A 72,089-nucleotide genomic window follows, 5' to 3' on the forward strand; every position below is an offset into this window, starting at 1 on the left:
CCAAGAAGGAAGAAATTATGAAGAAAAAAGTTATTTACCAATATTTAGAGTTATGATCCACTAATGATTCTTTAAATTCATAGTTTTCACATATACTCCATCTCCCCCAAATAGAAAAAGAAGTAGGAAGAAAACCTGTTTCCTAAAAATCTCACCTTCTTATTCAATGAATACCTTAAGAGAGAGAGTTAATGAGAGCTGGAAAAAAAAGAAGCAGGACAGCAAATCCACATCTCTGACCCAGGAGAAGTAATATCCAGGAGAGGGGAAAAAGGCAGTACTACTCTCCAGTGGTTACGTTTTAAATTTAAATGTTAGCGTGCCCCTAGTAGAACATTCAATTAAAATTCAGCCCAATTATTTATTGATTTTACATTTTCCTTCTCTGCTACTGTCCAGGCAATTTTCTAGGCACTCTGCAAATACACCCTGTGCTCCTTGGGAAAGGTCTCTCACAAACCAAGAATTCCCAAACAAGAATAGAAATGTGTAACTAATTAATTCAAGCGTGCTGAAGTTGCTAAAACAGGCTCTTATGTGGTCAGTAGAACAGTTAGCCCTGCTCTAGCAGCCAGATTTCAATTTGGGTAATTACACTTTGCCCTACTCTGGAGAGCCCCTCTGATCATTGCAGTTTCTGTTAGATACAGTTTTTGTCTTACTTTTTCCTTTACTGTCTGATCTTGAAATTGTCCTTTCTTTTGGCTGACTTGAAGTTCCTCATCTAAGTAATTCTTAATAGGGTCTCCAAATAAGTTTTCCCAGGAGTGGCCCCTCTAGGAAAATAGGTAGTAATAGTGACAGCTCAAATATAATTTAAGTGTCTCTATGTGCCCATCTTTGTTTGAGAAAGTGGAACAAAACAAAAGTTAAAATGATGAAGTGCTTTTTAAGACTCACAAGATAGAGAGGTCAAAAGACAAATAGTGCTGGTATGAGTCACTATGCCAAAGATACACAAAAGACATTGTTACGGGCCAATATACATGTGGAACACAGAAGGGATGAGTTAACCTTCTATACTCCCACAGTACTATCCAGGTCTATTGTGAACAAGGAAACTGTGGTACAAACCTGAGGCAGTTTAAATTGACCTTGCCAGAGGCAAATTGATCTAGGACACAGCTATGGGCCCTTTGGACAAGAAGAACATAAAATGCAGGTTTTAAGACCTAAAACACAGGAATTCCTAGCATTCTAGGGATCCTCCTTGCCAACAGCTTTTAACCCCTTTTCCAGCTGCTTTTTAGTCAGTTTGAGAACTGTCTTTACCTGGGGGTATTGGAATATGTTTCTAGTAAAAGGACTATTTATTTGAATGGTCAGACTCTGAGTGGTCCATTGTTTCATAAAAGGAACCACAACCAGGAAAGATATATAGACAAGTGAACAAACATTGAGCATACACATATTTCTTCAAAACTCAAATGGACCTCTGAGTTCATTAATGTGCATACTACTTGCAATATACATATTGAAACCCATTTCTCAATTCCCATCCTATGAAAGTCCTATCCAAGTGCTCTTATAAATCCTCTGCAGGGCACGCATCCAACATGCTAAGAGCCTATCTCTAGTGTTCTTGAAATTAGAAGGTACTGATATAGCAATAAGCTCTCTATTTATCCTTGCTCTCAGTACATGACTATGCAATCCACTTTTCCAATCATATAGGGAAAAGGATGTCTTTTAGATCACATATAGAAACTAGTCATCCCTGGTAACATGCTAAAGGACATTTATGTCTACCATGTGTCAGTTAATTGTAGTAATCTTGATTCCTCAGAAATTATGTTATTCCATGGCTTGCAGCCATGTGTTTTGTTTAAAATATGGGTTTATGCTTCAAGACAGAACTTGGGGTCATCATGTTGTAATATTTCTCAATCATCCTCCAGGTCCATTTCCCTAGTCTTCAGTTCTGAGTACAATGTTTTTATCCAAATGTGGTGCCTATTATTCAAGATATCCCTTGAAGAGCTCTATAGACTATCCATTTAACAGTATAGCATAGTATGAATGACAACCGTGCTTCATCGGTTTAGTTTTCCTTTTGGGGATTGTTAGACAAACTCTTCTGAGAAATTGTGAATCTCATTAGGTAGTTCTTCAGTGTTCTGGGATTTTATTCAATCAGTACAATATCATCCATAATATAGGAATACCTGGAGAACCTTATCATAAATATGTGTGATAAACTTGCATTGTTTTAGAAATTACTTTTCTCTTAGATTATAACTTGCAGAAGTATTTGGGGGTACAAAGAAGGGTAGAGGTCCTCAAGTTCACCCTCCATGGGCCTGAATAGTTGGATCTGAATAGAAGATGTATTTGAATAGAACTGGAACATGAGATTTTCTTGGTGAATAAGGAAGAAATAAAGAAGAATGGTGACCATGAGGGAGTTTTTCTCCATGATCTGACCTGCCCCTGAAACTCTGTAGGCAAGAATTTTATATAAAAGGAGGCTTCTCTTAGCCCCTTCACCCAACAGCTTTATTTATCTGTACTTACATTTGACAGCTTTCTCACCCATGTATATATTCACCAGATCATTCAATCACACACAAAATGACAACAATGATTTATAGAAGAACAACCACAACAAAATTTAATGATGTGAAATTATAATGGTAGAGCTTGACCCAAAAGAAAAGATAAGAGAGCTCTTCTTCTACCTTCTTTTCAGAGATGTAGGATGATGGATGTGGAACATAATGTCAGACTTGGTTATTGTATGGCTTAGTTTTGCTGAATTATTTTTTCTCTTGTTTTACTCTGTTATAATGGATATTTCACTGGAAGGGGAGGGAAGAAGTACACTGAGAAATTATGCTTATATGAAAACAAAAGCTATCTCTTTTTTTTTTTCTTAAAAAAGAACATTAATGTACAGCAATGCCCTTCAAGCTCCTCAGGAGATCTAAGTTTTAGGGCTTCTTTCTGGCAATTATGACAAGGATATTGAGAAAATCTGATACATTCCTATGAACAATTTGAGGAGATGTGAAGTACTTACTACATTATACTAGGACTGTGATACAGTGTTCTTTAAAGTAGCTGAACCAATGATCTATTCTAGCTCCTCTGGAAAGATAAGAGTTGGGGAAAATACCTAGAAATTTATTATTATACTTCCAACTGAATTCAAGGAGTTTCTAAGACCATTTTAAACCTTCAATGGCAGAGACCTACCTATAAAGAAAATGAAATGCCTGCTTAAGGAAAGATTGTCACCCTCACTAAACAACAGTGAGAGATGGATATTAGATCACATTCATTATAGTATACAGAATTCACTAACCTAAGCTAAAGAATTTCTTTGCAGAGCACCTATACCACTCTCAGAAGAAATCATTGGACTCCTTAATAGGATAGCCACTGAAATATTACAACAGTGGTCTGGTACTTATGTGGAAAAATGGAAGAGAAGAATAGAAAGCCTTGAGGGATCAGCTGTTGATTTCATATTCAGTGTGAAATCCTGAGATAGTAAGATAGTTTTAGATTGCTTGTGAAGGCAAAACAGTCAATATGAGAGACCATTCAGTGAACCTGTCAGATAAATTGCATCAGTGCCTACCAACCTAGAGAAAAATTCCCCTTTCTGAGCTGTGAATTAATAACCTATTTCAGAAACAAGTTATTGAAGAATCAGTAAAGATAGGGTAAAGTCAGTCAACTAACTTTTATTAAGTGCTTACTGTGTACCAAGCCCTGAGAATACAAATACAAGTAGAAAGAAAAACTCTGCCCTCAAAAAGCTTATATTCTAATGGAGGAGAGGGAGGAGACCACATATCAAAGAAAGCTAAAAAGGGAGTGAAGAGAAAAGAAGTGGATCGGTGTGAGGGCATGGTAGAGAAAGTTCAAAGTGCAGCCTAGAGAAAAGGAAGACATGACTGACCTTGGCACCCTCTGTTAATGAAGGTTCTGAAAGGAACTGTCCAATCAAACAGAGAAACTTGCAGGGGTGGAGAGTTCTTCGAAAATGTGAATTCCAAAATGTAAATTCCAAATTTGAGTGAGACTTTAGGATGATGAACTGGTATGGCAAGGTTTCAGGATAACAGAAGTCTGGGATGAAACCTGGAGAGAAAGGAGGTAGTCACTGACAGTCTCCAGTGAGGAATAGAGTGCTAGACGATGAAAATCTAAGAGTATGACTACTTAGCCTTGAAGAGAATGAAAAGCAAGTTGGATATGAGCAGTTACTTCAGAGTGAGATTATTCAAGGAAAAGTAAGGGAAAGACTATAGTGGCTTGTGACAAGGAAATTGACCTTGACTTGCTCCAAAACATCTCACATATAGGCCATAGATGCTAGGTAAGTTATTATTGTTTTCTCATATTCAAAGTGAGTATTGCCCAAAAAGTTTGTTGAGCCATTTCTCAATAGCCCAAGCCAATAAAACAAGTGACACAAACAATGACAGGACCAGAGGTCCCAGCAGCCAGACACAAGAAGAACCTTGTCAGCTGAGCACAGTCAAAAAATTAAAGGCATATTCACTCACAACTTTGAGCTAGACCAGGAGTACTTAATTTTTTTATTTCATAAATCCCTTTGGCAGTCTGTAGAAGCCTGTGGACCTCTTCCCAGAATAACTTTCTTAAATGAACAAAATAAAAATACATAGGATTATAAAGGAAATCAAAGGTTAGTAAAATTAATTATATATATAATTTCTCTTCCAAAGTCAGGGATCACATGAAATCTATTCACTGATACCTAGGAGTCATGGGCTTCATCTTAAGAACCCCTGAACTAGACAAATGAATACTAGACTATTTTGAGAAAGGAAAGGAGAGTTAGAGTGCCAGAGGCCAAGCGAGATTAGAAAAGCTTTGAGAAATGAGGGTGGTATCTGGAAGAAGAATCACCTGCACACCTTAAAACCAAATCCTTCCAACAGCTATGACTGATCCTACTTGCAGTACCAGAAAGCAGTTGATGCCACCCAAAAGTTTTCATTCTATTTACATAAAAGGGAAATTTGATGATGTTGGACACTTAGGTCTAGAATTTTTTGAATGAGAGCCATATATTCTAATATATACTTCACTGTCTTCCCTATACACACATTTACATTGAAGTCGTTTAGCATTAAATTATATTTCAATTTAATTTGGAATATCTTATTAATCCAATAAAATTTCCCTACTTCTTCATCCTCTGGAATAGATGATGATTCATAAAGTATAACTATCTTAACTGTACTTTTTGCTTACATTCATGGACTTGCAAGGCAATATAACAGTGTCCCATGAAGAGATGTTTCTAGTGGCAACTGGGAATAGTAAAACAAACTCCACCAGATCATTTGTTTGTTTTTCCAAAGAGAAATTATGAGCCACACTTCTATTTAGCTGCAAAATCCTTGCATCACCTGATTTCATTTACAGACATAATACCAATATTGATATGATTCAGTTCCTCTGATAGTATGTTCACTCATTGGTTATTGAATAAAAATCTCATATTTAGTGTATTTCCAAGGATCTGTGGGCTCATTGAGATGGATAATCCCTTCTTCTATTAGAATATATTAACACTTTGTCAACCTGTGTTATTCTTGTCCACATCATTTCATAAATCCTCTACTAACATTTAAAGGACTAAGGTAAATTTATATTTATAGATGGTCCCAAAGTTGCATGATGCTTAATTCCCTCTGTCTTCTTTTCTGTCACCCATCAAGAATCAATGAAGAAGGCAAACCAATAATGCAAAGTAGAAGCAGCAAACCAGTCAAACTTTCCCAACATTTCCCTAAAAAAAAACCCTTTAAAATAACAAATCAAATCAAATTCTGAAGGAGCAAAGTAAAAAAAAAAAAAAAAGGTGAGGGCAAGATATTTTTCCATCCCAAAATAACTTAGGAGGTTAGAAGGAGAGGTCTGTGACACTGGGGTGAGGGGTCTGTCTAGAGCACAGTATCAGTGGTAGGACAGTGACAACAGCAGTTTCTGGAGTTCTCATCCCAGAGACAGTAAGGGGAGGTGGGGTAGACAACTTGTCAGAAAGAAATAGGATGGGACCCCGAGGAGACACTCTACATAGGATCGGGTTGCACTAACCATACAGAGTTGCAGGTCACAGTGCCAGGGTAGTGAGCAGTATTCGTGCTTGTAACTGCAGGATGGCAAGGGAATAGGGGCCTTGGTAACAACTCCAGTGACTAGAGGAGTTCTAACACTTGCATCTGTAGAGGAACAGGAGTCCTTTCTGATTAAAGACCAGGGTGTAGGTCAAGAGAGCAGTGGCCACACCTTTCCTCAGATCACACCACCTTGGAAACACTGAAAATGTTACAGACCCCCAGAATTAACTCTGAAAACAACAGACAAAAAGTCTGAAGCTGGGGAAAGTGTCTCCACCCCACCACAGGAAGAGATTCTAGCTTTAAAGAGAATTAAAAGTTGAGAAATAGGCTGAAAATGGATAAATAAAAACAACAAAAAAGAACCTGACCATAAAAAAATCTATTATGATGACAGAAAAGATCAAGAAAGAAACTCAGAAGGATACAACAACAAGAAAATAGCTACAAGCAAAACCAATATAAAAAAAAAAATCAAGTTGGACACAAGCCCAAAAAGAATTCCTGGAAGAGTTAAAGAAAGAAATTAGATTGGTAGAGGAAAATTGGGAAAATAAATGAGTGACCCAAAAAACTTATGAAAAGAGAATTAAAAGCTTGGTAATAGAAGCACCAAAATAGCCAATAAAATAACACCTTAAAAAACAGGTTTGCAGGGTTTTTTTTTTTTTGCCAAATTTGCCAAATACAAAAAAGGCACAAAAATTCAATGAAGAAAAGAATTATTTAAAAAGAAAAATTAACCAAAAACATTACAAAAGCTCACTAAAGAAAAGAGCTCATTTAAAAAAGCAGAATTGGACAAATGAAAAAGAAGAGGCAGAAAAACTCACTGAAGAAAATAATTTCTTAAAAATTAGAATTAGGCAACAGAAAGCTAATGACTCCATGAGACGTCAAATAATATTTTTTAAGTTAAAAGAAGAAAAAAATAGAAGAAAATATAAAATATCTCATAGTAAAAGCAACCAACCTGGAAAATAGATTGAGGAGAGAGCATTAAGAATTATTAAATTATATGAAAGACATGATAAAAAGGGTATTTCAAAAAATTATCAAGGAAAATTGCCCCAATATCTTAAAACCAGAAGGAGAAATAGTAAGAATCCACTTCTTAAAAGATTACTTCCTAAAAGAGATCCCAAAGTGAAAACTTACATCAGTATCAGAGTCAAATTAAATTTCCCAAAGAAAAGAGAAAATATTGCTATATTTCATAAAGAAACCATTTAGATACTGTAGAGTTACAATATTTAGCAGCTTCCACATAGAAGTGGAGGGTTGGAATATGTTACTCCAGAAGACAGAGGAAATAGGATTACAATCAAGAAAAATAAATCCAGCAAAACTAACTATAAACCTTTGGGGGGAATAAAGGGATATTTAATGAAATAGAAGACTTTCAAGCAATCCTGATGAAAAGACCAGAACTAAATAAAAAAACTGGACATTCAAACACAAGATTCAAAAGAATCATAAAAAGGTAAACATGAAAAAGAAATTATAAATGACTTACCAAATTAATCTGCTTACATTCCAATATGGGAAGATGACACAGGTAACTCCTAAGAACTTTATCATCATTAGGTCAGTTAGAAGGAGTCTACAAAGACAGATGTTTGGATGATTTTTTTTTAAAAAGTGAAGGGGTAGTTCAAGAAAGACCTTGTGAGAGACATGGCAGAGGAGCTGAGTACTGAAGGAAAGAAGGAATTCTAAGAGCCAGAGGTGAGGAGGGAGGGCATTCCCTGCAAGGAGAACAACCTGTTTAAGGGTTCAAGGATGAGAAATGGAATTCTATGAGAGAAGAATTGCAAGAAAATCTATTTGACTTGACCAGGAGGGCAGGAAGGGAATTAATGTATGATAAGGTTATTGATGAAACAACTGATTGGTTTAAGATTGGGAAAGGTGTACAAAAAGGCTGTATATCATTGTCTTATTTATTTAACTTGTATAAAGAGTACATCATAAAAAATGCCAAGCTGGATGAATCAAAAGTTGGAAATAAGGTTCCTGGGTGAAATATCAACAATCTCAGATATGTAGATGATGCCATTCTAATGGAAGAAAGTGAATAGGAATTAAGAAGTCTCTTGATGAGGGTGCAAAAGAAGAAGTGTAAAAGCTGGCTTGAAGTTTAACATCAAAAATACTCAGATCAGGAAAATGGTCTCTTCCTGGAAAAGAGAGGGAGAAGAAATGGAAGCAGTGTTATATTTCATATTCTTGGGCTCAAAGATCACTAGACAGCAACTGTAGCCATGAAACTCTATGGCAAATCTTGACAGCATGCTAGAAAGCAAAGACATCACATTTCTGACACCTTTCTGTATTATCAAAGCAATGTTTTTTGGTTGGTTGGTTGGTTGGTTTCTAGTAGTAATGTATGGTTATGAGAGTTGAACCATAAGGAAAGTTGAGCACAGCACAATTGACACTTTTGAGCTGCAGTGCTGAAGGTTTTTGAAAGTCCCTCAGAGGGGGATAGGGCCAAGATGGCAAAGTAAAAACTTGCTTGAGTTATCCCCCAAATCCTTCCAAATAATAATAAAAAATAACTCTAAACAAATTCCAGAGCTACAAAACCCACAAAATGACAGAGTAAAACACATTTCTCAGAGACAGCCTGGAAGGCAGACAGGAAGGGTCTATTGCACTGAGCTGAGAGCAGAGCACAGTCCAGTGTGGGTCACACTGGCATAGACAAGGAGAAAGCAGGCCTAAGTGGATGGGATAACTGGCAGCTGTGGCAGTTTCCAGAAGTTTCAACCCACAAATGCCAAAGAGAGCATAGAAGGTCAGTGGGAAAACTCTGTGGAACCTGGATGAAAGAGGAGTGCAGTTAAGCAGGGTTCTGGCCCTAACCCCTGGGCAGCAGAGGTGGCTGAGATGGCAGCAGTGACAGCAGCAATGGCTATTTCTAGAGCTCTTGGCCCACAGATGGTGGGAGATACCCCTGAAGCCTGGAACAGTACAGCCACCCCTCACCACACGCCCATTTGAAGCAGAGTCCTACCTTGACAAAGAGTTAGAAAGTCAACTCTGTTTTTTGACTGGGAAGATGGATAGTGTAAAAGAACTCAGACTATAGAATCTTACTTTGGCGACAAAGATCAAAACATATAGCCAGAAGAAGACAACAAAGTCAAAGTTCATAAATCAAAAGCCTCAAAGAAAAATATGAATTTGTCACAGACCATCAAAGACCTCAAAAAGGATTTTGAAAATAAGTAAGAGAAATAGAAGAAAAATTGGGAAGAGAAATGAGAGTGACACAAGGAAATAATGAAAAACAAGTCAGCAGCTTGCTAAAGGAGACCCAAAAATATTAAAGAAAATAACACCTTAAAAATACACTAACCCAAATGGTAAAAGAGGTCCAAGAAGCCAATGAGGAGCAGAATGCCTTAAAAAGCAAACTTGTTCAAATAGAAAAGTAGGTGCAAAAGCTCACTGAAGAAAGAATTTCTTCAAAATTAGAATGAAGCAAATGGAAGCTAATGACTTTATGAGGAATAAAGAAATTATAAAACAAAACCAAAAGAATAGAAAACAAGGTAAAATATCTCATTGGAAAACCACTGACCTGGAAAAAAGATCTAGGAGAGATCATTTAAAAGTTACGGGACTATCTGAAAGCCATGACCAAAAAAAGATCCTAGATATCATCTTTCAAGAAATAATCAAAGAAAGCTGCCCTTATATTCTAGAATCAGAGGGCAAAATAGAAATTGAAGGAATCTACTAATTGCCTCTTGAAAGAGATCCTAAAAGAAAAACTTCTAGCAATATTGTAGCCAAATTCCAGAGTTCTCAGGTCATGGAGAAAATATTGCAAGTAGCCAGAAATAAATAATTCTAGTATTGCAGAATACAAACAGGATAGCACAAGATCTGGCAGCTTCTACATTAAGGGATCAAAGGGCTTGGAATATGATATTCTGGAGGTTAGAGGAGCTAGGATTAAAACCAAAAGTCACTTACCCAGTAAAACTGAGTATAATACTTCAGGGGAAAAGGGATATTCAATGAAATAGAGGACTTTCAAGCATTCTTGATAAAAAGACCAGAGCTGAATAGAAAACCTGACTTTTCAAATATAAGAATCAAGAGAAGCATGGAAAGGTAAACAGGAAAGAGAAATCATAATGGGCTTATGAAAGTTGCATTGTTTACATTCCTATGTGAAAAGATTATATTTGCAACTCATGAGACCTTTCTCAATATTAGGGTTGCTGGAGGAGATACATACATACATACATATGATAGATGACAAAAGATGATTGAATTTGAAGGGATGATATCTAAAAATAAAATTAAAGGGTAAAATATGAATATATTGGGAGAAGGAGAAAGGGAGAGGTAGAATGAGGTAAATTATATCACATAAAAGAGGCAAGAAAAAGATTTTTCAATGGAGGGGAAAATGGGGGAGGTGAGAGAGAATGAGTGAAACTTACTCTCATAGAATTTGGCATAGGGAGGGAATAACATACACACTCAACTGGATGTCTTGCCCTACAGGAAAGTAAGAGAGAAGGGGATAAGAGATGGGATGATAGAAGGGAAAGCAGATTGGGGGAGGGGGTAGTCAGAAGCAAACACTTTTGAAAAGGGACAGGGTCAAAGGAGAAAATAGAATAACTGGGGGGCAGGATAGGATGGAGGGAAATATATTTAGTCTTTCACAACATGACTATTATGGAAGTGTTTTTGCATAACTACACATATATAACCTATATGGAATTGTTTGCCTTCTCAATGAGGGTGTGTGGGGAGGGAAGAAGGGAGAGAATTTGGACCTTAAAGTTTTAAAAGCAAATGTTTAAAAAATTGCTTTTACATGCACCTGGGAAATGAGACATACAGACAATGGAGTATAGAAATCTATCTTGTCCTACAAGAAAGTAGAGGGGAAGGTGATAAGGGTGGGGGGTGATAAAAGGGAGGTCAGACTGGGGGAAAGGTAATCAGAATGCATGCCATCTCAGGTTGGGGAGAGGTAGGGAGAAAATTTGAATCTCAAAATCTTGTGGAAATAAATGTTGAAAACTAAAAATTAATTAATTAATAATAAAAAGTCCATTAGAAAGCAAGGAGATAAAATCAGTCAATACTTAAGGAAAATATGAAGGGATGATATCTAAAAAATAAAATTAAGAGGTGAGAGAGGAACCTATTGGAAGAAGGAGAAAAGGAGAGATAGAATAGGGTAAATTGTCTCATATAAAAGAAGCAAGAGAAAGCTATTACAATGGAGGGGAAGAGCAGGGAGATGAAAGAGAATGATGAGTCAACCTTACTCTCGTTGGATTTGGCTTAAAGAGGTAATAACATACACACTCAATTGGGTATCTTACCCTAAAGGAAAGTAGGGGGGAACGGGATGGGATGGTGATAAAAGAGAGGGCAGACTGGGGGAAGGGTTAGTCAGAAGCAAACACTTTTGAAAGGGACAGAGTCAAAGGAGAAAACAGAACAAATGGGAGGTGGGATAGGATTGAAGGAAATATAGTTAATCTTTCACAATGTAACTATTATGTAAATGTTTTGCATAACTGCATATGTATAACCTATATGAAATCACTTGTCTTCCCAGTGGGGGTGTGTGATGAGAGAAGAAGGGAAACAAGCAGGAACTCAAAGATTTAAAAACAGATGTTAAAAAAACTGTTGTTATGTGAGACCTAGAAATAAGATATACAGGCAATGAAGTATAGAAATCCATCTTGCTCTACAAGAAAGTAAGGAAGAAGGGAGGAAGGGGATGGATGGGGGGGAGGGATATATGAGAGAGCAGACTGGGGAAGGAGTAATCAGTATGCTTACCATCTTGGGGTGGGGGGTAGAAGAGAGAAGGGGAAAAAATTTGGAACTCAAAATCTTGTGGAAATGAATGTTGAAAGCTAAAAATAAATAAATTCTGAAATAAAAAACATACTTAAAATAATTCTGACTATTGACTAGAAGGTAAAATACTGAATCTGAAGCTTAAAAATTCTGACCACACAATAAAAAGACAGGATTCATGGAAAAGACCTCAATGTTGGAAAAGATTATAAGCAAAGGGAAAAGAAAATGGCAGAGAATGAAATGGATAGTCTCATGTAAGCAATGAACATAAGCTTGGACAGACTTCAGGAGTTAGTAGAGAACAGAAGAGCCTGGCATGCTATGGTCAATGGAGTCACAAAGGGTTGGACACAACTGAACAACAACAAATATTAAAAACATAGTTTGGGGCCAGTATGTAAAGAGTTCTAAAGACCAGAGATACTTGTATTCATTCCTGCTGGCAGTAGGAAAGAACTGAAGTTTGTTGAATAGGAGAGTGACACGATAAACCTGTGTTTTTAGAATATCACTTTGGCAGCTTCATGAAGCTGGACTGGAGAAGAGAGAGAATTGAAGTAGGGAGATTAATTAGGAGGCCATTACAATATTCCAGATGAAAGCTGATGAGGGTGTGGTGACCATATGACTGGAGAGAAAAGCATGGTTAGAAAAGATGTTGTGGGAGTGAAATGAACAAATTGTGTCAATTTAATAAACATGATTATTCCCAAAGTTCTTTTTTTTTCTACCATAACATTCTCAATTAGCAGGTAGGTAAATAGAAAAGGAGACAGAAGGGGAAGAAGAAAACTTCCACCTTTTCAACTTTAACTCATATTATCTGGCATCTAAGAGGAAAATCCACTGAAAACATATTATTAACACAATTTAAAATTCTGTATACCCCTCCACTCGCTATTTTCATTCCTAGACCAGATTCTTTCTGACCTACTATAATCATCAATTAATCTGAGCTCTAACTCTTTTTTCAAACAGCTGCACATCACCTAAGGATTACAGTCAGATTGCAGGGAGCAATTCCCCTGCTGTCATTCTCCCCTTCAAATCAAACATCCTTCTGTGATGCTGTGTTAGCATTTAAGGGCAAGATGAATATCTGATGTGATGAATCCAGCAGAGTCTGATGCTGGAAAAGCTTCACAGGTGAAAGAACCCAAATGAGTTAGAAGAGTCAGATTCCATCCCCCTCCCCAAGTACAAATAATGAATTAGCCAATTGCTGACCATTCTCCATTCTCTTTCCACCATTTCGTTAATCAAAGCTGAACTAGATGAATTTGTGAATAAGAGAAAAATAAGAAAACATTAAATATGAAAGACCAACTTATTCACCTATATTTTCAGTTCAAGTGACAGTTTTAAAATTACAAAGGTAAAATACTTTGTTAAATTGGGTATTAAATGTGCCATTTGTCAAACCAATACATTTTAAAGATTTTTTTAAGTTCTGTTTTAACAGGAAGGGTAAAAATACAAAATGGTGGCTTTATTCTTGTTTCTTTCAATTGAATTCAAATCATTAATCTCCTATAAGTTCTTGCTATGCACAAGGCACTATGCTAAGAGCAAGTGATATGGAAATAAAAGGAAAGAGTGTGTATCCTCATATAGTTAGATATATAAGGGACCTTTCAAGTCATCTAGTTCAACTCTCTTATTTTATACTTTAGGAAACTGAGGCCTAAAAAACTTTTAGTGACTTACCCAAGGTCACACAGGTGGCAAATCAGGATTTGAATTCTGTCATTTACATACTGCTTCTACCTTAGTTCCCCATTTGTTTGTTGTGGTGTTTTTGTTTTTAAGCTAAAGAAATACGGGGTCTGTAGTGAGAAGACCTTAATCCGAATTCAAGATCAGCCACTAAATCCCAGCAATCTCCTCTGCTTTATCCATACTGTCACAGCTCTGGTTCAGGCCCTCCTCACCTAGGATCACAGGAATGGCTCATATAATTTAAGCAAATATCCTTTAAGGTTGGAAGGAGCCTTAGAAAACATCTAGTCCACATACCCCTTCCCAATTATTTGTTTATTGTTAATAGCCTCCTGAATGAACCCCTCTGATTTCTGGCTCACCTATCTCAAATCATCTTTCTCATAGTTGCCAAAATAATCTTGCTAGATCACATATCTGACCATGACCCTCCCCTTTTCAAAAACTTCTAGTTGTTCCTATTAACAATAAGATGAAATGACTCAGACTAGCACTCAAGGCCCTCCACAGTCTGGTTCCAGTTTACTTTGTCAGCCTTCACTCTGCAATTTTCCCTTTTACATACTCTACATTCTAGTCAAATGGGAATAATACCAGCTGGTTCAAGAGCCACCATCTCTCACCTTGGATACTTGTGCAGGTCATCCTTCATTCCAGAAATGTACTCCTCTCTTTTTATCTGCTGAAAGTTTTTCCTTCAAAGCCTTACTAGGGTGTCACTTCCTCCATAACTTTCCCCCCAAAACTGAAAAGTTATCTCTACTTCAAATTATGCTACTGTACTTGGTGTTGATGTTTCCTTTGACCCTGTCACTTTATACCTTGTTTCATGCATCTTTCTGTACAGGTTACAACTGGGAGTACAGACTCCTTGAGGGCTGTCTGTGGAGATCTTTTTTTTTTTCCACATCTGTGTAGTTCTAATCTCTAACAGTGCCTTACATACAATAGGCACTTAATAAATTTCTGTTAAATTATACTGAATTGAGTTGAAAGGAAAGGAAATAGCAATTTGTTTAAAGTTATTTATCTTCTACCCTGACTACTTAATAGGGTTGTTGTGAGAATCCAATGAGTAATACAAGGAAATACATTGCAAAATGCCATACAAAGACATCATTTTCATAAGGTTCTCCTTAACCTTAGATCCTTTTCCCAAACTAATGAGTGGTGATATCCTAATTGCCTGATTTCAGGATCTTTTCTCAGTCTTCATTCTTCTCTACCTGTCTGCTTCATTTAAAAATGTGGACCCCCCCCCTTCGCTCCTGGATACTCTCTCCTCACTGGATTTTCATGATGTTACCCTTTTTCTAATTTTTCTCCTACCAATTTGACTGCTCCTTTTCTGTCTTTGCTAACTTATCCCCTTATCTATTAGATGTTCAGGGGTGTGTTGGTAAATGTTTAACATCTTGGATCTCTGAATATACCTACAATTCATATTTAAGTTTAATATGAATTATTAATATTTTCTCCATTACTTTCTTAAGTCTAGATGATCAAAACAATAAATTCAGCCCTGATTTGTAGCAACTCCTCATTTCTTTTCTTTTTTGGGATTAAGTGACTTGCCCAAAGTCACACAGCTAGTAAATGTGTCAAGTGTCTGAGGCCAGATTTGAACTCAGGTCCTCCTGACTCCAGGGCAGTGCTCTATTCACTGCACCACCTAGCTGCCCCCATCTCCTCATTTCTAATGTATAAATGCTCACATTGAAAATTTAAGAATTGGCTCCTCAAAGGTGGCTAAACCTACCCTCAGCACACTCTTGGATGTCATGTTCCGTAACTGTTAGTTCCATAACACGAATGTGCTCTGTTGTTCTTCCCTAGACCCTCTTCTCTTCTCTCTTTGTACATGATCAAATGGTTGCCTTATCAGTTCCCACGGGTTTAATTTTGAACCACTTTTTTATATTAAAAGGAACAGAGATCTTTGCTATAAAGTTAGGCCCCTATAATCTCAATATTTCCCCAGCCTTTCTTCTAAGATTTGTCTTTTATTAAGGTCCTGGAGCAGTAGTTTTAATTATTAGATGCAACCAGCTTCTTTTAATGTACAAAAAAAGAAATACTAAACCTCTGTTTCTGTTGAAGATAATACCATTCTTCCACTCTCCCAGATGTGTATCCTAATCACTCTTACCATTTTTCCTTGTTCTGTCTCACTCCACATAGACAAACAGTTGGTAAATCTTGACATTTCTACCTACACAATATCACTCAATTCTAGCCTTTTCTCTCTGTTCATGTGCCCAGTATCTTAGTTCAGGTACTTATCACTTCCTCATCTTGATTATTTTACAATAGTTTACTAATTGGTCTCCCTGACTTGAGGCAACCCTCAAGTCTTTCCCTACTCCAATCTGTCCTCCACAACACTGACAATGCAGTTTTCCTTAAGAGCAAATCTAGCTACTTCACTCCCTCAATAAACTTTACTAGTTCCCTATTTCCTCTAGGCTCAAATATAAATTTCCATTGTTTAGCTTTTAAAAACTTTTACCACCTAGTCCCAATTCATCTTTCTTATCCTTGTATAATCTTTCCCTCCCTATATTCTGCAACACTGACTTTCTCATTGTTCCTCACACATGGCACTCCATCTCACATTTTATGCCTTACCTGAAATACACTCCCTTTTCATCGGGACCTCATAGAATCATCAATTCAACATAACGTTTTCTGATTGTCCAAAAACTAGTTGCCTCTCTTCTACTTCATATTTAATTATTTTTTATTTATTTTCAGAGAAAATTAACATAAGGACATAAATTGTTAATACCAAATGTAATGTTACCTGCCTCCCCCTAAATGACCCTAGCAATGTCCATAATGTCCTTACATTCCTACCCTTAAGATAATGAAATTAGGTTGAGCTAAGTCAGACCTTAAGTACCATCCTGAGACCTTGCCTGGTAGGGAAACCTGGCTCAAGTTGGATGTAGACCTTTGATGTCCTTGTCCCCTTCCATTAGAATTCATGGTAAGAAGGGCAAGACAGTCAGAATGAAATGATTCTTCTCCTCCCTCAGACTGCCAGGGGCAAGTGAGATCTCATGACTAAGCCTTGCTACCTCATGCTGCTTTCTTTCCCTTCGCTCTTAAGGGAAAAAGACTTTTCCATGGGCTTCTACTTTGGGAAATCCACTGGACATCCCTGAGGGTGGCAAGCTTGCTACACTGTTACCTCAATTAAAGATGCTTTATTCCTTAACTCATAGCTTTGATTTATTCAGGACTTGACATTAAATTATTTATTATTTTTATTCTCTTTATATTTGTTCCACATATGCTTATATATGTATCTTTTTTCTCTCCCCAAAATAATGCAAGCTCCTTGAGAGTAAGGATAATTTTATTATTTGTATTTGTATCCCTAGTACCTGGGTCAAGAGCTTAATAAATGCTCATTGATTGATTGATAGTCTAGGTAAAAGGTAACCAGACCCTGAACTAAGGTGGTGACAGTATAAATAGGGATGAAATAAATATATTACCTCAGATGAAAAGAGCCCTACCTAGTGTGCAAACAAATGCAATGCTCAAAGAAGGAAAGAAAAATAGACATTGAGATGGTTTGGTCTTGTGTATCTACTTGTATAATGGAATATACCAACAATATACATTCCAAAGTATTTCCTGCTCAGCTCCTCCAAATCTATTCCAGGAACTGGTCAGCTTACCTAGGTCCATTACATATTCTAAAATGATGGAGTCCTTTAAGCAAACTGAGCCAAGTAAGTTTTGGTCTGAGAAGAAAGAGACAATAGCAGGCAACCAAAAGAAGTAGCTAAATGTAAATCACTAACTAATGAAAATTCCAGAGCTGAATATATTTATTTTTTAAATGGACTTTCATCATATGATCTAATATTAATGAAAGAAAATGCACGAATTCATATTTCCTAATTATCTTTCACTGACTTATGGCAGGGAAGAGCTTTACTAAACCCTATAATTTGGTCACCAATTAATCTTTGATTTACCCTGATGTACTTGGAAAAGGTTTTTTTTTCAATTAAGAAAGAAGACTTGCAGCTGAAAATTTACATTTAAAAAGTAATTAATGCCAATTCAGTGAAGGAATCCCAGTTTCCTATACATTTATATTAGGCTTAAAGTCCATTTCTCAAGTTCAAAGAATTTTTTGTCAGGAAGGAGCTATGTCCATTAGAGCTCTGATGACAAATGCATAATGATCTTCCTCTTATTTTGAGTTAGACTCCCACTTTCTAGTCAGATAAGAGGTCATTTGCTGAAAAGTCAGACAGAGTTGTAAAGCGGTCTGTATCCAGAAATAGTAACAACCAAATAACATCCCTTCCTATTTTTGGCCATTGGTTCATTTGATTTACATGGAGAGTACTTAAGACTACAATGGTTAGGGAAAACCTAGTAATTATAAACAGCTTCACAACTGGATTCCAAAGACCTGTTAGAGAAGATCACAGACTACACCAGTGACTTTGAGCCTCTAGGAGGACTATAAAATTATTTATCATCTGAGGTTATGATTTTAAGAGGTGTTTTTTTTTCTCCTTATTACAATGGGCAGAGTTTTCTAGTTTAAACCACACTATGTCTCCTTCTTTCATATCCAGGCTGACTATAAAGACAATTTCCTAGGTCTGCATGATCCTGATCCAACCACTTTCTCGCGGAAGTTGTCTTTTCCTCTCCCCATCTGTCTCCTGATCTAATCCTTCCTGGAGTTCAGTATGAGGGATTGGAGCACTCCGTAACTATTTCACACTATGCAACATACAATTAGGATATGAGTCCTTTTGGGTATAGGCTATTATTGCTATACTGGATAAAATCTGTTCCATATTTGATCTCTTGTTGGCCTGAGTACTTGCAAATTTGCTAAAAGTCCTTTGAAGAAGCACATTGAATCAGATACTGAAATTACCAGGGTTTACCCCAAGTGAGAACAAAACACAAACAAGAATGATTTTGAAAGAGGTTTTCCATCAATTGCATCATGGTCTTCATATCAAGAGAGACACTTCGACACCTGAGTTACATTTCGTATCAATCTCTGTAGCAGTGACTAGAATAATGAGAACATTTGAGAATGGAATTGAGCAAAGTAATTTAATATCAAGATAAGAAAATACATTTGATAGCCTCTACAAAACACCATGCACTAAGAAGGGATTCAGTTTTCCCATCTTATCTCACTTATTTTGCTATTTGACCTTCTTGCAGAGTAAAAGCAAAATACAATTTCTTATATTCTTCCTTGAAAAAGTCCCTTCAATGTCTTTAATATATTCAATGTATGTGACATTGAGTATCCTTAGTCAAAAGAGCTGTAATAATAACTGAACACTGAAGCTCAAATCCTGAAGTGTCATAAAGTCATCCATCAACAAAAACTGGCCAAAAGAACCAAAAGAAATGACTCATTTCTTTAGGTCTTTACCAATCTCCCTTCATGCTGGTATAATAGCTAGTAATGCCATTAACATCAACAGGGTAGTGTGGTAGAAAAGAGTCAAAATATCTGGGTTAGAATTCCAGCTGTAATATAGCTTTGTAATCAGTGAGAAATCACCTCTTCTCTCAGCAGTTTTTGTTTGTTTGTTTTTTTGGCGGGGGGGGGGGGGGGAGTAGGTTGCCTGTGCAACAAAGAGCATAGTATGCATTTGGCAACTGGCCCAATGGGGTTGTCTTAGAGAAAATACTATGTAAACCTTGAATCACTACAAAAACATTCTGTTGTGACTACAAAAAATGAAAGTATCCCATGAAAATGACTTCTCCCCCACTTCCCAAAATTCAATTAATTATTCACTCCTTTAGGTAAAAATAGAAATCATTGGAAAGTATTATGCACAAAAAGTATATTCTCAGCATCTGGAACCCCAAAGGATTTCATTACTTTGAGAATCACTGAGATTCAGAGTTTTAGAAAGCAAAGGGATCCCTTAGAGCTCATCTAGTCCAGCCTTCCCATCTTAGAGCCAAGGATTCTGAAACTCAGAGACATAAAGTCACTCCCCCAAGCCATGCAGGTAGGAACCAGCAGGAAGAAAAAAAATCAGCATTCTTTCTATTGCCTTGCTACTTGTTTTTACACAGATCTGCAGCACTGTTGCATTCATGTCAAATTTCCTGTGTCTTCACTAACTACATTGCTAATTGTATAACTTAGTTTGCTGTCTATTCTAAGTAAAGTGGATATTCTGAAATTTCTTTGACTTTCCCAAAGGTTCCGGTTACATACAATAAGATTCAAAGAACCCAGCTCTCTCAGAATAACTGTAAGAATCAAATAGGTTTGTGTAATTTCTGAGCATGGATTAATTTAAAGACTGTGTTCTTGTAGGAACAGTGAAGCAAGGAGTTGAGCAATGAGCCAATACCTGCAATCACTATAGACTGTCTGTCTGGGTATATCTGGTCAAAACAATAGGGGATTCTCCCTCTTGTTGTTGAGTCATTTTTCAGTCATGTCTGACTCTTCCTGACCCCATTTGGGGTTTTCTTGGCAAAAGTCCTGGAGTGGTTTGCCCTTTCTTTCTCCAGCTCATATTATAGATAAACTGAGGCAAACAGAATTAAGTGACTTGCCCAAGATCCCACAGCTAGTAAGTCTGAGCCTGTATTTGAATTCAGGAAGATGAGTCTCCCTGACTTCAGAACAAGCATTCTATCCACTGTACCACACACAAAAAGATTAAAAAACCAAAAAAAAAGAAGAAAATTAGCATTTTTTCATCTGGATTAATTAGACAATTGTTTCAGTACACTTTCAACTCTTTCAAGCCTAGCTTTATTGTATCTTAACATTCTCATAAAACTATGGAACATGCCCATCAGTATGTATTTGGAACAGACAGACAGACAGTAAATGAGTTGAGAACACAATTGAAAAGGAGGACAGTAGGGTGAATAGCCTTTAGAAAACTACAAAATCCTATTAATTATTCCAAGCTTTCTGTAGAAATAATTTCTACAAAAATAAAATCTTGAATACCAAGATTATGCCAGTATTTTTGTATGTCACTGATGCATGTAATACAAAATCTCCAAAGACTTATAGTCTCCAAAAAATTCAAGATGGCTCTCACATAAAGGCAAATGGAGAAGTACATGGTGGGAGCAAACAGGCTACAACATGGCATTAATGAAGAATGGGACTAAAAGGTGTCATTGAAGGAATGTATGATAGGAAGAAAAGATGGTTCAGCCACATGGTAAAGGAGATGGATGAAAAGAGACCATCAATTTTGCTCCAAAGTTACCCCCATGTAACAGCAAGCACTCTAACATATCCAGGATGGCTGCTAGCACAGGTTCTTTGATCTGCTTTTCTAAAGGAAAGCAACTTAAATGGGGTTAAAAATCTTACTTAAATCATATATATATATATATATATATATATATATATATATACACACACACACACACACACACACACACACACACACACACACACACATATACATATACATATATATGTATACCATTCACTTAGTTCAGGGGGAAAAGTCAGCATCCTGAACTTCAGAAAATACAAACAGAAATTACAAGCAGGAAAAAAACACAGAGAAAATAACGCAATTCAACAGACCAACAGAAAGGACTTCTATTTTCTAAAACTATATTTTATATTTACTTTTAGTTTATATCATTCATTTCCACAAGATTTTTAGTTACAAATTTTCTCCCCGTATTTCCCCTACCCACCCACCCCAAAATAGCAATCCCACTGTACACCTATTCCCCCAATCTGCTCTCTCTTATATCCTCCCCAATCCCCCTGACTTTCTGGTAGGAAAAGATGTTCTCCGTATCCCAGTACCTGTATATCTTATTTCCCAGTTGCATGTAAAAAAATAATACTAATAATATATATTTTTTAAACATTTGATTTTAAAACTTTGAATTCCAGATTCTTTTCCTTCCTCTCTCATCACCTACCCTTACAAGGAAGATAAGCAATTCAATATAGGTTGTACATGTGTAGCTATGCAAAACATTTCCATAGTGGATATATTGTGAAAGACTAACTATATTTCCCTCCATTCTATCCCGCCCCCACTTGTTCTATTCTCTACTTTGACCCTGTTCCTTTTTAAATGTGTACTTCTAACTACCCTCCCTCCACACCTGTCCTCCCCTCCATCATCCCCCTTCTCATTTCCCTCCCCCCTCCTCTTCTGTAGGGCAAGATACCCTATTTAGTGTACCCTAAGCCAAAATCAATGAGAGAAAGGTTGACCCATTCCCTTTTGCTTTCCTGTTCTTCCCCTCCATTGTAAGAGTTTTCCCTTGCCTCTTCTATATGAGATAACTTAACCCATTCTGTCTTTCCCCATCTCCTCTCATTATATTTCTCTCTCACCTCTCAATTTCACCTTTAAAGTATCATCCCTTCCTATTCAATTGATCCCATGCCTTCTGTCTATGTATACCTGTACACATATATATACACACTCACATATGTATTCATACACCCATATACTCTCCTATAGATATAGATATATAGATATAGATATATATACATTTATATTCCCTACAACTATCCTCATACTGAGAAGTTTCATAAGTTACAATTATCATTTGTCCACATAGGAATATAAATAGTTCAGCTTTGATAAGTTCCTTATGATTCCTTTTTCCTGTTTACCTTCTTCTGCTTCTCTTGCTTCTTGTATCTGAATGTCAAATTTTCTATTCAGCTCTGTTTTTTTCATCAAGAATGCTTGAAAGTCCTCTGTTTCATTGAATGACCATAATTTCCCCTGAAGCATTATACTCAGTTTTGCTGGGTAGGTGATTCTTGATTTTAATCCCAGCTCCTTTGACTTCCAGAATATCATATCCCAACCCCTTCAGTCCCCCAATGTAGAAGCTGCCAGGTCCTGTGTTATCCTAATTGCATTTACACAGCATTCAAATTGTTTCTTCTTGGCTGCTTGTGATATTTTCTCCTCAATCTGGGAACTCTGGAACCTGGCTATAATATTCCTAGGAGTTTTCCTTTTGGGATCTTTTTCAAGAGATGATCAGTGGATTCTTTCAACCTCTATTTTGCTCTCTGGTTCTAAAACATCAGGACAATTTTCCTTGAGAATTTCTTGAAATTCTCAAAGAAAAAAGAAAAAAAGGTTCTTTTTTATCATAGATTTCAGTAAGTCCAATAATTTTTAAATTATCTCTCCTGGATCTATTTTCCAGGTCAGTGGTTTTTCCAATGAAATATTTCACATTGTCTTCTTTTTTTTTCATTTGTTTGGATCTGTTTAATAGTATCTTGATTTCTCATAAAGTCATTAGCTTCCATTTGCTCCAATCTAATTCTGAAGGAATTATTCTCTTCAGTGAGCTTTTGAAATTCTTTTTCCATCTGGCAAATTTGGCTTTTTAAGGCATTCTTCTCCTCATTGGCTTTTTGAGCCTCTTTTGCCCTTTGAGTTAGTCTATTTTTTAAAGTGTTATTTTCTTCAGTCAGGTTGTTGACTCTCTTTTCATGATTTTCTTGCATCATTCTCATTTCTCTTCCCAATTTTTCTACCACTTGTCTTATTTGGTTTTCAAAATCCTTCTTAAGCTCCTCTATGGCCTGTAACCAATTCATATTTTTCCTGGAAGCTTTTGGTGCAGGAGTTCTGACTTCGTTGTCTTCCTGCTGTTCCACGCTTTGATCCTTTTTGTCCCCAAACCTAAAAAAGGAATCTAAGGTTTGACTGCTGTTCTTGTTTTGCTTCCTTTACTTCCTCATGTTGCCACTCAATTACTTGACTTTTGAGCTTTTTGCCACAGTAGAACTCTGCTTCCAGAGAGGAGGGTCCCAAATTGCTGGGGTTTTCACAGCTGCCAGAGCTATTAGTTGGGTACCCTCTCTGAAGCCTCCACAGGCTCTGGCACCTAGTCACATACCCCAGGACCTCCACCCAAGATAGCAATCCAGATCCAAGCAGGTTAAAGCAAGAGCAATTACCCCTTAGAATGGTCACTTGGTCCCCCTACAATCTGCAGACCAGGAGCTCTGAAGCAGCCATGCAGCAGTGGCAGCATGGCCGCCACACCTCAGCCACTTCTCCCTCCAGGGGGCAGAGGCCAGACCACACTGTCAGACCCCTGTTCCCAAAATCCACACTGACCTTTCCTTTGGCATTTATGGGTTGAAAATTCTGGAAACTGCCACAGCTACTGATGATTCACTCTCCTGAAGTCCCTCCAACCAGGGCTGGTTGGGGCGGCCCTGAGGCTAAAACTGTGGGCTCAGGAGGGATTGGGCTCTGCTCCCAGGGTGCTGTGATGGACTTTTCCTGCTGGCCTTCCAGGTTGCCTTCAGTGGGAGATGTGTTTCTCTCTGTCATTTTGTGGGTTCTGTAGCTCTAAAATTTGTTTAGAGTCATATTTTATAGGTATTTGAGGTGGTTATGGGGGGAGCCCAGGGAGTTTTCCCGCTTCTTTGCTGACATCTTGGCTCCACCCCAGAAAGGACTTCTAGCTGTCTGACTATTACATACATACATAGTTAGTTACCAGAGAGAGCATTACCAACATCTGGGTTTTCAACGCTGCTGTGGGGTTCAAGAGCTACCCAGAGTCTCATCTGGCCAAATCACACAACTCTTCCCATAAGTGAGCCCCAAAGCAAAACCTCACTTCAGAGAATATAAAAAAGCCTTCTCCTGGGTCAGAGGACATCACAATCTTAGTGATCCACTGCCTAATTACAAAGTAACAAAAGGTGTGGGCCTTCTTGAAAAACAAGGCTTCCCTAAGAAAGCTTCTCTTGTTGGGCTTCAAGTGAAGAGCATTAAGGGGCAGGAAAGATCTTCAAATTCCCTTACCACTACACCCCATGATATCAGGAAAAGGGGAGAAAAGCCCCCAGTCTCATGGGCAAACCAACTCCTGTGGCAACGGAGAACAAGGGTAAGAGTTGCTCAGGATAGACAATCATGGCAGAGTTGCTAACTGCATCATGAAGTAACCCTTCTGAATTAGTGAAATCAGAGATCCATTTGAATACCCCTGCAAAATAGGGCAAAAAATATTAAAATGCTTAAAACCAATTGCTACAAAATCTCTTGGAAAAGTAAAAAGTGACATAATTATAAGGCATTAGTATTTATAGTTAATGAAGAAGAAAGATGCCCTTTTTGACTTGTGGTTGGAGAGAGGTGGATCTGGAAGTCTTAGAATGTAAATTTGTGCCTATGACTTATTCTCTTGTTCCTGTGGGAAATTACAAGAAATTTGCTTCCAGGAGTTACCATTTGACATTTAAGAAAACTACATGAATGGTAACATCTGTAGAATAGCCAAAAGTTGTAAATTTAATATCTTATTATTCATTATGTAGTAAGTATAGTAGTGGGCATCATCTGGGCAGTTTCAACAACAGCAAAAAGTATAGTGCACCTCTGCAGAGACACAGAAGACAGACAACAAACATTTACTCAGCACTATGTGTAAGTACTGTGTTCTGTGCTGGGAAGAGAAATATGAGAGGAAAAAAAGACAGTCCCTTAAGGAGCTTACCTTCTAATGTTACATAAAATATACAAAAGGAAGCTAAAAAGTGGTGATGGTAGATGGTAGAAGGGGTGGGACCCTTAGTCCCACCACATCCCTCAAAGTCAAAAAGGGCCTTCTTCCCCTTCATTCATTACTTTATGATTCTATGTCACTTTATACTTTTCAAAGTGATTTCACAACAAATTATTTTAAGCAAACAAATTATTTGAATGGTTTTGCCCTGTTTTACAGAGATACTCATATGGAGCTCTGTCATCATTGATTGTAATAGTCTCTCCATGATATAACTGCTTGTAACTTTTCCTTGCTTTGATATCCTGGATGACTTTTATGTATGTCTTCCCACAGGGTTTCTAGAAGAGGATCCATGGTGCTAGAGGTCTTTCTCTCTTTGTCCTGATATCATGAGGATACACATAGAACACTCTGATTGGTTACCTGCCATCCTTATCTTTCACTCTGTAACTGATTCATCTTCCCTTCTTATCATATATTTTCTTGATGGCACCTTTTACTTCTGTTATTATTCAAAGTTCCTCATTGGATATACCTTGCAACCTATTTACTCCTACTATGCAACTCACCAATGCCCTCTATGACAATCTTCTTGAATTCTTCAGAGATTGTTATATCTTATATCTCAGTTTCCTCATCTTTAAAATCAGAGCTTTAGACTGACCTTGACAAACTCAGAGGAAGAACAGAGATTCCTTCAGAAGGCAAAAGTTGTTGGAAAAGTTTGAAACTCCAAAAGTAATTCACTAGAAGCCCTGTCTGTTCATAATTGCAAAGCTAGAAATGATAGCATTTGCAAGAATGACTAAGCCATGCCGATAGGATTCCCTGTGGTAGCTCTTTACTGAAGTATACCCAACTAAGCCAACTGATTTGAGGATTTGGAATATTTTCCTGACGACTCAAGGAAAACTCACAGTACACAAATTGCTTTGGATTGGCTGGGGAAGGACAGGACTTAGAGGATTATTAGAAGACATGCAACTAATGGACTTCACGGTTCATGAGTGACTACCAGAGCCCTTCTTTAGAGCAGAAGTTGCTCTCATTTCCATAGTCAAAGCCTCTCTTTGTGGGGAAGCAGCTACACACACCCTGAAGCTGCCTCAACTTCACACAAATAACTCTAGTGACAGCTTATTATGTAACCCATACCTCTCACTCTGGCACCAGCACTGGGATCAAGTGAGCTCATATTATTCCAGTGTTAGTCTTTTACTCAATAAAAAGCCTGCCGCAATGATGATGGACAAGTCAATAAAAAGTCTGGATTAAGTCTGTGTATTTTGGAGGTGTGTATGAATAGAGTGCATTTAAAATGCTTAAAGGCACGTGGGTGACCTAATACAGGTAAACCTCACTCAAAGTAAGCTTATGTCAGTCTTCAGATTTACAAAAGAAACAAAGATTTCTTTTATTGATTTGTTAGTTTGTTTGCTTTTCAAATTATTCATCACAGGATTTCTGTCAATTGTAAATCCCTCCAACAGAATTCAAATCTTAACAATAACTGACATTTATGTAACTGATTAAAGTGCTTACATGTCACCTGATTTTCCTTCTCATTTGATCCTCATAACAATTCTGCAATATAGGTGGCATCATTACCCTCATTTTACAAGTGAGGAAACTGAGGCTGAGAAAGGTTAAGTTGCTCCCGATCATCAATCACGTGATTAATAAGTGTCTGATAAAATCCAGATCTTTTTGACTCAAAGCCAATTGTCCTATCCACTATGTCAGACTTCTTATCTAATCTGATTCAGTGTACCAAAATCCTGTCTGCTCACGATTATTCAAGCTGTCCCTATCACATAAAGTGAGGTACCCTGTAGCAAGTACATTGGGTTCACTAGGTCACAGCTCTAGAGCTGAGAAGGACCTCTGAGGTTGTCAAATCTAACCCCATTATCTTAAAGATGAAGTAATTGAGGTCTGGGGAAATTAAAAGACTTGCCCAAGGAATGCAGAATCACAGATTGAAAAATTAAAGGGACCTCAGAGGTCATCTAGCCACCGGGGCTTCGTCATTTTACGGATGAAAACCTGAGGCCCTGAGAGTTTAAGTTACGTTCCCAAGGTCACACAGGGAGTAAACAGAAAAGCTAGAACTTGAAGGAAAGTCCTCCAAGGAAGAGACCCTAGAGATCCTCTGATTCTCCCCTCCCCTACTGCAACCCCCAACCATTTTAGAAGTGAGTAAACTGAGGCCCAGAGAAGGTGTGTGTTATGCTTTATTAACATGGGTTAAAGATGCTTTGGGGGCGGGAAGAGGGAGAGGAGGGAAGGGAGGGAGGGCTTAAATAGGATTGGGTATGAATAAAAAGCAGACACAGCCCTGGTTTCACAGTAGAAAATGAAAGGCAGATTTGGCATTAGGTCTATTAAATCCTAGATGACCAATCTCAGTTTAAAAAAAAAAAAAAATCCAGCCCTCCTTCCCTTGCCCAAGGCTGTTTTGCCCTGATTTATCTGGTCTCGCTGCCTGCACACCTGAAGCTCGCACCATCAGATTCGGTCTGCCTTTCCTTTCTGTGATGTGGCGAGCCGGCCTGAGCTCGGCGGAGGCGGAGTGGATGCGCCCCCGTCACTCCCTGCACACCGAACCTCGGCTCACCACCCAGCCGTAGCGTTTCAGTGGGATGCCCAGTATTTCCTGGATGTTATGGTTTAAAAACTCCTAAATACGTTCTTCCAGTGCTGTGGCTGGACCAGAGTCGGCATCCCTCAGCGATCCCCTCTCAGCAATCCAGGTAAACCTGGATTCGCCTCGCTGTCTGATTTCAAAGTTCCGTGCTAGGAAGGGAATGGTTATACTGATAAAAACAAAATAAAATAAAAAAATTGAAATGGTGAAAGGATCATCATTGCCATCGTGTTGCTGCGGCTGAATTAATTTCCTTCCAGAGCTGTCTGCCACGGATAAAATAGGATCCTGCCTAGGATCAGAACATTTGAGCTCAGACAGAGAAGGGGTGGATACTGTCCATGATTTTCAGATTTGCGAGATGCTCAGGCGAAGCTCACCCTAGAGCATTGGGCTAGGACATTTTTTTTTCCTATCCAAGATCGTAAATTAAACCCAAATCCAGAAACCTCGAGCCCAAACCCCAAGGCTCGGGTTAGTTTCCTGTACTCAGTTTGGCCCCTCCGGTTTTTTCAGTGATTTTTTTTTTCTACCGTTCAAGGTGTCCCTCCATCCAGATATATTGATGCCCAAATACCTTCTTTTCTCTTATAAAAGTGGCAAGTGACCACACAGGATTCTGAGAGCATACATTCCAGTGAGGACCGGCTTCTTTTTCCACTTTCTACTGTGGGAGATTCAACCTTAGGCATTTCTAAAGCCTTGGGAGAAAAGATAATGATTATCTCTCTTCCTGACCATTTCAACATCAGGGCTGAGCCATATATCTAGGGTCCAAGACATATGTTTCCTCACTGTGAATATTGAGCTCTGTGCACCCTGGTATATATCATTCATTTTCTGTTGGGCTTTTTAACCCTCCTTTCCTTTATTTAGTTCTGTTCTTTTTTTTTCCCCCTCTGCAGTGAGGCTGGTGAGCCATTTAGAGGGTGGAGATGAAAATGAATCTTTGAATCAGTCTAATACAGTGCCGAGCTTACTTTCTTTACGATATTTAAATAAGATAAATGAGCCTAGACAGAGTTCCAATCCTCTGGCATATTGGAGTGCCAAAAGCCATGTAGAACAGTCACTCAGGAGAGTAACTTTCAAACAGTTGTCCTACCAACCCATCAGCACACTTGCCTGAATGTGCACTTAATGGAGTAGGTGAGCTGGGAAGCCCATCCATACTATTTAAGGCCAAAATCAACTGAGGAACTTGTACTCTCCCAGAATAGGCAGATCTGGGTTACCCTGAGAATTGGAGCTGATAGATTGAAAATGGTACCCACACTTTCTTTGGAATGATAATGATGTTGGTCATAGATAGGAAGGCCAGACATGTTATTTCATTAACATAGGAAATATCCAGGTGTGGGGATTTCCTCTACCAATACAGGTTAGCACCTTCTTCATAACATATTCTTAGACTAGAATTGACTACAGCAATGAGATTACAAAAAAAGTAATTTGCCTAGGATCACCTAACCAGCATACGATCAGAGATAGAACCTAAATGCATCTCTTCTTGCCTACAGGGCCAGCTTTCTAGTAATAATAATAGCTTTTATATAGGACCTACTATGTGCCAAGCATTATACCATACTAAGCACTTTACATAAGTCATTTCATTTGATACTCAAAACAACCCTGAAAGTTGTGTTACTCATCCCCATTTTCCAGTTGAGGAAACTGAAGTTGTCACTTATTCAGGACCACTCAGCTAATAAATGTATTTGGCTAGATTTGAACTCATTTTCCTAATTCTAGACCTGGAGTCTATCCACTGTACCACCTAGCTGCTTCTACAGCACACTGTCTCTTAGTTTTGAGTATGCAGAGGGTAAACACATCAACTGTTAAAGCTTGTACATTCTTTGAGATCATCTAGTCCCCGGGATCCTAACCTTTTTTTTTTCTTTTTTTGTCATGGACACCTTTAACAATTTGGTGAAGCCCATGGGCTACTTCTCAGAAGATATTTAAATGAATAAAATCTAATACATAGAATTAGAAAAGAAAACAAATATATTTAAATATAGTTAACAAAAAAAAGGGTTTTTTTGAAACAAGTTCATAGTCCCAGGTTAAGAACCACCAATTTATAGTTTATATCTCTCCTTTTCCAAATCATTTCCAAATGAAATACAGAAAGATTAAATGATTTGTCCACGGTTACATGGGAAAAGGGTAATAGGACAGAGACTAGGAAGCTTGTCTCTTAAGTACCAGGTCCAGTGGTCTTACTTTATTGCCATGTACAAAAAAGGCAACAAAACCTAGATAGCCAACTGAGCTATTGTAGCCAGACAATTATTCCTCACTTTGGAAATTAGCATCCCTTTAGATTGTCAGACAGCAGCAAACTTGGAAAGACACAAAATCAGAAACAAGCACAAATCAGCCCAAACTTCTCAAGACAATTGAAAAAGCTGACCAGAAATTAGAAGCACTAGGAAGGACACTCTACCTCTCTTGCTCCCTCCCCACCTCCTTCCATCTTGCGCTAAAAGGATGGTCCCAGCATTGTTTGTGGAATGTGCAACATGTCACAAAGTTTAGACAGGTTCAGGCTATCCCGCCACCACAATTACTCAAAACTGGGGGAAATCGTTCCTATAATGGAGTTTTCAATTTATTGGTCAATTTCACTTTGATTTTGTGTCACTCCTAGCTCTGTTAGGCCTTCAGCTTGTATTACATGCTCTAAAAACATAAAATATTTTCAAATATTTTAAATATCACAGATAATAATTTTTATTCAGTTCATAATCGCCTTATGGAAAAATAAATAAAAATAATTTTAAAAGGCTACATTGACTCAGCTTCAGTAAGGTTTTCATAAATAGCTAAAATCTGCCACCTTCTGGATTTTTCTGGGAAATAATCAAGTCAATTTTCCTTAAAATTACTCAGTGCTCCTCCAGACATGCAGAGACATTGCCATCTAGTGGATATTTTTAGACTATGCATGCACAGTAGAAAATCACAAAGGAGCTCATTTATATGAAAAGACATATTCATTTGGGGTAATTTACTAAAATTACATTACCAAATGGAAAATATATTCCACACGTGGCACTTAAATAGCAGTGTCTAAAGAATCAGAATTTTATAATGAGCAAAAATAAATGAAAACAAAAGGCTATTTATGCCCAGGCCATATCAGACATATAGAGAGATATATTTTTAATTCTTTTATTTTCCCCAAATTAATCAGCTTCAGCTGGCAATGAAGTTGTATAATTCTTATGTTTTAACCAAATTAATCAATTCTATTCTTAAAATGAAAGGAGTAAATTGCATTATTTTTCAGCCTAGATATTACCTTTGTCAGATGAAGAGATTGATCTAGATGGCTCAGCAAATACCGACCCTTAATATTGAAACAACAAAAATAACATCAATACGTTTGCACTTTTTCCAACCTTAATGCTCTGTCCTTTAAAACATGCATCTGGCTTTCCTCAGCGCCTGAGGAGAAACCATTTTGGGGAAGCATGTATGCATTGTAGTGCCTGACACTATATTCATTACATATTCTCATCCCCAGGAATCATACTGCTAGGACAATAGAATATGGGATCAGATGGGCCCATTCTTGTGATGTTTTCAAGGATGTAATCTCATTGCTTCCTCCTCTCGTATATTTTGAAATCTCTCTAGAGTCATCCTTTAGGAAGATGAAGGGGTTTGGGGAATTTTTTTTTTCTAAGTGTCAGAGAGAGTCTCCACAGCTGTGCTGCTTTCATTTGGGGATTTGTCAGGCATTTGACAAACTATCTCAGCTGTTGTAAATCTACTTTGTGCTGAAACATGGTAAAGTATATACTGTAGATTCTCAATCTGATAACAAATTTAGTTTGGGAAAATCAAAATCAGCTTCAACTTTTTGCTGACTGAGAGAAATAGGGACAACATCCTTTCTTATCCTTCATTTCTTTTCTTCTCTCTAAGACCACAGACAGGGACCGTTAGGTGATGCAGTGGATAGAGCAGTAGTTTGAGAGTCAGGAGGACATGAGTTCAAATCCAGCCTCCAATACTATGTGACCATGGGCAAGTCACTTCACCCTGTTCGCCTCAATTTTCTCATCTGTAAAATGACCTGGAGAAGGAAAAGGCAAACCACTCCAGTATTTTTGCCAAGAAAATCCCAAAAAGGGGTCACAGAGTTGGATATGACTGAAAGCAAATAAACAACAACAAAACCCCACAGACCTTGCCATCAGCCTCCTCTTTGTTCTAACCCTTTTTAGCTGCACTGACTGGCCAAATCATCTGATTTTTTTTTAATCACAGTAATTTGCTTCTGGCTTAAAGCTGCTGATTGGCTCATGCTTTGCTGATGGACAAATAGCCTCAAGCCACAGGTTATCTTTGGTAATGTTCCATAGAGGCAGCTGCAGAAACACTGATTCCCCTGATGTCCTCTTTTATTTCATGAGTTTGTGGTATCCTCTAGAGAGGATCAGCAGTTACGCATCAACCAGAGTTTTCATGGATCAAAAAAATATATATAACTGTGGCTTTGAGGCTGGTTAGAACCCCCAAAACACTTCTAATATATTTGGAAAAACAAATATGGGAGTCCAGTTTCAGCCCTAGGGCTATTAGGAAGGGAAAGATAGATGCCAGACAGTCAGTCCCAGTGTGTTAGTGACATTCTCTACCATACACAGAAGAAACTCAAATCTCTATCAGCTAGGGTTAGCTCTTCCTTTTTCTCAACCCACTGCCTCAGTGAAACAATTCCATCTATATAGTTCTTGAAGCAATCTCTCCAATATGCCAATCTCTCTGCCCTCCACCCCAAACCAATTACAATGTATGCCCCATTGATTACCTCTCTTCCCCATACCCTAATTATATGAACTGAAGTCATATTTTAGACGGGCAAGGTCCATCAGAATGAATATGTCCAAGCATTGCATATGGACCGGGAAGTAAAAAATGCGCAGCAAAACAAATTGGAACAACACCTATTCATGTGAAGAGGGCCAGTCACTAATTATCGGAGCAGTAAGAAGAATGCTCGATTATGTTGATGTTGCAAAGGCAAGGACTATTGCATTTTGGGTCTTTGAATCCTTAGCATGCGGGTGTGTTATTGTGGTAGTGGGAGTGGTAGTGGTGGTGGTGGTGCAGTCATTTCAGTCATGTTGAACTCCTTGTGACCACACTTGGGGTTTTCTTGGCAAAGATACTAGAGTAGTTTCCCATTTCCTTCTCCAGTTCATTTTGCAGAAGAGGAAACTGAGGCAAACAGGATCAAGTGATTTACCCAGGGTAACATAGCTACTTACTGTGTCTGAAGTCAGATTTGAACTCAGGAATGTGAGTCTTCCTGACTCCAGACCTGGAGCTCTAGCCACTTCATGGCCTACCTTCCCCATCTGTATAGATAGATGTGTGTGGATATACATTATATATACATGTATGTATATATGTATGAGTGTATATGTTTGTATGTGCATGTATGTATGATTAGCCAAAAAACTCCAGAACTAATTCCCTGCAAAGTGTTGGAACACTTTATTTTTCTGACAATAACCTCTCCTCCTATTCAGTGTACTGGCTCCTTCCCAAGGAAGCAGCAGCCAGTAAACACAAATGTCCCTGCAGATGCTGGATGTCAGACCATGGAATACAAACCTACAGAACTGCCATATTCTCTGGTCCAAAGTCCTGCATTGCCTTTGTATACTAGATCTGGAGCTAAGAGTAGCAGTCAGAAGGAGACTACACAGCATGGCCCCTATGGAATCTCCAGACCCTCCAAATGAGCCTGACCCTGACTCCCTACCCAAATACAGTTTGTTCAAGGAACCTGAGAGCATTTGATAATATGTGATTGAAGATCCCTATTCTCTTGTTTACTGCTCCTGGGTTTTGAGCACTTGAACAACTTTGAAAGACTTAACTCTGGTCAACACAACACCATGGACCAATATAGACACAATGATGACGCATGCTGTCTCCTGAAAGAGTCAATAGACTCAGAGTGCAGATTGAGAACAGTATTTTTTTTTATTTATGACTTATGAGGAATTTTTTTTATTTGACTATACATGTATGTTACAAGGATTTCCTTTTTTCCTGTGGGAAGGAGAAAAAATAGACTTTTGTTTACTGAAAACAAATAAAATAAATAAAATAGCTCTTAACTCAGTAGCTTATTTTCCATATTTCGGTTCAAGTTAACCATTGGAGACCTACACTTGTTCAGCTCTAAAGAGTTATATTATACAGACATGACCTCAGCTTTATCCAGTAGTGAAAGATTTGATGAACTAACATTTTGAAACTAAAATGTTGTGAAGATTATGTACAAACCCTCTCTTTGAAGATGAGTAATATGCTCAAGTTGGAGAGTGCTTGATAGTTTTTATAACACATAGCATATTAGGGATATGTATATCCATATATATATATATATAATGTAATAAATACATCTACTTTATTGCTTTAGGCTATAGGACTATTGCTGCTGTTACAGGTGGGTGGGTGCTAAGTCTGAGCCCTGATTTGATCCCAGGTCATCCTGACTCTGGGGCCGGTGCTCTTACTTGCTGTGCTACCTGGCTGCCCCTACAAGTGTATATTTTTAATACAATTGATTTTTTAAGCTGTATTCTTAGTATATATAAGCTCCCTGAGAGTAGGGGCTGGTTGGTTTTTATCTCTGTATCCCTATCCCTTAGCAAAGTGCCTCACACATGGTAGGTTGTTAATAAATGCTTACTTAGCTGAATCAAAAATTCATGCCACCAGGAGTATGGAAGAGGTATACAACAACTCAAAAATAAATAATGATTGAGTTCCTACTCAGAAAGGAAAAACTACCTGATAAAAACCACAAGATAAAGATCTAAAGGCTTTACTAGACTCAAAGTTCAATATGAGAATTCAAAGGTCTGTCTTTTGGAGAGCAATTAAACTTTTTCTGTTTGGTTCTAAAGGGTGGAACCAGGGGCAATGAATGAGAGTGCAAAGTAGCCATTCTGGGTTTAATGCCAGGAAAGGCTAATGCTTGGTGCTGCCCAAAGGGGCGTGGACGGCTTGGAGATGTCTTCAAGGTATTCAAGCAGAAATCTGAATGACCACTTATTGAGTCTATCATACTGCAGTCTTTGCACGCATGATTAGATTTGGATGGTCACTGAGATCCCTTTCAATTCTCAAATCCTATGATTCTGTGAATAAACAATGCAACACTGTAACTAAAAAACATTAACATGACCCAAGTTGCACTTAATACAATTGCCACAATGAGGGTTATATACCCTCCTCAGAACACACTTGAAGTGTCATGTTCTGTTTGGGGAACCACATTTTATGAAGATTAAACTAGAGTACAACCAGAGAAAGGTGACAAGGGTGATAAAGAACTTGAAAACCATGACATATAAAGACAGATAGGAGGAACTGATGATGTGTAGCATTAAAAAAGGATAAAATTGGAAGACTATGATAGATGCCTTCTAGTATTTATAGGCCTGTCATATAGAAGAGAAATTAGACTTATTGGGCTGTGCCCTAGAGGGAGGACTAGGAGCAATGGGTGGAAGTGTCAGAGATCCAGATTTTGGTTCAAAATAAGAGAAAACTTCCTAACAGCGAGAGTTTCCCAAAAGTAGAATGAACTTCCTCTGGAAGCCCCATCACCGGAAGGTCTTCAAGCATATGCTACATGGTCATTTGTCAATATCATAAAGGGCTTTAGAGATTGGGGATGAACATATACCCTGCTATGTGCAAAACACAGTGACAGGCACCATGATGGACAAAAAGAAGTGGGGGAGAGAAGGACATCAGCCCAAGCAGAATGAACAGGGTGAGTAAAGGCACAGAGGTGAGAAAGAGAATTTGCTAAGTATGGAACCAGCAAAATGTGCAGAAAGAAAAAAAACAGTAAGAGTTTTTTTAAGAATAAGAACTTTAAGAGTAAGAACAGCAATATGCGCTTTCTTTGTTCTTCAAGAGAAAAATAAGTTACTGGAAATTAAAAATGTAATTTTGTGACAAAGATAGAGTGCTAAAAAAAACACTAGGAACCCAAACCATTTTTCAGCATATTCCTTGGGTAGCAACAGACAGAAAAGGAAGAGTATTGATTCTTATCCCTGATTTTTATTATTCTTATTATCATGATGAGGTTTTTATGTGATTCAGAAATCAGATGGAGAAAGAAATAGTTATTGAAATCAAGGTTTGATTTATTATTGATTCATGGTATGTTAGAGTTGCAGAGGGAGGTATATATTCCGAAAATAAATAGAGCTTCTTGCAGCATCCAACCATATTTTGCTCATCCAGTTGCTACCAGGGTTATAGGATTTCCACAAAATAACTTGGGTTCACTGCCATAGAGCCAAGCTACTAGGTAGTATTTCTGTAAGTGGTAGATCCATGCTGGTATCTTTGATGCTTCCCAAACACACCTTGTCCTTTCCTACCTCTAAGACTTTGCTTATGTTTAAGACATAGAATATTTCCTCCCTCATTCGGACTACCACTTAACTAAATATTCTCTTCCTCCATGCCCCAGCTCAGAATCCAACTTTTCCATCAAAACTTTCTTTATCATCCCTTGCCAGAAGTCATCTCCCATCCCTCTAAACTCCTACCACATTTATTGTCTGTACCACTCACAGGACATTTATCACATATTATTATCTCATGTTATAGTAGTTTGGACAGTTTTTAGCCTCTGTAATAGGGCACATTCTCCTTCAAGAAAGGAAATATGACCTATACTTCTTTGCAATCTGTAAATACTTAGAAGCCTTCCTTGCATCAAATAAGTCCCAAAAGCATACCTCACAAATGAATAAATGAATTAACCCCACTCCCTAGAAGTATAGGTTACCCAATACTTCACCAATAATAGAAATAAATTTACATTGTACATGAAGGTTTTACAAAGTGCTTTGCATCCATTATCTCATTTGATTTTCCCACTCTGGTCATAGCTAAAAGTCAGTTAGGAGATACAGTGAATAGTGTGCTGGTCCTGGAGTCAGAAAGAACTGAATACAAATTCAGCCTTGAATACTTCCTAACATGACCACAAGCAAGTCAGTTAACCTCTACAAAGTGTGGATAATGATAGCCCCTACCTAACAAGGTTATTTATGAAGATAAAATCAGACAATATTTACAAATTTGGCAAACCCTGAAGCACTATATAAACACCAGCTATTATTATTAAAAGGAAACTTGGAGGTCATTTAGTACAAATCCCTCATTTTAAAGATGTAAAAAAATGAGGCTCAGAGAGATTAAGCAATTAATATCACAAGGTCACGAAGGTAGTTAAGTGGCAAAAATTGGAATTAATACCTGGCTCTTCTACCTGCAAATCTAGCCCTGCACTAAGAATTCATCAGAAATATGTCAGATTACTCTCATGGGGAGTTTTATCCCTAGAAAGATAAATAGTTTTCCAAATCAGAAGTTAAGAGATGGGTCCCACACTTACCTCTACACCTGCAAAATAGGTGTGATCACCCTCCATGATCTTACCCCCTCACATGTCTGCATAGAACTTTATAGCTTATATTTTCTGCCTTTTATCATGTCACTAGATCTCCCACAGCTCTATAAAATACTTCAGTCAGACATTACTACCACCATTTTATAGATGAAGAAATGGAGACTCAGAAAGGTCATGTGACTTGGCCATGGTCACCATTGTGGCTTCCTACCAGACTTAACCTTTTTTTTTTAACAATACCAACCTACTCGGTAGACTACTGCCACTTGACATGGGAAATGTGTTAGAAAATCATTCCCATCCCATTGTGAGCACATACTTCTCTTTTATTTTAATCCTATTATAGCATTTTTTGATGGCAACCTGCTGCTATAGCACAGCTAACTATGTTACAGCTCCCCAGGCCCTGAACATGAAAGCAGCTCTTTAGAACACATGCTAGGACAGATCTACATAGTTAGAGTGGAAATGAAAATAAGAAGTCTTGCTGTCAGGGGCAAGGAGGAGGAGGAGGAAGAGAAGAGAGAGGAAAAGGTGGAGATGAAGGAGGAAGAGGCCAATTCTCATCCCAGCACTCTAAATGTGATCTTTCCTCATGCTGGCCTTCAGATTCTGGGCATCAGCTGCTTGCAAGGGAGAATGTGTTTTTCTGACTCCATCTAGATTTCATACAGCTGCCTGAATAATTTTCTCAAGTATGTATTGGGTAATGCCACTCTTATACTCCAAAATCTTTAGAGACTTCCCGTTGCCTACCAAGTAAAGTTCAAACTCCTTTATCTGGAATTTACAATCTGATGCCACCCTACCTTACCATTTGATCTCATTCAACCCTCTCAGAGTGATGTGTGCTTGTTAAATCTTCCCTGCTCTCCACTCTCTCTATAACCTGAAGTCTCCCGACTCTGCACGGTTTTTTCCCCCTATATTATTCCCCATGCTTGAAGACTCCTCTTTGCTTGTCATATACCATCCTTTAAAGATTAACTTGCATGCCACCTATTTGAAACTTTCCTTGAATTCAGACTTCATAGAACTTTCATACTTCAAGTTTCATACTTATTTAATTATTTTTAAATGATACTGTATATTGTGGTTAACTGTGTTTTATTCTTCTTCTAATAATAACAATAGCTAACATTTATATAATAAGAGCTTACTATATGCCAACAACTATGCTAAGTGCTTTGCAATTATTATTCCATTTGATCTTCATAATAACCCTGGAGGTAGGTACTATTCCATCCTCATTTTACAGATGAGGAAACTGAAGCAAACAGATTTAAGTGACCTACTCAGAATCACACAGCTAGTAAGTTTCTGATGCCAGATCTGAACTCTGGTTTTATTACCTTTAATCTATAAGCTCCAAAAAGAGAGAAATCATATCTTACCACAACTTTATACTATTAATACCTAACACAGTGATTAGTGCACAGCATTTAGTAGATTTTTTAAAATAAATGAATGTGTTCTGCATGGTGCCTGGCATGAGATAGATGTTTAAGTAATTATGAGCAGTATTAACTCTTGACTCATTAACTAAGGGTCATTTGGTAGTTGTGGAGTTGGTGAGCTCTTTCCTGGTTATCCATAGTATAGGCCAACCCTGAATACAGGCTTCCCCTGAGATCTCTTTTAAAGGAGTAAATATATATTAGTATACAGAAAATAGTAACAGTGGTCATAGGTCTAATTCAAATTTTACCTAAATCATACTTAAGGAAAAGGTATGGCTTGTATTCAGATGAATAGAGTATTTTTGGCAGGACAGAATTAATTATTCAGTGTAGCCTATAGACATGCTTCTGATTTCTGGTGGTTTCATTAATAAAAAAGAAACAGAATTTAAATATGAAAGCTAATATTTTTATCTGCCTGCATGTATTCAAATAGAGAGCTACCCTGATATGATGAAGATAATGGCATCCAATTTCTTTTTTCCATTTTTTGGTCCACAGCTGATTTCCTCAATATGGAAATATCCTGATGTGGAAAATCCATTAACTGTTGGTCATCTCTAATTTATACTCAGAGAGTGGGCTGGAAGAATTAAGAAGTTAAATGACTTGCTCATAGTCACATACCTAGCACATATAAGTGAGACAAACTCAAGTCTTCCTGAATCCAAGGACAGTCCTCTCTACTGTACATTGGATTCATCCAAAAAATACTTGAACCGTATTCCTTAAAATGGGTTCAGTACACAGATTATGATAGAAAATATTTTACATAGTGTTTATTAACTCACTTTTCTATAGTGATTAATGCTGACACAGACATATGTGTGTATGTGTATGTCTGTATGTGTTTATAATCTGATTTGATCTCCACAACAACCCTGTAATTACTGCAAATTTTATTTTCATTTCGCTGATAAAGAATCTAAGGATCAGAAAGGTTAGGTGACTGGCCCAAGGTAATAAAACATGTTACCATAGGGGAAAAAAGATTTGCCATGGAAGGAATTCAAGGAATAGGTATAAATCCTGTTTGGAATATTATCTGTCCAACTCCACTTTTTTTTTCTCTATAATATAAAGTGATCCAACTAAAGTCCTGTGGTTCTTTATGAATCTAAGTGGTATGAACAGAATTTGAATTCATCTTTTGCCTGTAATTACAATATTCTTGGTACTCAAATGAGATGATGTACGTGCCATGCCCTTGAAGAGTTCACTTGATTGCGGCACATGTCTGCTCAGTTCTAAAATAAAGTTACTGAAGTAGTTGGTCTGATTCAGAGTTCTTGGATGGTTGCTATTCATTTTTCAATATGACAAGCTGTGATATAGTGGAGTGAAATGAATGCCAGAATTATTCTATACTTATGAGATAAATGTAATTTATATGTAATTATAAACAGTAGAGGTGGAATCCAAGGTAGAATTATTTGTTGAGAAGAAACAGAGTATGAACCTAGAAATATAAGGAGAAGTGAAAGGACATTTCAGAACTGTATCATCTAAGCCTGAAGATGAAAGTGATGTATACTATAGTTACTGTTGAGAAGTAAGTCTACCCTAGCAGAGGAACAGCTTAGAAGAAAAATAGCAGAAAAGGCACCCAGTGCATCAACCAATTTGACTGAGATATTATACTCAATGAGGTATTAGTTGAGCACAGATGAATCAATTCAATAGCAGTGCAAGAGCATTTGTTCAACACAGAAGATACATTCATTAAGAAACTTTAATGAACAATTCCTGAGAAAGAAACAGGGCACTAATATCAGAGTCTTTAGTTTACACACACACACACGCACACACCCCTCCAAGAACACGCATTTTCATGTTTCATTTCAATGTGTTCTCTGGGCAGATTTCTGTAATTTTATTCCACCATTTTCCCATACAAATACTGAATGCATAGATGGGAAAGTATGACAAAGATTTTTGTGTGGATTGTGATTTATTATTCCTACATTTTCTTTAGTGTGTCAATACTCTGGTGCTATTATTTCTTCTGCCCTATTGCCAAGCAAATCTTTGTCTTTGAAGTCTAAATGTGTTAGCATTGTAAATGACTAGGTTTGGGTAATTAAGATCACATTGTCCATGACCCAAGCACTAAAGTGATGAATAAACTGTTTCCTACATAGCAGGGCTACTCCTAGTATCCTGAAACAGTTTGATTCATAGTGGTGGTTCTTCTCTGGGAATCTAGACTTGCAAAAGTGAGGGATGGTTGATATAAGCAAGCCAGTCATGAGGGCGAATAAGTGATCAGATGCTGTTTTTGCGAAGTGTGAAATACTATAGTATAGTAGAACATTCCCATATACCTGTTAGGTACTTAAAACATTAAAGCACTATGTGAACCTCAAATATTATTATTACTATTCATACATGGCATTATCACTGCAATCACTTAGAAACATATATCTATTTCAGGAATTACCGTAACACTGAAGTCATCTACCTTTATGCATCAGTTTCTCTGCTTTGAAAAGGACAGTAATGTTTTCCCCAAGTCTGGTTAATGTGATTCATGAATAAATTAATAGCTCTAGAACACAGACAAAAGCTCCTATGCATGGTTTTTGTTATTGCTTATTATGATTGTGGTTGCTATGATTATTATTGTGATGGTGGGTATAATAATTAGTTATTCCTTCTGGTGCCCCAAAACACAAATTACTAGGAAAATAATATATGGGACAAAATGTAAAGCCAGCTATAACTATCAGGTATGCTAATGGGATGAGATTTTTTATGCTCTCTTCTCTTTGAGGCACACCATTGGGTCCCAACATATAGCCAATACTAATAATAAGAATGCTTCCTAGTGACTGTTTACCAACTACTTTTCCTCCCGCTAACAACAGAATTTGTATGAAAAGAAATCTGAGCACAATTTTAAGAGACATTTCACATGTAAATTTTCCCTGCAGAGGAGTACTAAAAAAAAAACATTCAGAGGAGAGCAACGAAAAATTCGCTAAAAAAAGTTTCCTGCGTTACCCAAAATAAAAGATTTTTTGTAGCACTATCATAGTGACACAGCAATTTTAATACATTACTTTGTTTTAGCTTAATAACCCTGCACAATACATACCAGAGGTGATATTATTCCATGTTTTCTGCTTTGGTTTGGTTTGGTTTTTCCAGCTCAGGAAATGAAAACTCTAATTGGTTAAGTTATACATTAGTGTCAAAATCAGTATTTTAACCCAGATCATCTTGCCTAAAAGTTTTTACACAACATCATGCTGTTCCTGCTTTGTGATATCCAGGTAATGATAGTAATAATAGCAATAATTATAATATGATTGTTAGCTATGTGAATATTGCACTTTACATATATTATCTCATTTAATCCTTATAACAACTCTATAAATGCTATTATTACTCCATCTTACAAACGAAGAGAGATTAAGTGATTTGCCCAGGATCAATCAGTCAGGAAGTATCTAAAGCATGATCTTAAAACAGGTCTTCCCAACTCCAACTCCAGCAGTCTGTCTTTGAAAAGAATTAAATACATATTACTTATCACACAGAAAGGGCACTGGACTTCGAATAAGGAAGCCTGAATTCCCACTCTGGATTCTGCCACCAGTCCACTGTCTAACCTCAAGCAAGATATTTCGCCTTTGTCAGTTTCAATTTCTTCATCTGTGAAATGAAGAAATCCATACTGATGATTTTCAAATTCCTTTCCAACTGTTAGATCCTTTGTTTTCTTTGTATCCATGAAAATTCTTACAGATACATGCACATAACCATATATGTGAAAAACGTGGGTTCTTTCCTGTGACAGAACCACTTTCTTCATCGATCCACCCAGAAGTTTTTAAACTTTGATAGACTGAGAAACTACCATGGCAGCAAAGTGTTCTTTGGAGTGTCAAACTTGGATGACTCCAGATGCTTGGTGTAAGTGGTATCATGAATAGAGAGCTCGAACCGGAGTCAGGCAGAGTCCAAATCAAATCCTGCCTTAGATACTTAATGATTGTGTGAACCTGGGCAAGCCAGTCAACCTTTCATGTCTCAGTTTCCTCATCTGTAAAAAAAAAAAAAGGGAGGGGGAGGGTGCAACAGCTGTGAAGATCAAAAAAGTTAATACATGTCAAGTGCTTTGCAAACCTTAAAGCATTATATAAGTGCTAGCTATTATTATTTTGAGTCAGCCTTGTGGACTAAGTGCTCAGTCAATCTGTCACTGAGCATTCATCCTACTTTGACTGTGTGCAAAGGCCAACATTGTCTATAATATTTATCACCCAGCAGCCAGGTTCTGATCTGTGGCAGAGCAGTCCTTTGGACTAGGGAACTGAGACCAACCTTAGGGAGGGAGGTTGGAAGGCAGAAGACAGAATGTCAAGGTGTTTGTTTTTATTGAATGTTCCTCTGAGCTGGATTGATGACACTGATCAGAGCTGATTCTGCCACATAGACCAGGAAAGCAAAAGAATGCTGCTGATTTTTATTGTAGTGGCTGATCGATGGGGGTCAGCTGGGGCCCTGGAGACCTGTTGAGTCTAAGGATCTCTGCTGCATTTGATGACTCCATTTGTCTATATGTCTTCAGATGGGAATGAAAAAGGTCAAGGTGAATCCCTTCATTCATATTTGGGGAGTATACAGTTGATATTGACCCCTGGGCAAAGGGTATAAGCATTTGAGTCAGGCCAAGCAAAGTTCTGTGCCACTTCAAAGTCTGAGAGAAATGAAACATTTTAGTAGGGGGGAGGCTCATAGTTCCCCCCTTAATACCTTACTTGAATGAATGAAGAACATTTATTAAATACTTTCAATATATGGAGAGAGAGAGAGGCCCTCTCTCACTTCCATCTCTATATTCTTACTACTCAGTGCAATGCTTTTCACATTGCAAGTATTGATCTGAAATGGTAAGCAATCTGAGATAGATTTCACATGTGCAATCATGTAAAATATTTCCATATTAGTCATTTTGTACAAGGACACTCATGCTTCAGTCTATATTCAAACAATATTGTTTCTTTCTTTGGAGGTGGATAACATACTTCATCATTAGTCCTTTCATGGGAGTAACAATAAATACAGGAAGTGGTGACTGGGGAGGAGTTTTTGGTCTAAGAAGTCACAAGGCTGGTGAAAAGAGTTTTCCAATAAGGAAACTGGTTGAGTTGCCTTTTCCATTAGCAGTGGGAGTATTGATTTTATTATGTTTCCAGGAGCAAGAGGTAGAAAGAAGTTCTGCAAGTTACCTTCAGGCTAATTAAATCTTCCTGTCCTCTTCACACCACGCCTTGAAATTTCACTCTTCTCTGCATCCTTAGAGAGAGAATAAGGCCAACTGAAAGGATGTGCAGATAAGAGTCTGAAGACCTAGGTTCAAGTTTTCATTGTGACCATTATAAACTTGGTGAATGTGGCAAGTCTCTAAATACCTTTGAACCTCTGTTTCCTTACTTATAAAATGTTTTAAAGATAATAATAACATTATTGGCATATCTCTTGTCCAAAAACCCATTGACTTGAGACTTTGTCCTTATTTGTGTCAATGAAAGCCCTGCCCTGTGTGAGAGGTAGGGCAGAGTTAAGAGTGGTGAAAGCTTCAATTTTCTATCAGTCTCCCTTTGGGGGTACTTCACCACAATATGGGGATGTTTCAATGGAAGCACTTTGTAAACCATAGAGCTGTAGAAATGAAGAGTAGGCTTATCATTAGTAGTCAATTCTTTATCAGAAACATGGCATGCACATCATGGACAGAGAGCTGGTCTCAGAGTCAGAAAGATCTGTGTTCAAATTCAGGCTCTGACACATGCTAGCTTTGTGACCCTGGACAAGTTAAATAATCTCTCAATGTCCAACTCAGGCAACTTTGTAAAACATGCAAGTTTATGATGGTAGTTAATATTCATTGGTAGAAGGAATTTCCTCACAGAGAGTTCCTTACATCAATAAAACTATAGGTCTAGATGTGCAGAAATAGGGAATAGAGGAATGGTCAAACAATAAATGTTTAATAAATGGTTACACCTATTATGTGCTAAGCACTGTACTAAGTAGGTTGTGCATATGAAAAGATATTCCTTACTATATAAAGGAGCTCAGAGCTCCTTTGGAGGAAAAAAATATAGAAATAACTGTACAAACAACAGTTATTCAGGATTGGAAATAATCCAAAAAAAGGAAGGAACTAGAATTAAGAAGAATTTGGAGAGGCTTCCTTTCTGTATAAGATAAAATTTTTGCATAACATAAAGATGTAGCCATGATAGTTAATAAAAATTTGGCTAGGAAATAAGTCAACTTCTTTAGGTCCTTCTTTAGAAGAAGAAGTAGGAGGAAGAGGAGGAAGAGGAGGGAGAGGAAGAGAAGGAGGAGGAAGAGGAGAAAGAGGAGGAAAAAGAGGAGAGGGAGAAGGAGAAGAAGGGGAAAGAGGAGGAGAAGGAAGAAGTTGAGGAGGAACTACTTTAAAATTTACAAATCACACTACAAATACTATTTCATTTTATCCTCACAACAATCCTAGGATATATGTGCTTTTTATATATGAGGAAACTGAGGCAGACAGAACAAGAAAGCCAGAAATGCCTTTGCACAAATGGTCCCCTACGAATGGAATTTACTCCCTCCTCACCTCTGGCCTTACAAAAGGTCTTAAACCCTGAACACTTAGTTTTGATGACACCTACTACACAAGGAAGAGTATCCTTATTGTTAGTAGTCAATTGGGGCAGCTAGGTGGCACAGTGGATAGGATGCCAGGCCTAGACACAGGAAAACTCATCTTCCTGAGTTCAGATCTGGCCTCAGATACTTCCTAGCTGTGTGACCCTGGGCAAGTCAATTAACCCTGTTTGACTCAATTTCTTCATCTTTAATATGAGCTGGATAAGGAAAAAGCAAACCCCTCCAGTACCCAAAGTGGGGTCCAAAGAGTCAGACAGAACTGAAATGACTGATCAACAACAAAAAACACAAGGAATTTTTTCGTTCTCCCAGTTATTAGGCCTTTCTGCCTCTCGAAAATATTTCCTTTACTTTGAAGATACCTTATATTTAATTGTGTGCACATCAAATCCCCCAAGTAGAATGTAAGCACCCCGAGGGCAGGAACTATTTCATTTTTTGTCTTTGTATCCCTAGTGCCTCACATAGAGCCTTGCAGGTAAAAGGCAATTTTAAAAATGCTCATTGAATTGAATTGACTAGTAAAGAGAAATGTCTGCTCAATTCAATAGATCCAAAAGCTTTGCTACTGACATGTCATCTCTGTTCCATCTTTAGTTTATTTTATTTAAGCCCTTACCCATCATGCTGTTGCCACACAGTTTGGATGTAATAGCTACACAGCGTGGACATCATTAAAAGCATTATGACTAGAGGCAGGAACATGAGGCTGAGCATCTTATTAAGTAATAGGTTGCATAAACAACTGCAGTTCATTCTGCCCTGGAGCTTGACATCACTGTCTGAAGAAGAGTGTTGAAAATAATTTGTCTGGTAATCTTCTACTTAAGCCATCAGATTGTGCAGAGCCCATTAAGTCACCAAAAAATGTAATGGCAAATTGTTCGCTGTGGCCATTCAGCAGTTAATGAGCAGCTCACCCCAGACCACCCCACTTTGCTCCATATCCCCGAGTACCCAAGAAGCAGGGATTTAAAGCATCCCAATCTCCAGAACTGTCATGACTACAAAGCTACCAGTGCAGCCAACTAGAGTCACAGCCTCCTGAGAAGTGACAGATTTAAAGGGAGAAAATGTGTGCCGTTGCTCGAGGCAAGTTATTTTAATATAATGCCATGATGACAGCTCTCCACATTTAATCATCACACTCCTGATTTTTTGCCACGACATTAAAATTTCTCCCAATTTAGGGGTTTAGGTAAATGTTCTTTTTTTCCATCCACTCTTGTGGATGCCTGACAGTTCCACTTTTGCAAGCAATGTTTGTAAATTTCTCCAATTATTTTTAACGAAATGTAAATAATCATCTACATGAAAGAGAGTCCTCTGAAAAAACAGGTGCATCATTCTTTCTGTGCAAGACCTCTGGAGCTTTATAGTTTCCACAGTGATGCAGACCTGTCACTCAGAGCGTTTCCTCTCTCCTTCTTAATAGCACTGTGACAATTTCTTTTTTTTAATGATTTCTATGATCAGGGACTGTCACTGAGGCTATAAATTTGATTATTCATTTTTAAAAGTAGGCCAGAGAAGTCTGAGTAGTTCCCAAATAGAGGAGCAGTTATTATACTTAAGACAACAACCACTAAAAAAAACAGCATTTGCATCCATCCTCTGCTAAGTCAAGAATTCACATCCAAACTACAGAATAGGTCAATGACATTCTCTACTGCCTTTTCGTCTTCAATGTATGAAAAACTTAAGTAAATAGAGATGAAATGTCTTTACTCAAAGATGCAGAATATGTCAGGGTAAGAGTCATAACTCGAACACAGCACCCCAGCATTTACTCAAAGTCAGTGTCTACAAACACTGGTAAATAAGAGTCACCTGAAGTGCAAGAGAGATATGCCCCTATATCAACATGGGAGCTGTCAGTGTGAGAAGCAAGGATGCAGGTGCAGGGAAATCCATACCAACAGGCTAGGATCAGCTGCTGGTAATTATACCCCTAGGGAGTAATTATTCCTCCAGCACATATCAAGAGGAAAGCCAGAACTCTACCCATGTTGGTGATTGTTGAAACCAGCTGCATTGTTTACAGAGATCTATAGCAATTACAGTACTATTGGGATACATTTTGTGTGCATCAGATTGAGACAAACCCAGGAGATCACTGGAGGTCCCATGCCCTCAATGGTGAAAGTTGTATTCCTTCTTTCAACTTATGTATGAGTTTTGTGAGACTTCCCACAGTCACTTGCTGCAAGGTGTAACTGCTGAAGGGATGTCTTGTTTGTGTGTTCTCTGGGAAAATGATGATCTCTGGAAAGACTTCACTTGCTGTCTCTAGAGACATAGGAATAAGCTGGTAACCCATGTGAGCTGAATAAATCAATGCAGGATTTTGCCTATAAGGTAACCCACTTCAAGATTCCCTTTGTACCTAAAAATGTAAATTTAGGGTGCTTCCTTCCCTTCAGGTATAAAATAATAATAGGAGAAAGAAAGCTCACATGTTAGCTGACTCTTGGATTTGCCCCACAAAGCAGGTTGGAAAAATCCCCATGATACCAAACCATGCCAGAAGGGATAGCCAATAAGCATACAAGTTCAGGTAACTCTCAAGTTTCCTAGTATCTTTTAGCATTCTGAGTCAGGACAGCCCTGCTGCCCTACCAACAAACAGAAAATAGAAAGGGCTTCCTGAGATAAAGGAAACCTCTTCCTGTTCATGTACAGAGTGGAAAAAAATTATGACTATGCTTTCCTAATATATTACAGAGAGAGAAAAAATAAATATATATATATACACACATGTATATATAACCACACACAGATACTTCCTGAGACTCCTATTAAATAATTCTTTAGTATACCTATTTGTGCAGTCTTCACTACAACGACCCTTTCTGCTTTGTCTCAAAGGCCCTTATTAACTATAGTGTCAGTCTTCGAGAGAGAGAAATAATCATTAGAATCACGCTTTTTTAAATGGAAAGAACAGTGAATATCTGAGTTCCCCATGGAAGGGGTGAAAGCATTATGGGCTCAGAACCAATGCCAAGGTGCTTGGAAAGCTGCCTCCTGCCAACCATCTCATTATCACCTATTCCTAAAGCCTAAAGCTAGGGCTTGTTAGCAGCATGCTTGAAGATGATGTGAGACATTGCATGGATTTGTATTGTATTTCTGTGAAATAATTAGTTTTCTAGTCCACTTCTCCATTTCTAAGCCTTAGTCATCAGAGGCAGTGAGTGGGGTAAGGGTCATGGAAGGGTGATGGAGGTGTTAGAGCCCTGCAGTGTATGTGTGTATATATGGATTCTCAGAGGCAACAAGGGAAGGCGGGGTTGTATGGTTACAGGAGCAGGGTTAGAACGCTACATTTTGGGTTGATATGGGTTCTCTTCATTGGTATGAAGCAGACTGGTCTATTTAATAATGTATCTGTATAGCACTGAATGGGGGCCTCTAAGCAGAGCAATGCTCTCAAATTCAGACTGCTTTCTAGGACAAATAATGTACTTAGAAAAGCACTGGACTTGATTCCTCCCATATTAGCACATACGTCATCTTCAACCCCTTTCTTCCTTTTTCCAATGTGCTAAATAGAGAGAAAAAAAAATCAATGGACCTTAATAAGCCAAGAGGCATCAGAACTCTTTTAAAAGGCTGTGCATTTCAAAAGAGGAAAAAAATCTCTTAAGGTCCTGAACCGGTTTAACTATATTTATTCTACTAGAGCTCAGTGTAACAACCACCAGACCACCTCACCACAGGTTCCAAATAAAAATTTTGAGGGCTATTGAACACACTGTAAGTTTTCACAGCAGATGAGTGGGAAGTTATTTAGCACAGTTGTCTCTGTAATTGTGATACATTAGAGAAATTTTCAGGGCTCAACGGCCTTCAGTCTTTCACTTTCACCTGTACAGGATGACAGCCTGGTGTTAGCATTCAGCTGTCCAGACCATTAACACGGGCAGGAATGCTGGATACATTACAATAGGACTCCCAGGCAGTTCTCTTCTCTTTCTCTAGATTTGAAGTGAATCTGTTTCAAGAATCAGAAGGTAATGATTAGAAAGGGGCCAAGACTCGTTCATGCCACGGCAATACCTTTTGAACTTGAACTCGTCTGGCATTTATTTCCCTAGCTCTGTCTACATTTTTATGAAGCTGACTACAGCAGAGTACTTTGGTCTTCCAACACAGTTATTTGACTGGAGAAAACATAAAGGAGCAACTCTTTCCCTTACATCAGTGAAGAGCCAATCAACAGATGTTTATTAAGCACCTACTTTGAATTGGTAACGTTCTAGGGCAGGGATGGGGAACCTGTGGTCTCGAAACCACATGTGGTCCTCTAGGTCCTCAAGTGTAGCCCTTTGACTGAATCCAAACTTCACAGAAAGAATCCACTTAATAAAAGGATTCGTTCTATAAAACTTGAACTCAGTCAAAATGCCACACTGAAGGACCTAGAAGGCCACATGTGACCTTGAGGCCACAGATTCCCCACACCTCTTCTAGTGCATATGTGATTGGGGTATTCAAATTTTCTTTTCAACTGAATCCCCACCAAATCCCAGTAAATTTATAGGAGTAATGGAAGAGAATGACGCAGGATGGACAAGCAATTGCATCATTGGAAGCAACAGCCTAAACTGTTGGCTCATACATCCATTTGAGTGTTTGTATACTCATGCTTGGGCCTTTTATTTCTTTTTTTTAATGAAACTAAGGATGTATAGATATCCTGAATCCTGCATCATTGAATTGTTTTTAGATTTCATTATAGTCTATAAAAATTGGGTGCGGTGCAGAAATGCTCCTGAGAATGATGGGACTGTTCTCCATATTAACATACATGCTCTCCTCTCTGATCCAATGCATAGTTTGAAAATGTGTGCATTATATTTCACTTATGCTTGAATTACCTATAGTGCTTTAATAACTGCCTTCCTTTTTCCAATCCCTCTTTTTGTTTGCAAGGGTCTCGTGTGGTCTCCTTTTGAGTTCGGAGGTATGGGGGCTCCTGGTTTGGGGCCATTGTTGCTTGCTGGTCTTATGCTCATTCCTTTGAATACTCTCATTGCATCTTCAATAGCATGAAAAAAGTTCTTTTTAACAAAGTACTGCTCCAGACACAATGGGGGAATTTTTGTAGTTGCTTGATAAATATTTGCTGTTTCATGGACTTTTTGGTCATTTTTGTAATACATAAACACACACCTGACAACAACCACAAAAAATGTTTAAATGGTGGGAAGCAAAATTGTTGAATTGGGAAAATCTGATCTATTGCTGTAATAATACAGTAGTAGTGTTAGCAGGAACAAGAGAAACTAATTGAAATTTGCTCCTCACTTTCCACCTGACATCATAGCTGTGTGTCACTATAATCACTGTAGTATAGAATGTGGAGATATCATTCATGAAAATGTAAAATGAAGACCATATGCTGGGTGGAAGTCAGCATGCATCTTTAACTATCTAAAGCATTCAATCCAATCTGGCATTTATTATTTGCTTACTCTGTGCATGATACTGTGAAAATTAACTTGGGAAATATAACAGGTAGCACAATAGACCTGAAATCAGGAAGATGAGTTCAAATCCAACATCAGACACAAGCAGTATAACTTCTAGTAAGTTACTTAATGTTGAAACACCTCAGTTTCCTTATCTGTAAAATGGAGATAGTAATGCACCTACCTGCCAGGTATGAGGTTAAAATGAGATGATATTTGTGAAGCATTTTGCAAACTTTAGAGCATTCTATGTTGTAGATTCATTTCCGTTGTATCCAACTCTTCCTGACCCCATTCGGGGTTTTCTTGGCAAAGAAACTAGAGTTATTTGCCATTTTCTTCTCCAGTTCATTTTACAGATGAGGAACTGGGGCAAATAGAGTTAAGTGATTTACCCAGGGTCTCACAGCTAGTAAGTGTCTGAGGCTAGATTTGAACTCATGAAAATGAGTTCCTGGTTCCAAGACCAATGCTCTATCCACTGCACCACCTAGCTGCCCAAAAGTATTCTATCAATGTTATCTATTACTATATACACTAGTGCATAATTCCATAGTATATACATAATCATTTCCAGAGGGAGAGAGGGCTAACATGTAGAGGGCATCAGGAAAGACCTTGTGGATAGGATGGCACCTGAGCAAAGCTTTCAAGGAAGCTAGGAATTCTATAAGGCAGAGTTTAGGAAAGGGCGTGTATGTTCCGCACACAGGAGATCATTTCTGTAAAGGAGCAAAAATGGGAGGCAGAATTATATGTACAAAAACAGACAGTGACCCGCTTTTAACTGGACACAGAGTGTATATGACAAGACTGGAATGGTGTCGGGGAGCCAGATGGTAGAGGGCTTTAAATGTCAGACTGAAGAGCTTCTATTTTATTCTCAAGCCAGACTCATTGGAATGGAAAGAAAATGATACAATGACAAAAATGAAGTGGCTGGGAGAATCTTGTTTGCCCACTTAACCCTATTCAAGCACCCTCTTTAACATAAGACATGAGCAACATGTCATCCACTCCCCATCCTGGAACCCAGTTGTCTCTAGGTGCACATATTCCAGCACAAGAGCCTCGTAGAGTACAGATGTTACAGCCAATCCCCACCACAGGCTATCTGTACTATTAACCCAGCTCACTTCATTACTGTGTGATTAGTGGATATCTATCTTGTGCACAAATGCTTCCCTGGAACCGAGAAATATAATATCCAAATGTTCCGGCCATGTGATAAACATAAAAATGGAAACTGCTGTGCAGAACTTGTTCGTCTTGTTGAGTCGATTTCAGACATGTCCGACACTTTGTGACCCCATTCAGGGTTTTCTTGGCAGAGATAATGGAGTGGTTTGTTATTGCCTTCTCCATACAGAACTGCAGAGCACTTTCAAGTGCCAGGAAGGAATGAAACCTTTGAAGCTGCTAGGTTGTACAGTGGATAGGTCATTGGGTCTGATGTCAGGAAGACCTGAGTTCAAATCTAACCTCAGAAATGTACTAGCTGTGTGATCTTGAGCAGGTGATTTAATCTCTATTTGCCTCAGTTTCCTCAATTGTAAAATGGAGATAACAGCAGAGTTGTTGTCAGGATCAAATGAGACAGTATTTATTAAGTGCTTATCACAGTGCCTGGCACATAGTAGGCATGACATAAATTGAAATGATTATTCCCTTCCCCCTTTGTCCAACAGATCCACCTATGTTGAGCTAAGAAGCCCCCATAATGGAAGCAGTTCTTTACTCCCTCTTCCAGCCTATTAGAAGCCCTGTGATAAGGCAGGCTTCAGTCCTACTGGACACAATGATGAAAGATAGGGTGAGTCTATGTATCAGATTCCTACTGGAACATTAATCAGCAGCATGTCAGTTTTCATTTTCCACTCTGTGGTATCTGTGATATTTGGCTATAGTGGGCTGATGCTATCAAGGTACCAAAAATGCACATTCAATTCTACATAAAGCAAGAGTACAAAGATTTAAATAAAGTATATTTATGCTGAGAATAAATTTAATTACTTGGTTTTTATGAGTTATTGGAGGAATTTTTTAAATACTATAAACTGTGGGCAGAACCAGTACTATTTTACTGCATAACTCTGAATGGGAGTCCCCTTTGTTAGAAGTAGGGCTTAGCTCCCCCAGTAATACACAATGTCCCCATGAGGTAGAAGATGCCAAGGGGGGAGAATTCCAATTTTCACATTGGATGGAAAGAAAGGCATTTCAATTATAAGTGATAAGGACATCACTCTATTGCACACATCTGTTAGATGCCACCCACTCCCAAAATATGGGACCAAAAGGGAGTTCCAGATTGTATTGGATTTGTCCCACAGAGTATCAACAAGCCTAAAGGCTAGTCTTGCTCAGACTTATGTTTGTCTCAAGGGTTTATCTCAGTTTATTTCTAGGGGGAATCTAAATTGTGCCCTATTTATAGGCTTTCCTATTTTATGGGTAACTTGTGTTTGCTTAGGGGTGTGATCACAATAGAGCTCTCTTACTTGTGATACTTCCCAAATAGGATCAAAACACCTCTCCCTTGCTTCATACTAAAGTAGGGATGTTTGCCATCCCTTCAACCATTTCCTAAATTGCTAATCATGCCAGTGTTGATCACATGGAGAAGGATCAACAGCCACCAAATTTTCATTTTTATTGTATCAAAAGAATTAAATGATAACATTGAAAGGACATTGGACAGTGAGTTATGGGGGGGGGGGGGCAAGGTAGAGGGAGGGAGGTAGAATTGAGACCTGGAGAGAACATGTCATTTGGACAAAACCTAACTGGCAGTTCAAGCTGCCAGCCACAGAGATATAATCAGCTTATCACTTTAACTCTCCTCTATCATTAGAAAGTTGGAGAAGTAGAATTCAAATTAATTGTACAGTTAATGGGGAACTGCTCCCTCACCTGAAATGGCAAGAAATGAAAAGGAAGGTATGGGGGATCTGGAAGTGCATTGTCTCACCAGCTGACACTCAGCAGTCTCTCTGATATTGCACAACTCTGATCCCTCTGATCTGCCAAAGCAATTCACCAAAACCCTGGAGACAAAGGGCAGGAAGGAAGTAACAGAAACAGACTACAACTCAGTCCTTCCATTTGATCTTCCTCTCACATGGACCAGGGAGGATGAGCCTCACCTTCCAATAAGCCTCCAAAGGCAATTTCAATGAGATGTCAAATTGGTAAACCTTGAGCAAAGTCTACACTCCATTTCCTGGGCTTGATGGCTCCATAGACACACTTTCAGGTCCAGGAGCCTCAGAGTTCATACTTATGAGTGCAATAAAGATTATCATCCTCCTCCCTACTACTTTCAACTGAATTACAGAGTATTTCCTGAAATCAATACATAACCCTGTATCTCTTGAATCTACAGTGTGATAAAAATTATCATTGATATACAAAATGACTATCTTGATATACTTTGAGATCTTTAGTCATCACAAATGTTTCAATAAATAAGGCAGGAGAGAGGACTAAAAATAACTATCTTTTAAAAACTTTTTCAATAAATATTGGAACAAAATAGAATTTCTGGTTAAGTCTAAGTAACTTAGAAATGTTAATTAACCAAAACACTCTGTACTCCCAGTGTTCTGTGTAATTGAAGTTTTATTTTTAATCTGAGGTCGCAAGGTGTTTGTGGATAAATTTCAAAGTATCCTGAACTTGAATGGAAAAAAATTACATCTTTATTTTCATCAACCTCTAACTGAAATTTAGAATTTCCTTCATTTGCAATTTAAAAGTTAAAATAAAGGTTTATTTTGAGGAATCCATTGACTTTGTTAGACTGCCAGAAAAATCCATGACACAAAAAAGGTCAAGAACTCCTGCTTTAAATAGTATCAGATGATGATAATTATCACTGATGAATGAAGGATGAAAAAAGTAGGGTAGGAAGTCAGTGTGGCCATTCTGACCCATGAACTATATGGGGAGGCCAGGAATCTGCGTCAATAGGACTAGTAACTCTGGGAGGCAAGACATTTCTATAGACATAGGAACATTAAAAAAAAGAAAAAGAAAAAGAAAACTAGCAGAGGAATTGGGTCTCCAGCATGGAAGTCTGTTGCTTTTGCCTATGACCACTGCCCTTTCATTAAGAACTCATGCCCAATGGAAGGTTAAATAAGGACAAAGCCAGTTCTAGGGACCATAGGATTATATATTTAGAGTTCTTCAAGACCTCAAAGACCAATCCGCACAAGTGCCTCATTTTACAGAAGATAAAACCAGCATTGTGACTTTTCTAGATATATAGAGCCACCACAGATGGCTGCCCCTGTGACTGTTCTATGAATACATGATGTCAAGTTAGTGAGAAGGTTGGCATTTCAGTTATAACTGTCACTCACAGATAGCTGTATGAGCCACAGCTCCAAATTCTGATTAGCTGATTATATCACTTTCCCTCATCTGCCTTTGGGTAATCAAGCAGACTGCCAATATGCTAAAGGTGTAGCCTGCCTAGACCCTTGAAATTATGTTGATCTGAGATGTGCATTCATCCCATTGACTTGTCAAAATAGGTATCTCTGCCTACACTGGATGTAGGATGCAAACTAGCTTTTTGCCAATCAATACCTTTTTTTTCCTGGCAAATAAAGTATTACTGAAAAGGCATGGATTTGGAGTCAGAAACGTAGTTCAAATCCCAGCTCTGCTATTTAACAACAACTAGCATTCATATGAGTGATTTAAGGTTTGCAAAGCACTTTACATGGGTTATTTTATTTCATCCTTACAACAACCCTAGAATGCAGATGCTATTATTATCTTAATTTTACATATCAGGACATGGAGACTGAAGAATATTAAATGACTTGCCCAAATCACACAATTAGTAAATGTCTAAGACAGAATGCAAACTCGGGTCTTCCTGACTCCAAGTTCAACACTCCATGCTACCTAGCTACCTCAGTTTCCTTGAGCAAGTCACCTGACCTCTCTGGGCCTCAGTTTCCTCATACATAAAATGACAGAGTTGGAAGAGATGGCTTTAAAGTTTCTTTCTAGCCATAAATGTATGATCCTATGTTCCTTTAGTTTTTTGGGGAGAAATATACTTAGGCTGTTATATATACTAAATCTTCCCTTCTACTTAAGGGGTTTCTTATTAGTTGGTTGGTCCTTTGTTCTTGAAGAGGACCAAAATGGCCTCACTATGTTGGAACCAAGTTACAGTGTGTCCAGCTGAATTATAAAATCATAAAACCCAGTGCCTTCTTTGATGTTGGCTCACCATGCTGGGCAGTTCTTTGCCAGCATCTCCCATGTCTCACAATCAAGTCCAAAGTTCTTTGGAGAGACCTTGAGAATGTCCTTTTATTTTCTGTGTGAGTTCTTCATAAAGTATTCTTCTAGGCAAATGTATGTTTGGCATTCAAATAATTGTGTCCAGTCCATTGGAGCTGTGCTCTCTGCAGTAGAGTTTGAATGCTTGGAAGTTCACCTTGAGAAACCTCAGTGTCTGGTGCCTTAGCTTGCCAGGTCATCTTCAGAATCTTCCTAAGACAATTCAAATAAAAGTATTCTGTTTCCTGGTGTGGCACTGGTATACTGTCCAGTTTTCACCAGTATACAACGATGAGGTCAGCACAACAGCTCTATAGACCTTCAGTTTGGTAGGCAGTCTAATACTTCTTCTCTCCCACACTTTCTTTCAGAGCTTCCCAAACACTGATCTAGCTCTGGCAATGTATGCATCTATCTCATCATCTATGTGTACATCCCTGGAAAGTATATTGACAAGGTAAGTGAACTTATTCAAAGCATTCAATGTTTCTCCATTTGCTGTAACTAATAATTCCACATCTGGATGGTACAGTGCTGGCTGGTAGAGAACCTCTCTTTTCTTGATGTTAATGGTTAGATCAGAATTAGCACAAGAAGCAGAGAATTGATCCAGACTTTGTTACAGCTCAGCCTCAGAGAAGTCTCCATTGTCCATCTCTATAAAGGTAAAGGAAATAGGTTATCCTGTGATAATCATAGGTTGGTGGAGGGAGGTGGGTCTTTTAGTCATTGCTGGCAAGATTCTTTCCAGTCCTCCCATACTAGGCTGATCCTTTTCCTAGAAGATGGTCATCTACCTGAGGACCATTGTAGCTTCATAAAAGGCAAAGAAAAGGTTGATAGGGTGTTTGCTGCCCCAAAACTCCAGGATATAGGCCAGGAACAGAACAGAGGTCTGATTTGTTGATCTGCCCAGGTCTTTGATGCTGTAGCTCATAAGGGTTTGTAGAAAATTATGGCAAAATCTGGGTCCCCTGAGAAGTTCATCAGTATTGTATGCCAGTTTCATGACACACCTCGTACTTTCCCAGTCACCAATGGAGTAAAGCAGGACTGTGCACTTTCCCTCATGCTTTCTAGCATAATGTTTTCAGCAATGTTGTCAGACACCTTCAGTGAGGTTTTTGGTCCAACAACATCTGGAGTTTTTTGTTCATAATGGATGTTGTGAAGCAACATTATTTGCTGCAGCTTAATTTAATTTTGGTTTGGATTGGTTCAGAAATGACACAGTCTCAAGTTTAATTCATATACATATACACATATGCATACACATACACATACACACGCATACACATACACATACCTGTACATATACATATACAGAAAGAGAACTAGTATTTATTTTAATGATAATAATAATAATAAGTCTCAATCAGTAAGTCCCAATAGTTATGGTCACAATCAGTAAACCTCGTTATGTCATAATCAGTAAATCTCAATAGGGAGCCAATATTACCACAATTGATCAGCACCAACGAGGGAATTATCTACGTCTGTATCATTCGTCTGGGGGGTCCTGGATCAGCCTCCACGGTCCTGACAGGAAGGTCCCAGGTTATACATCCATACATGGGGACACTCCCCAAAGATGACTCAGGAATACCCAACTTTAGGAGTTCCTTCTAACCAAGAAGGCATTTTGCCATTTAAATGCCTGATCAATGGGAAAGGAACTGATTGAGAGATTTCCTGGGAGCAAACATAAACAATCCTTCAACTTCTGGCTAGTAATAAGATTAGTTAAAGTCAGATTGCAGGTATACTGAGGGAGGTCAGAATGTCCTAATGAATTTATGCCTCACACACTGATGGTTAATTATTTAACTTGAAAAGGCTACAAGCCAAGACTAAAGTGGGGGAAGAGTTGGTGCATGACATTTTATTCACAGACGATTGTACACTGAATGCAGCCTCTGAGGCTGAGATGCAACAAAAGAAATTCTTGTAGCACGATATCCATGTACACATATAACCTCTGATTGAAATCTAATCACTGACTAGTGAAATTGCTATTTTCCAGTTTGGATGATTGCCAAGAAACTCATTACTAAATATATGTCCAAAATCTATGGTACATGAAAGAGGGATGTACAGACCTGAATGCATATAGTTGTGTGGTTCAAGAGTAAGGATGGAAACTCTAGTATATTTTCCCAGTGAGTGGACAACTTTCCCTGTCTGCACAAAATATGTAAGCCTTGCTAATGAATGCAACAATGATACTTATTGTTTCCTGTGGGAAAATTTAGATATCTCAGCAGCTCACAGGAAACCAAATCCATCCAGCTAATATCCTTTTTTTTTCTCTAAGCAGTGGTATTTTGAGTTATTCTCCCACCTTTTCCAAGATGTAAGTCATTTAAATGACTGTGTGCTCCAGTTATCAATGACAATGGATTATGAATTCTGATCCCCCATACAATTTGGAACTTCAATGAAGTCTTCTCATTTTTCAGTTTTTAACTCCCTGCAGATTTGACGCCTCTCAGATTAATTTCAGTGATGAATCTGATTTCAAAGAACATTCATCCAAAGTTGAACCTCTGCACCTGCTAATGTATTTCAGTACTTTTACTAATAGCTTCAGAGAGCTTTTTAATTTATATTTCACTGTATATTAAGATGTTCTCCTTCTGCTCTCCCTCTTCTCCTTGGGAACATTTTTCATATTTCAGATTAGGACAGCAAATGCTAGAACTAAATGAATGAGATCATTTTGCATATTATTCAGATACCCACACAGGTCAGGTGTTTTAATACTTTCCCATCTCTAATTTATTTCTGTACTTGTTGAATGTGGCTCCTCATGTGTCCTTTTAAGTATCTTCTTAATTTTAATGGCATTTTAGAAAATTGTTTCAGTCTGTTCTACATGTCGATGTTTTCAATCTAATGGGAAAAGGCCAGGGGGTAATGGAGTAGAAGCTATTCTGGTTTGGGGGATACAGCCCAATAAGAAGATTTAACTCAGCTATTACTTTGCTCGTTGACCTTGGGTAAGTCACTTAACCTCTGCATACTTCAATTCGCCTAGTTGTAAAATGGGGAGGGAATAATTTGCCACCTGTCATCCTTGTAGGAATTTCTATGAACATTCTTCAAATGACATGCGTAGTTGCTCTGATTTCTTGGGAGAAAAAGCACTAACTTAACCAACTTCCTTCTTCTTCTGTCTTCAGTCAAAATGAAAAATAGCTCATCACCATCTATAGTTTAGAACCTCACATACCTGAACAATTTAATATGACCATTCTCCCTGTCCCTATCCACACTTCTAGAGGAAGTGCCATATGATGAAGCACTTTTATAAATAGCATGCCTTATTTGACAGTAAAATAAAACAAAACAGAAGTCCAGTAATAGAGTTATTTATTCACCACTGAATCAGGTCTAGTATTAAGAATCACAACATGTTTAGTTGCTCTGAAATATTTCAGCTTAAGGGATAATGGCATTTCATTAACTTTACCTCTACTACCCCTAGTAACATTAAGGAAAGAAAACTTGCACAATCCTGGAAAGTAGGAAGGGAAGGAAGGAGGGAAGGAAGGAAGGAGGGAAGGAAGGAAGGAAGGAAGGAAGGAAGGAAGGAAGGAAGGAAGGAAGGTAGGAAGGAAGGAAGGAAGGGACTCATTAAGTGCTTACTATGTGGTAAGCACTGTGATAAACACCAGGGATACAAATATGGGCAAAAATATAGCCAGTATAGGACTTCATATAGCTTACACCCTAATGGTGGAAGATAGCACATAAAAAGGAGCTGAAAACTGGGTTAAGGTACCCAGCACAAGAGAATGGCTCTAAAATTTAGAAGCCAGGAAGAGGGTTGGAAGGGGAATGAGGGACAACTGGACACCCTCCACAAAATGGAGGCTCCAGGAGGAATTCAACAATGGGAAAAGATGGGGATAAGCCTTAGAGTGGGATGTTATTATTTTATGATTCTGTGACTCTGGATATTTTTTAAAAAGACTGAAATCATCAGTTGATAAGTAAATAATTCACCCATCTCTAAAATGGAAATAAAAGAAAAATTAAAATATCACAGGATATCAGTGTTGGAAAGAATCCATCCCTTAGATCAATACTTCTTAAACTGTGGGTTGAGGTCCCCCATGGGGGCAAAAATTTGGCAACAGTAAAGGGTTTCTGAACATACAGAGGCCAAAAATTAATTATAAATCAAATGTGCAATGAATCTGAGAAGTTTCTGGCAGGTTTTGCCCATGTTACATCACACAACTTCACTGCAGCTTTGGTTCTGCACACACAACACATGCACTTTGCACTGTGAATGCAGTCACATCCACACAGTGCTAACTAATGCTGCCCAAAAGCAAATGGGGTTGAGAATGGAAAAAGCTTAAGAAGCCCTGCTTTAGATCACATATGACAAGCAATCATCTGTTGCTGCTTAAAGACTTCTAGTTATTGATAAACTCCTACTTCTAAATACAACTCATCCCACTTTAAGGCAGCTCTAGTTTTTAGGAAGTTTCTCCTTACATTGAACCTAAATCTATTTCCTTGCCTTCCTAGTTTTGTTCTCTTGGACCAAGCAACACAAATCTAATACTTCTTTCACAGGAAAACCCTTCAAATATTTGAAAAGACCTATCAAGTTTCTACCTAAATCTCTTCTATCCCCAGTTTCTTCAAAAGATTTTTATCATGGTATTATTTTCAGTCCCATCAAGATTGTACTCTCCAGGAGGCCAGGTAGCACAGCAAGTAAGAGCACCGGCTCCAGTGTCAGGATGACCTGGGGATCGAATCTGGGCTCAGACACTTAGCACCCACCCAGTAACACCTGTCCGTGTAACCTTGAGCAAGTTACTTAACCCCAATTGCTTAGGGGCGGCCAGGTGGCTTAGCAAGTAAGAGCACCGTCTCCAGTGTAGGAATGACCTGGGGATCAAATCTGGGCTCAGATACTTAGCACCACGCCCAGAAATAATAACTGACCATGTAACCTTGAGAAAGTTACTTAACCCCAATTGCTTTAAAAAAAAATAAGATTGTACTCTTGTGGAGTTGTATTGGGTTGTACTCTTCTGGAAATATCACAGTTCATCAATGTTCATACTGAAATATGGCAACCAGAATAAAACAAAATACTCTGGATGTTGTCTGACCAAATAAATTCTGGATACAGCTGTACCCTTACTCATCCTGAACATTGTAACTCTCTTTGGTCTACCTAAGATATCACCTTTTTAGGTTGCCTTGTCACATTACTGACTCCCCCATGAATTTTTTTCACAGTAATTCTTATAACTATTACTCTCTTCTCTCAACTTACATTTGATTATTTACTCTTTTTTTGAGAGTAGGACTTTGCATTTTTATCTATAAAATGCTATTTCATTATATTCATCCCTTGGTTCTAGCCAAGTTCTAGAACTTGACTGACATCCAGGGTTTAGCTGGATGTCTAAGAGACATAGTTAGCTATCCCTCCTGGTCTTACATTATCCACAAATTTTTCAGCATTCAGACTATATACCCCCATTCAAATAAATTATAAAAATATTAAACAACACTTCTCTTGCTTCTTCCTATAACCTTCAGAACCAAATTAACATCCTCTGGAATTTAAAACCCTTAATAACCTCCCTTTTATACTCCACCATTCCACTTTCCTTATATTTCATGCCTTCTATGTACTTTGAGATACGGTGATATTGCTCTTCTTGCTGTTCTTCTTACTGGACATTCCATCTCCAAACCCCCAGCATTTTCTCTGTCTTTTTCCTGTGCCTGGAATTTCTTCCCTCTTCATCTCAACCTGGCTTCCCTGGATTCCTCCAAGTCCCAGTTACAATCCCACCTAGTATAGGAAGCCTTTTATGATCCCCCTTTAATTGTCCCTCTGTTGATTATCTACAATTTATATTACATATATCTTCTTTGAAGACAGCTTGCATGTTGTCTCCCCCATTAGGCTATAAGCTCCTTGAGAACAGAGGCTATCTTTTGCCCTTTTTTGTATCCTCAGTGCTTAGCACATTGCCTGGAATGCGATAGGTACTTCATGAATGCTTCTTAACTGTCTTTCTGCTACATTTGGATATCATTGGCTTTGTCACCAGAGCAGTGTAAGCAAGACTTCATTAGAATATCTTTGCCAACATTTTAACACAAACAAAATAAAAACAGACCATCTAATCTACTGCCTTGCTTATAAGGAAATATATATATATATAAAACGAAAGGTAAGTTACTTGCCTGCATTCACACATCTGACTGACTACTGATTAAACTAGGACTAAAACCCAATGCATCTAATGCCTAGCTAGGAGTTTGTTCCACTAAACTTTGGAATTTTGGAAAGAAAACTCATTGGTTCTACTTAGATGATGAGGGAGTTTACATCCAAATCTTAAAATCTGTTATTCTGTAATCATTATTAAAAATTCTTATTTTTTTTCTGATTTCTGCCACCTTGTGTGACTGTAAAAACATCACTTAAATTTGGGGGGTCTCAGTTTCCTCATCTACAAAAAAATTATTACATTACATTAGACCTCTTAGGTGTCTTCCAGATTCAAATCTACGATATCATTATCATATGGCCTTTGTAATAATAGGAAAGGTGGTAAGAAACTAAGATGTTATATAATTCAAAGCCCACATTTAAAGATAGGAAAACTGAACCTCATAGATTTGAAATGATTTGACTGAAGTCACATAGCTAGGAAGTAGCAGGGGTATGATTCCTCTCTCCACCCCCAGGAAAGTGCTTAACCTCCATGAAACAGTTAAGTGAAAATACAAAGAATAAATGTAAGAAATTAAGTGCTATGTAAGTTCAAATCAAGGAAGAGCAAATGGGATAGTCAACACAGGTTTAATTACTGGAGGAGACTGGAATAGAGTTGGCTTTCAGAGAAGGATCCAGACCTCAAAAGCTGAAGGAGAGAGGAAAGGACATCTCAGGCAAGGGAAGCCAATATGCAAAATCTATAGTGTGGTTTTAAGTTCTTCATAATCTGGCTCCCCCCTGCCTTTCCAGACATTTTACATTCTCTCCTTAATGACCTAATGACTGTTCCCCATCCCAGAAATTCCATCTCCCTTCTTTGTGCCTTTGCATAAATGGTTTCTCATGTCTGCAATGCACTGTCTCTTCAACCCAACCTCACAGATTTCCTGGGTTCTTTCAAAAGGTCAGAACATCAGGTCATTACCCATTCTCCCCATAGTTAGCATCCTCTCCTTCTTGATAGTATTTTATATTACGTGAGATAAATTTTAAATTTACTTACTGTGATGAGTGAAAAGTCGAAGAGACATAGTGTCTGGGTAATTAATAGTCATTTTATTAATTATGGCTAGCACACAATCAATAAATTAAGGTCAGTGGTCCTTTCAATGTCCCCTGCAGAACATCCAATGTTTAAATACCTTGGAAGAGTGGGTGTTCCCAACAGGTGGAATTCAATTCTGACTAGTTAAAAATCAGTGAGAGAATAAATATTATAATGAGAGGTGGGCTTATTCTAATGAGGTCTGGAGGAATGTGACACTGATCAAATCACTCTTGGACAAAGAGACTCATCCCAAACCAGACTATAGGACCCCAGCCTTGGGGCAATGGATACAAAAGGGTCTATTCTCCCCCCAGTTCATGAACAATGAACAAAGGTGTGGTAAGAATTCCACCTAGATAAGAAAGTCTGGGTGGGTAAATTCTTTGGGCAAGGTTAGAAATGTCCCTGAAGGGCTAAGCTTTGAATGAGTAAATAGAAAGGGAAAAAACCCTAATCCCCCATATTAATAATTGGTTAATAATAATCATTTCTCTCATTACTTTTATTCATGTTATATCCTCCTTAATAGGTCATAAACTCCTTGAGAATAGGGACTGTTTAATTTTTTGTCTTTGTCACCCTACTGTCTAATAACATGACTTGTAAATAGTAGGTACTTAATTATTTGCTGAATCATGGAATTGTTGAAAGCCTATTTCTTCTTCCTTTTTTCTTTTCACCTCTCCCCATAGATCAGACTTCAGATGCATCCTCCAATATTGCCAATTCTTGACTTCAATGATCATCACCAGCTGTTTGTTTTACCTACACAACACTTCTAGTGTGTCCCAACCTTGTTGGGTGTTGGCTGCCTCCTAAAATGTGTATGAAATGAAAAGGACAAATAGAGGCAGCAAAAAAATATCTCCCCTATCAGTCTTCTGCATTACATAGAATTGCCACTGTTAAAGTAAGGCTCTGTATTCCTAGAAAGTAGCTCACCTAAAGGCAAAATTAAATAACAGCTAATGTAAAATTGAATGTCTACTATATGCTAGTCATAGACACTATGGGTGATTAAAAAAAAAGAATTCTTGCCCTCATCAATTTAAGGTATTAATCTATAAGACATTAAACAGGGTTTTTATCAGGGTTCCATTTATCAGAATACCTAGCTATCTCCTTCCCATCACCACAGACACACACACACACACACACACACACACACACACCCCTCTGAGGAAGCAAGAAACCAGATAGACAGATTTTAAGGAGAAAAGAAGGAGTATGTAAAGGTCTGCTCCTTAAAGTATGGCCCAAGGGAAAGTAGTCCCAGGTAAGATACAACAATTGAAGGTCCTACATATCCAGGGCCTCTAGATGCTTGAGAATGGAATAAAAGATTTCAGGATTCTGAAGCCAAACATTTTGCCCCCAAAATTTTGTCTAGGACCATGTCTAAATGACATTAAGTACCTAGACTAGAAAATTCTTTGTACTGAATTAATAAATTATTTTAGCAGTCTGTAGCTATGACTTAGAAGTATAAATGATTATTTTTAGGCATCTAGGTAGAGTGTGGACAGAGTGCTAGGCCTAGAGTCAAGAGTACCTCAATTCAAATACTTCCTCAGAGGCTAGTTTTGTAATCCTGACAAGACACTTGACCTTTGGGGCAGCTAGGTGGTGCAGTGAGTAAAGGACTGGCCCTGGAGTCAGGAGGACTCAAGTTCAAATTCAGCCTCAGACACTTAACACTAGCTATGTGACCTTGGGCAATTCACTTAACCCCAATTACCCTGCCTTCCCCCTCCAAAAAGAAAAAAAAAATGACCTTCCTAAGGCTATTTCCTCCTTGCAAAATGGGGATAATAATTGTACTACACAGGGTTATTGTGAGGATCAAATAAGGTAATATACATAAATCACTTTGAAAACCTTAAAGCACTCTATAAATGTTAGCACTCTAAAGTACTCTATAAATATTATTAAGGTCCTAAATTTGGGAATTTTATGTTTCTATTTTCTCAATAAACTGTACTAATCATTTGTTTCCCCGAAAAACTGGTCATTCTCTTTCTTATTCTCAATATTCCAACTGTCCTTTAAGTATACTATCTCATTAATTGGTAGGTAACTGTATATGTATGTGTGTATCTAAGTCATTTTATATTTCCCTAAGATTTGTACCTTCTTTAGTACAGTCATACATTTTGTTTCAATTTCAACAATGAAAGAAAATGGGAAATCATCCTGCTTCTCTTATTCCTTTTCCTCTAGTCACCAACTGTTTTAATTCCAGAGGGAATTGCTTTGGGAAAAACAAGGAGGGAGATAAAATGAAATGTTTTCTTCTTACATTATTTCTTTTAACTTAAAAGGTATAATATAATTGCAATAAGGGAATGTTCTCATTTGAGCTGGCATATGCTTAAAGCAGCTTGTTCTCCTGCAACAAAAGCCAAAAGAAAATAAAAAAATAATAACCTTTCAGACAGAAAAGAGAATGTACTCTTCTGTGGCCATTTGTCTAACACTAAGCAGAACACAAAATAAACCTAAGAAATTTGGGTTCTAGCCATATCATCTTGACAGGGAGTTTTTTTTTCCTTCTCTGTAAAATGGACACTGATTTAGCAATGGAAATACTGTAGTAACTTATCTAACATAAGTATCATATCAGCTTGGAAGGAAGGGGCACATTGTATTCTTTCATTTAGTCAGTCACCTAATAAACATTTAATTGAGCACCTTACTAGACACTGGAAATAAGACAAAAGTAAAACAGTTCCTGCTCTCAAAGAGCTTATATTTTATTGTCTTGATAATTATTTTATATTTATTTATAACACTACCACTGATCCTTGATCCTAAGTATATATTTGTCACCAGGTTCACAGTATTTTATATATTTTAAATCACTTTGAAATATGCTATATTTCACACAATTATTCTTTGTATCTAATAAACGGTTATTCAACTACCAGCATATTCTTCTACTTTCATTGTATTGATTCTGTACAATAGAGTATAGCTGCCAAAGAATTTAACTAGTACAGTATATACTATAAATGCACCGTCTGTGAATATATTTATGCTTATCTCCAGCGTTTAAATGATCTCTTCCAGGAAACTAAACAACTATTTAGTGTCTTAGAAAAGGAATTGTAATTTATTACCTGGAAATTGGGGCCCATTTACTTCATATGGACAAGTGGCCAATATCCAGAGAGCTCTGATGTTTGTTGAATGTAAGACCAGACCAGTGTTATTTTCATTTCACTGGGAAGAGTTCACGTGACCATTTCAACCCTAACTTTGGCACTTTAGTTAATGTGTTATCAAGGGAGTACTATGAGGTCTCCAATGTATTCCCTGTGGTGAAACATGCAAATTCATTGCTAATTTCCTGAGTACCCAAAGGAAATTAAGAGACTTACTCGGTTATCTATGATGTAATTTAGATTTGTCCTAATCTATAGCAAAAGGTGCAGCCTACACTGACTTGGCATTTCTAATACAGTATTATCAAAGGGAAACATGATCTTTACCCTCAAGAAGATTAAATTTTTTTAAAAGATAAAGAAACTATTGAAATGTTGACATGTAATAAATCATATCCCCCAAATATCCGAGGCCAAATTTTGCTCTGTCTGCATTCTCTCTTTTCATTATTTCATCACACACACACACACACACACACACACACACACACACACACAACTATCATCTCCATGCAAATTAGTCCTAAATGGTACATATCCCACCCCGATCTATCTCCTGAGCTCCAGTTCCCAATCTCCAATTGCCTGATCCACAGTGCCTGAAACATAGTATATATTTAATCAATGATTGTTAATTGATTGATTGATTAATTGTTAGAAACCTCTACCTAGACGTCCCATAAGAATTTCAAACTCAACATGTCCAAAACTAAAATAATTGTCTTTCCTCCAAAATCCTTACTCCCTTTTAACTTCATTATTTCTACATAAGCATCCTTCCAATCACCCAGGGTCCCAACCTCAGAGTAATAACTCACTTTTCACCCTTACTCACTCTCCCCCTTCCCCTAGCCAATCATTCACCAAGTTTTGTTGCTTCTACCTTCTCAACCTGTCCCAAATTCATCCTTTTCTCTCCAATTATGCCACAACCACACTAGGTCAGAGTCTTACCACCTTTCTCACCAGGAATACTACTAATTGGTCTACTTATAACCAGTATCTCTCCTCTTCAATCCATTCACCAAACAGTTGTGAAATTGCTATTATTAAGTGAGTGATACTGTCAATGCTGATTTTATATATATATATATATATATATATATATATATATATATATATATATATATATTACTGATATATGTCAAGTCCCTATTGACTCTAAGATAAAAATAAACTCTTTTGTTGTTTTTTAAAGCCTTTCCCAATATGACTCTAGTCTTTCTTTGTAATCTGATCATATATTACTTCCCCTCATATACTCTATACTCCAACCAAACTTACCTATTTCATATTTCTCATATAGAACATTCCATTTTCCAGCTTCATTTCTTTGCAGATGAAATAATAACACATGTAGAGCTTTGCAAACATTAAAGCTCTATAGAAATGCCAGCTATTATTATTGCACAGGCTGTCTGTCACCTGTTCCTGAAACACTCACTTTCTGAACTTTCACCTCTTGCTTGCTCTGTTGAAAGCTCAGTTCAAGTGCCACCTCCTTACAAAGGTCCTTACTGATTCTCACAGTCTTAATAACCCCCCTCTCAATGAAATTATTTTGTATTTACCTTGTTTTACTTTTCTTATTTGAAGGAGGCAATTTGGAGGCTGTGGGAGGAGAAAGAAAGAGAGATGAAGAGACAGAAATAGAGAGAAATAAGAAAACAGAGAAGAGGATCATTGAAGCATTTTTTTCAAGTGACCAGAAGAGAACAGAAGGAAGACAGAAAATAGTAATATAAAGGACAAGTAGGACAACTTTGAAAATTACATTTGACTTTATTGTATACCTTTAATTTTATATCAAGGTATATATAATAGAGATTCTCAGTTTCATGGACAGTCCTCTATTATGTGAATGGAAATGCTCATTTGGTGGGAAGGGGTAAGAATAAAACAAGAGCTCAAATGGGTACATGATTTACATATAAAGAATAATATCATAAGCAAATTCGGACAGCATGGAATATTTTACCTGTCAGATTTATGAATAACGGAATAATTTGTGACCAAACAAGATACAGAGAACATCACGGAATTTTAAATGGATCCTTATTATTACATCAAATTAAAAAAGGTTTTCCACAAATAAAATCAATGCAGCCAAGATTAGAAGAAAAGCAGGAGACTGGGGAAGGGGAAATTTTATGACAAATTTCTCCGATAAAGGCCTCATTTTTGAAACATGCAGAGAACTGAGTCAAATTTATACAAATACAAGTCACTCCCCAGTTGGTAAGTGGTCCAAGGATATGGATAGGAGTTTTCAGAAGAAGATATCAATGCTATCTATAGACATATAAAAATGCCCTAAATCTCTATCAATGAAAGAAATGTGAATCAAAACAACTCTTGAGTTATTACATCATACCTACCAAATTGGCTAATATTACAGAAAAAGGAAAATCACAAATGTTGGAGATGATATGAGAAAATGGGGACACCATTGGTGGATTTGTGAACTGATCATTTGGAGAGCAATTTTGGAACTATGCCCAAAGGGCTATAAAACTGCATACTCTTGACCCAGCAATAGAGCTATTATGTCTGTACTCCAAAAAGATCAAAGAAAAAGAAAAAAAAAGACCTCTATGTACAAAAATATTTTTGAGCAGCTCTATTTGTTGTGGCAAAGAATTGGAAATTAAGGGAATGTCCATCAGTTGGAGGATGTCTTGGAGAACAAGTTGTGGTATATGATTGTGATGGAATATTATTGTGCTATAAGAAATGATAAGCAGGATGCTTTCAGAAAAACCTGAAAAGACTATGAACTGATGCAAAGTGAAATGAGCAGAACCAGGAAAGCATTGTTCACAGTAATATCAATATTGTATGATAATCAACTGTGAATGACTTAACTATTCTCAGCAATAAAATTATCCAAGACATTTACAAAGGACTTATGATGAAAAATGCTATCCACCTCCAGAGAAAGAACTAATGGAGTCTGAATGTAGATTGAAGCATGTCTTTTTTTCTTTTTTACTATCTTTATTATTCTGGGGTTTTTTGGTCTGTGTGTTCTTTTACAACATGGCTAATATAGAAATGTTTTTAAAAGAAAGTTAAAATGATTTCACATGTAATTAAGAAAAAATAAAAATTAAATGTAATTATGAGTGAAAACAACAATCAAAAAGTACAGTTTCTGTTCTCTAGGAATTTAAACTGTGTAGTTAAAAGACAGGCAAACACAAACTATATAAATCATATATAAAGTTTTTAATGCAGAAATGTACAAGGTACAATACAAACAGTATGCATAAATATTGAAGGAACACAGAGAAACAGAAGTGATGAAGAAGGATTCTTGAAGGTCTCCAACACTAGATTTTTAAAAGATATAATTGTCATGTTTGGAGGAAGAAGGAAATTATTCACATCAACATCAATATCATCATTATCATCATCATAACTAGCATTTATATATGCTTTAAGGTTTTCAAAGCACTTTCTATATGTTATCTCTTTTTATCTTCACAACTACCCTATGAAATAGGTTCTTTTGTCACACTCATTTTAAAGATAGGAAAACTGAGACTGAAAGAGATTAAGTGACTTGCCTAGAGTCACACAGTAGTAAGTGTCTAAGGAAGGATTTGAACTCAGGTCTTCCTCCAGCTCTCTATTTACCCCAACTAGCTGCTGAGCTAATTGAGCAAACTTTTTGGTTTGGAAGACTTATAATTTGCATAATAAGAGAGAAAAAAATGTAAGAGCTAACTGAGATTATAGCACCTGATGCAGGGATTAACTATTTTCTAGTACTTTATGTAAAATTCAAAATTTAATGTGCCAACAGCCACAAAAAACAAGATTCTCTTGGGTTAGTTGAAAGAACCTACATTTTGCTACAGGAAAAATAGAACATTAATGGAAGTTGCACCATATCTGTCTTTTTTAATCAAAATCTCAACAGGACCCTGAACAGCAGTAAGCCTTGAAGGCAATACCACCAAGGGAGAAAGAAAAAGCATCCCTTTGTTCTAAACCTGTCATTTTTGTCAAGAATGTGCATGACGAATGATTGAGGTTCAGCAAGAATTCAGACAATGAAAGAGAGTGACAGATCATTGGGTGGAATTTTATATATATCCTGTTAATGGATCCAACAACCTAATCAAGTAATTCAGTAAGATCACATGTCCTTGGGGTTCCTGATCCCTGGACTTAGAAGGGCAAGTGTTACTCTTCTCCAGAAGTATGACAAAATCCATACATATTTTATTTGATGGGGGACAGGGTGTGAAAATGGCATAGTTCTCTGAAATCAGGAATAATAATGTAGAGTCCATAGTACTTAGTATCTGTCATTGTCCTCATGGATACTCAATAAATCTCTGTCAATGACAAGAGGCCATCTCTGTCTTTGCCAAAGATGTGCTATGGTGGGATGGAAGGTGTTTTTCTCTTAAAGGGCTATTGTAAATTTGTTCAGTGTTTATCTCTTGGATCAGTGTATTTATTATTCCTGGTTTCTGCTTTCTCAGTTTATACTGGTCCATTTGTTTACCAAGCTTGCCATTGACTTCAAACATAGTTAAGAGGCTAAGTATTCAAACTGTTCAGAGTCTGCAAAGATTACTGTGATGATATTTACATTTAAATTTCACCTCTTATAGGAGGATATTACAAAATATTACCATGTTCAGGTGAATTGAATTATGCATGCTAATCCACTTGCAAAATTTGTCATAAAAATAGCTAATACTATTCACCCAGAACAGATGGGGACACATATCACCATATATAAAAAGTAAGTGGATAGAATAAATTCATCAAAATAAAGGAAAGTAAGGGCAAACTTGGTGCCTTTATGGCCTCTCTTGTCACTCTCATCTAAATCCTCTGCAGTTTGACTTGAAACACATCATTCATTTGAAACTGCTTTCTATTAAGTTATGAGTGATCTCTTTTTAGTAATAATCCTTCTTGACCTCTCTATATCATTCAACATTGTTGTGTTAAATCCTCGATACTCATTCCTCTTAGTTTTTGTAATACCGCTTTCTCTTGGATCTTCACCACCACACCCCCCCTCCACCTGTCTTACTGCCCTCCAGTCTCCTTTGCTGGATCATAATGCCACATTTATTAACTGTGCATATATCTCCAAAGTTCTGTCCCTGGTCCTCTTCTTTTGTTCTATCTACACTCTCACTTATTGATCTCATCAACTTCCATAGGTTCCATTGTCCTTTCTATTCAGATTACTCCCAAATCTACATATGAAGTCATAATCTCTCTCCTGAGCTTCAGGCCCAAATATCAAAATTACTATATATACTCTATATCAAAATTACTATATATACTCTATATCAAAAGAACATTTTTAAATAGATATGCCTTCG

This window comes from Petaurus breviceps, unplaced genomic scaffold, assembly GCF_028583685.1.
Source record: "Petaurus breviceps papuanus isolate PSGF00001 unplaced genomic scaffold, PetGlider_PUasm1.0 90769, whole genome shotgun sequence".
Lineage (NCBI taxonomy): Eukaryota > Metazoa > Chordata > Mammalia > Diprotodontia > Petauridae > Petaurus > Petaurus breviceps.